Source organism: Podarcis liolepis, assembly GCF_965112155.1.
Source record: "Podarcis liolepis genome assembly, chromosome: 1".
Classification (NCBI taxonomy): Eukaryota; Metazoa; Chordata; class Lepidosauria; order Squamata; family Lacertidae; genus Podarcis; species Podarcis liolepis.
The window spans coordinates 114,795,212-114,867,300 of NC_139554.1; the positions used below are offsets into that span (position 1 = coordinate 114,795,212).

Genomic DNA, 72,089 nt, shown 5'->3' on the forward strand with positions numbered 1-72,089 from the left:
CCTACTTGCTCGCTAATCAAATATTTGCACACTTGAATGAAATATGCAGGGTTTCAGTCCGTTCTTCTGTTCTTGTAGGACAGATATGGTTTATGCTTTGCTCCAGGCAAAACTCATTTTCTAGTCAGATCAATCCAAGGCACAGAGCCAAACGTAAGTTCATTCTGGGGGTATGGAGTTTACATTTCATCCATGCTAATGCATAGAAACAACACTTTGGTATGTGCAGTCTGAAATGAATCCTTGCTTGGAGCACACCTTTAACTGAAATACACCCAGACTGAGACTTAGTATGAAATGAGGAAATTTATGCTTATTATTAGATGTTTTGGATCGTTATGTAATCCTAGCTGGCTAACTAGTTGGGGAAACGAAAGCAGCCATGCTTGCCTTCCTTTGTTCTGAGGGAGACAGCCAAAGAAGGTGACCTCACGACTTGCCATCCAACCAGAAGAGTGAGAGGAAGGCAGAAGTTGGACTGGATGCAACCTAAGGTGTATCAATCTAAATGTCAAAGGACAGAGAGGCCATCATAGATATCACAGGTACAAACATAGCCTAGGAAACTGGAGGTCCTTACTCTAACTGTTTTAACCACATGCAAACCTCTTTCTGAAGGATGTAAAGGTAAAGGTAAAGGGACCCCTGACTGTTAAGTCCAGTTACGGACAACTCTGGGGTTGCAGTGCTCATCTCGCTTTACTGGCGGAGGAAGCAGGCATTTGTCTGCAGACAGCTTCCGGGTCATGTGGCCAGCATGACTAAGGCGCTTCTGGTGAACCAGAGCAACGGGTAAGATTCACATTCTGTTGTGTGGGCAGGACGGTCCCTCCCCTTACCTGGCCAATCCCCTGGCAACGCCTCCCCAGGCAGGATTGGACGACTGGCTGAGGTAGTCGGAGACCTCCAGATATCCAGCCTGGGGAGGATGAAGCAAAAGGCACCCCCATTTGAAGTGGGAGTGGTCATTGTCTGCAGACAGCTTCTGGGTCATGTGGCCAGCATGACTAAGCCACTTCTGGCAAACCAGAGCAGCGCACGGAAATGCCGTTTACCTTCCTGCCGGAGTGGTACCTATTTATCTACTTGTACTTTGACATGCTTTCAAACTGCTAGGTTGGCAGGAGCAGGGACTGAGCAATGGGAGCTCACCCCATTGCAGTGATCAGCAAGCCCTAGGCTCTGTGGTTTAGATAAGTTGCACCCAAACTTCCAACATTATCTGCATTGGGTTATTTTCTTTGCTGTCCATTATGAACCATATCAGATCCATTGAGATGCTGTGTGCTGTTTTGTTGTATTTTTATGCATTTGGTTTTTGTTGACAGACAGACAGACAGTGCTCAGACTAAGTTAAATTAGTCATCAATGTAAAGCAGCATGCATAATTATATAGTGTGTGTTGTGTTGACACCTTGCTTTTAAGCAGCTTTGATAATAAGTCTCATTCACTTTCAAATAAGGGTCCCAGGACTGCACCGTTACAGTGTCTAGCAGTAAATCCCATTAAACATAGTGTGGTTTACTTCTGAGTAAACAACCACAGGATTGCACTGTACACTTGCAATAGACCATGGTTTCCATTGCTAATGGTTCTTCTAAATCTGCTTCCTTGCAGTGTCCACCTGTAAGTTCTAGTCTTCCCTCTGGAACAACATATAGCAAGTCTTATCCAGCTTCTGTGGGGCAGCCCTTCAGATATTGGAAGACCACTCTCATGTTCCTCTTTAACCTTATGTTCTCCAGCCTAAACATGCCAAGCTCTTTCCATCATCCTTCAAAGGACTTGGTTTCCTAGCACATGTGTAGAAGCAGGGCTAGAACAAATATGGGTTACATCCCAAGGTGTCTTGTGTGACCAATTAGGATGCTGGGGAATTCCATCAGAAATGGGAATGGGAACTGCCACTGTTCATGTTTTTGTCCCAGGTCTGGGATGGACATTAACCTATGAAATACAATCAGCATTGGCTCACAAGGTCATTGTGGGGCTGTTTTAAAAATCCACAATGTATACATAGTTAATGGTTGTTGGTTTGTTTTTGTTTTTACATTCTTTAGACAATTCCTTTCCATAGCAATGAATGATGTAGAAATAACTGCATCATTGCACTATAGTCATAGCGTACATAAACTACATAAAATGTTGTGTAAATTACTGATAGTGAGATGAATAATGTAGAATTTGGCAGAAACTGAACTGCAACGGAACGGAAACCATGCTGATTGTGACAAAGGCAGTCATAACAAAAATCAACGCTTTCTTACAACCATAATTAGAAGGGCAGCTCTTTAGCAGGGCAGAATTCAAACAATCCTCCTGCTTACATAAGACTGAATCCATTTCTTAGTGCTCTGGACAACTTTCTCCTGCTGTTGAAAAGAAACAAATTCAAATTCAGATTGTTTGTAGAAGCTGATGGGAGCCAAAGGGGAAACGTCTCCTTCAGTTCTTTGCCTGTAAGAGAAGAATTTGCTCCAATTTAGCAAGAAGGCTTTGCAAATAAAGCCTTATTGTAAGGTTAAGCCTTGATAATTAATCCCTCCAGGGCATGCAGTAGTAACAGTCAGAACTGCATTATAGACATGCAGTTAAGTGTCAGCATCTTTTAGATTTATTGAGGAACGGTGCTCATGCAAAGAGGCAGAGGACAAGACAGCACTGGGAAAGGAAGAGTCACATTCTTGAAATGGTCCTGTGCCAGCTCCTAGGCTTGTTTACAGAGGGGTAAGTAGCACTGACTTCAATAGGACTTACTCCAGGTACTTCTGTGCATTCAGGCAGCTGTTACAGCTCCAGCACCTTGGGGGATCTCAGCCCCCTGACCTGCCGCTGCTCCTTGCTGTGGTTAACACGTGCTCACCCACCTGCTTGAACAGGTGAGTGGGAGTTGCTGCCATTGTCCTGTCACACAAAGAGAGAAGACAAACTGGCAAAGAGGAATTAGGGTGGGGAGAAAACAAGAATTGGGCCCAAAAGGAGAAATTGTTTTGTGAAATGGCCCCTCCCCCAGCTTTCTTTTCCCCAATCATTTCACTGATCCTTCAGCATGTTGACTTGGGAGTAAGGCCCATTGCACTCAGTGATAATAATAATTTATTACTTATACCCTGCCCATCTGGCTGGGCCTCCCCAGCCACTCTGGGCAGCTCCCAACAAAATATTAAAAATACAATGAAACATCAAGCATTAAAAACTTCCCTAAACAGGGCTGCCTTCAGATGTCTTCTAAAAGTCAGATAGTTGTTTATTTCCTTGGCATCTGATGGGAGGGTGTTCCACAGGGTGGGTGCCACTAGCAAGAAGGCCCTCTGCCTGGTTCCCTGTAAACTCACATCCCACAGTGAGGGAACTGCTAGAAGGCCCTCGAAGCTGGACCTCAGTGTCTGGGCTGAATGATGGGAGTGGAGACGCTCCTTCAGGTATACTGGGCCGAGACCATTTAGGGCTTTAAAGGTCAGCACCAACACTTTGAATTTTGCTAGGAAATGTACTGGGAGCCAATGAAGGTCTTTCTGGACCGGTGTTATATTGTCTCGGCGGCCATTCCCTGTCACCAATCTAGCTGCCGCAAGTGGGGCTTACTTCTGGTTAGACAGGCATGGGATTCATAACTAGGCCACATTCACATCATGTATTTAGAGCACTATGGCAACAATTTAAACAGTCATGGCTTCCCGCAAATAATTATGAGAGCTGGAGTTTGTTGAGGGTGCCGAGAGTCGTTAGGAGACGCCCAGTCCTCTTCAGAGCTATGATTCCCAGAGTTCCCTGGGAAGAGGGAGGGATTGATTGTTAAACCACTCTGGGTGAATGTGACCTTAAGCACTTGTCCTAAAAAAGAAAGGGATGTCTTTTAACTCCTGGGTCTGCTTTCAAATAATACATCATTGGTGTTATGTACTGAAGTTCTCACCCTGGGCCAGCAGGGGGATACTGCAGATAGTTATGCAAATAAGGGATCAAAAGTGGTGTTCAGTGACTGGATAGTTTTAGAAAATTGTTACAGTTACGTTGTACTGGAGCTCTATATAAGCAGGCTGACTGAACCCTTCAGTTCAGTTCTGTTCTGGCCTGTGAATAAACAAGAGCTGTTTGAAGAATCGCTGTGTCGTCTGATATGTTCACCCACAACTTAACAATTGGGATGGCATTCTTGTGAAAGAAAGAAAAACCAAACGTTAAAAAAAACCAACTATGCTTTCTCTCACAGCTTAGATTTTGAAATAACTACACTACACCTTTTGAATAAAACGATCTGCTGAAGGAATGATAAGCCTACTCTGTAAAAGTGTTCCCTCTCTCCTGTAGTTGTCCATGGTGCCAGGCCCCAGCGAGTGGCAAAGGAAACACCCATTTTTATTCTGACAACCATTTTCAATTTCCCCAAATTCAAAAAGCACCTCAGAACAGGGTAAGAGGTGACATGATGCAAATTCATAAAATTATTAATGAGTTGGAGAAGGTGGCTAGAGAAAAGATTTCCTCCCTCTTTTATAACACCAGAACTCATAGATATCCATATGAAGCTGAATGTTGGAAAATTCAGGATGGGTGGAAAGTAATTCATCACCCAGTGCATAGTTAAACTATGGAACAGGAGTCAGTGATGGCCCCCAACCTGGGTAGCTTTAAAAGAGGATTAGACAAATTCATGGACGGCAAGGCTGTCATTGACTACCAACCATGATGACTATGTTCGACTTGCATTGTCAGAGGGAATATGCCTTTAAACATAGTGTGGTTTACTTCTGAGTAAACATCCACAGGATTGCACTGTACACTTGCAATAGACCATGGTTTCCATTGCTAATGGTTCTTCTAAATCTGCTTCCTTGCAGTGTCCACCTATAAGTTCTAGTCTTCTCTCTGGAAGAACATATAGCAAGTCTTATCCAGCTTCTGTGGGGCAGCCCTTCAGATATTGGAAGACCACTGGGAATCACAGGTGGGCTGTGGGCTGATTCACTCATGTCCTGCTTGCAGGCTTAACACAGGCATCTGGCGGGCTACTGTGTCAACGCTGCCAGGATGGCCAACCAGCCGCAGCAGCTCAGGAACAGGCAAGAGGCTTGGCATGCAGATGAACTTTTATTTAGAGAGCCAGCAGACACGAGTACAGTGGTACCTCTGGTTACGTACTTAATTCGCTCTGGAGGTCTGTTCTTAACCTGAAACTGTTCTTAACCTGAAGCACCACTTTAGCTAATGGGGCCTCCTGCTGCCGCTGCAAGATTTTTGTTCTCATCTTGAAGCAAAGTTCTTAACCCGAGGTAATATTTCTGGGTTAGCGGAGTCTGTAACCTGAAGCGTATGTAAGCCAAGGTACCACTGTACTCTGAGAAAGTGTCCCCACAATTCTGCCTTACCACATCAGCCACTACTGGTAATTCATGACAAAATTCACAGAAGCAGGCTATGACATGAATTTTGACTGAACTGCCCAAGAACATTTTGAGCCTAGATACGATATAGAACAGCAGGCAGGACTGCCAAAATTCAAGCTTACTTAGGGTAATCAGAAGGGCTGTAATTAAAACAAATGAATAGGTGAATTAAATGTATTGTATTGAGTTTTCCGTTAGGCCCATAAATTATCCTCTGTGCTAGTGAAATTATTAACTGACAGATCTTCTGGGTGGGTGATGTGTCAGCTTAAATTTATTTGATTTTTTTCTCTCCTGCCCTTAGTGTTCTTGGTGTGTTAACAAAATAGAGACAAATCATGAAGATGACAGAGAAATTGACTAACCCAATAGCCTACAACAGAAGTGTGTCTTTTCTTTCCTGTTGTGTGGTTGCCACAGTAAATCCCTTTTAGAAGTGTCGTCTTACTATATTGTATGGGCAAACATTTGGTACATTTTTATGCATCTCCTCACCAGCTTTGATCCAAACTGAGAAGAAGAATGTTCTAGCTGCCTTTTAGGTCAGTAATGGCCACCCAACCTAATCCTTTGTTATATAAATTTGCTGTTGGCCTCAGGAATAAAGGAACACCACGTTGCCCAAAATATTAAAAGGAGAGTTGCTTAACTGGAGCTAACCCCCCTTGCAGAGTTCAGCTGATGTTCCTCTCCAGCTGTTGTGGAACTGGCCTGTGGCAGCTGATCCCATAAAGCATATAGCAGTAACATAACGCAGAGTGGCATGCGAACAGCTGTCCCACTTCCTTTGAGTCTTTCTCTAGCATTTCATATGGACACATGCCTTGCAACCCTCCCAATGTTAAAAACATGTGTGTTTTCTCACTGCTTTCCTACATGCTGATTTCAGATCGCTTTCCTCCTACATGCATTTTATTGCTGCCGGATAACGCAAAATCCAATTCTTGTCCAATTATTTCAACCATTTGCCCTTAAAAAAAAAAAAAATAACCAACTCCAACTCTAGTACTGCCAACAGGCTCCTGAAGTAGCAGAAATGTCTTTTGTGAGCCGAGCAGACTAAATATAGGAATTCATCATTCGTCGTAGGATACTTTCGCTGGCAAGTAAGATTGTTCAATATGTCTCATGTGTAATTTGAAAATGAGCAGAACAGTGGAAATGGTGACCTGATCGTGGAAATTTTCTGTTAGCAATTGCTTAATGGGTTGAAAGGTTCTAATTTTAAGGCCATCGTTCTATATAAGTTAAACTTACGGTTATTACCCATGCTACTTTCTGCCTATTATATTTAAATGGATGTCATTCATTGATGCTGCACATCCTCCCTTCATTTCAATTACATCAAATCATTTGGACACACTGTAAAACAGACCCCCATCTCTGTGATTGCTCATAAATGTCTGTGAGAGGAGAATTTGTGATGGCATCAAGTGAAGATGGGAGGCATCCAGGAACAGATATTGATAGGCCAAGTTCTCACATGATGGGGAGCTCTTCTGAGATCTCAAATAAGAGCTGGTAGTGTTGGCCCATACCTGGCTGTCTCTACCGTGGCCACTTCTGGAATCCATTGTAATTTGAGAGGACATCACAGGCTTTGCTGGTTGCCCTTGTGGAACTCCACTTCCTTTAACTCTGGAGACAACAGCCATTCTTTCTTGGAATGCTGCTTTCATTAAGGGAGGTGTAGCCAATCAAATGGGAACACAAGCTAAAGGCTTGTTTTTTCATACAGACAAGGCAGGAGCAGCTGTAACCTGGGGGTAGCCACCAGACCCTGAGCTAGACAGGTGGTGGCAACCATCAGGGGTGGATAGCCTGTCTTCTTGCACCTGCTTCATGCCTTCCTTAAAGTGAGTAATGTTGACAGTCCTCATTCCTGGTAAATGAGTCACCACCAGCTATACTTCCTTTACAGTCATAACTGGGACTAGGAATTAGAGCCCAGTTCTTCTGAAGGCCAGATATATTTCCTCCCTGCTTCAGTGAACAGAGCTTTCCTTTTCTATTGCTTACATGTTTGTGCAACTTTACGAACTCTTGAGTTTAAAAAACAGAAGAACTTCCTGGCTCTCCCAGTTTATGTGGAGGATTAGCATTTAAAGGATCAGGGTACACTTATGCCTTATTTTGGCTGAACCTATATTACGGTTCTTACTTATTTTGCCCCCTTCAAATTGGTCTCCACAGTCACTTTCGGACACACTGTTATAAATCCGCTCCACTTAAAGGTGGGGAGGAGTTGCGGTGGACCGCATGGCTACCCACTCCTCTCTGGGGGTGGGGGGTGGAGCCCCCCCATTGCCCGGAGGATTCCGGCCACGTCACCAACCAGCCAGCTGATCTTATGTTGGGGGAGGGGAGGTGTGGCCATCACCTGCCCCTCCAAGCTTAAGGGTATTCTGTTAAAGGAATCTGGCGTTGTGGATCTTGTCTGAAGCCCGGGGCGGGGCTAGGGCCATGCCACAACCCCTTTGGGAACCCTGGGGGAGCTTAGGTTGGTTTGCATTGACGGGGAGTCAGATATAGTCGGGTCAATCCAATGCCTAAGCCAATGCTGCTCACATTCTGTAACCAATAAAGTTGTGGCCAAAATTTGCTCAATAACATTAACCTAATATCTGTGTCCTGCTGTTTTATTCCTCAATGAGGGGGTGGCTACGGGGTCTCAACGTGCAAGAAAGGACTGTGAGCAAAATTTGATAAAGTTTACGAAGTGGCAGCAACAACATCTTCTGCAACAGCAATAATAATTTCCACATTTCCCCCATTCAATAGCACGTATTCAAGTGGCACTAAAATTCCCTAAAGCTAAAATGTTCTGTTTATCAAGACGTTCTGTTTCCTAAAGCAAATCCTCCTCATTTCTGGGATGCCTTCTCTGTTCATTTATCTTGAATTAATTCTACATACAGTATTTTCCTGTTAGTGGTTGCAATCATCTTAAATTATTTCACCGGTGGCACTCTGATACCATCCTGCAAACAAGGAACTAATTAACTCTTTGCTTTGATGGCAATAATTGAGTCTTTGTTATTAATTTAAACCTTACGGACTCAGTGGATTGCCACATGCACAGCTGCCTTTAGAGGGCCAGGCAGCCTCAAACTCTGCGGAAACTGCCAGCATCCATGTACAATGCACTAACACACCCACAGTTGCAAATCTGATCAAAAGAGAAATCACGTTTCATGCAAATATTACCTGCTTGCTTCAGAACGTAACTGGAATAAGCGCGTCTATATTCTGTCACCAATCAGATGTATAAACCCAGAGGAACATATACATTATGTAACCCTACATATGTATGTAAAGAAGTATAGATCTGTTGTTGTTTTTAATCTGAGCCTACAAGTCTGTAGAAGAAGAATGTGGCAGAGGAGGCATTGTCCTCTCAATATCTTTGACCTTCAGATATGTGTGTTGCAGATTTGAAGCATTTGACTTTTATGTTTCGTCAGTGCTTTTTTCTGGGGGGGGGGGAAGGGTGAGTGAACTCACCACGAAGTTGGTTTGTTTATTGCGGGCCCAAGCACAGTACCATGCCCAGCCCCCGGGCAATGGATGAATGTAAGATATGATTAATAAACTCAAGCAGACAATAATTTGGATTAGAAATGGGCACAACTATATTGATTACAGATAAAGGTGGATTTTGGGGTGTTGATTCATTCCACCACCACCCCGACAAAACAAAATTATTAATTTTTTTAAAGGTAAGGGAACTCAGCTATCTTGAGTTCCTCCTAAAAAAAACCCTCTTTGTTTTGTACAGCGGGGAGGTTGGGGTGCCTTTCAGTTTTCTGAATGGTTTCTTAAATTGCACACCTGTAATGTGCACCTATTGGCACAGATGCAGAACATGATGTGATGTGAACATGATCACTCATCCATCATTTCTGATGTTTTTCTTTCTTTCATCACTGTTGCCTAGGCACCTTCTCATGGGCTGCTCCGAAACATCACCTCCTAAATAGGTGTACTTTTGGGCTTTAAAGGAGTTCCCATAATTGTCCCTTAATGAGTCTAAACAATAAATGTAATGTCAATGATAAAGATATAAACTCCACATAAAAAGGAAACTATTAAAAATATTGATTATTAAAGTAGTAAATGTGTTATAACTGAGACCTCTTACCTATCTAAGCAGGAAAAAATTCCAGTAAAACTATAATAAATTAAACTGAGGTATTGAGAATATTCCCATAGAACTCAGTATTACACTACTAAGTTTTAATTTTTTAAAATAGTCTTTAAAGTGGTGATAAGAGTATTATCCGTGTAGTGTTATTTTGGCAAGTTACTTTTTTAAAACCAATATTTCATCAGGCTCTATAGAAAGCCACTTTTAAACATCCCTTTGCTTTAAAAATATTTCTGTTCATTACCACTATTTTTTTTTCTTGGCTTCTGAAACTGGCAGAGTGCTGTTCTTATTATATACACAGTAAGAGTAGGCCATTTTAATTTATAGCAGGTCTTCATTTTGATAATTGGAGGTTGGTGTAAACTGTAAATTCTTTTAATGACAGTTTCTAGTATAAGTGGAAATGTTAGCTGGCATTTTTATTATCACCCACTCAACAACTACTAAGAGTCTTCTATTTTTAGGAACTACAGTGTTCTTCATTTGCTTGAAACGTCTCGTGAATTGTAAAGTGTTTAGGATTCAGCTTATAAAGTGGTAATTTGCTGAACGCCCATGAAACCTCTTCTGTGCTTTGGTCAGGCTCCCATAATGCACTTGGACAACAGATCCCCAGACTTCTCAGGCTAGGTACAGCCTAGACACTAGTTCCATAAGAATAAATAAGATTGTTCCATTTTCAGTACAAGTAGAAGACTGTAGTCTTTAAAATACATGTCGCCATCACAGCAGCGTAGCATGGGTTGCTGGTGCCCGGGGCAGGGAAACTGCCAATGCTGCCGGAGCGCACCCGACCACCGGCCTCAGGAATGTGCCATCGGAAGCACAAGGAAGATGGATGGAGCCCTCCACCTGGCCTGCACAGAGCTTCTGCAGGGATGTGGAGCAAGGCCAGGCCAGGTTGAGCTCCAGGGCCCAGAGACCCCTGACAACAAGCAGACAGGCAAGGAAGAATTGAGAGCTTGCGATGGGGCCCGTTGGTATGTGCCTGGGCAGTGGCAGCTTCCCCAAAAGGATTTCTCTTCCACCTTCACTGGGGCAGGATGGGGAGCTCTGTGGAAGCTGGTGCCTGCATGGGGGTGCCTGGTTGCAACCCCTCAGTATTTTGCACCAAGGGCCACGGCCCCACCTGCCCCCCCCACACCATGCCACAGGCCCATCATAGAACTCCACCAGGGTGGGGAGTTAATGTGGCACCTTTCCAATGACCTTGGATTATAATTCCCCTATTCTCTGACCTTTGGGCCATGCTGAGTCAGGATGATGGAAGTTGGTCTAACAACATCTGTATGGCGCTATGTTGGCTACTCCTGCTATAGGCTGATTTCTAAGGAGAAATGCATGGAAATATTGGAATGGAACCAAAACCCATTGATGAATCTTTCCAGAGGAATCTACAAAGTATGTTCCATTCTACTGTATGTTAAGCCACATATATTCCTTAAAGCATGGGTAGGCAACCTAAGGCCCGGGGGCTGGATCTGGCCCAATTGCCTTCTAAATCCGGCCCGCGGACGGTCCGGCAATCAGTGTGTTTTTACATGTGTAGAATGTGTTCTTTTATTTAAAATGCATCTCTGGGTTATTTGTGGGGCATAGGAATTCGTTCATTCCCCCCCCCAAAAAAATCTAGTCTGGCCCCCCACAAGGTCTGAAGGACAGTGGACCTTCAGTGGACCCCCTGCTGGAAAAGTTTGCTGACCCCTGCCTTAAAGTACAGAGTTTCTTTCTCCTGCATGTGAATACAGGCTGCAGCAGATTGAGCGGACAAGAGCAAAAGTGAGCCAAGTCTCTCAAAACACAGAAAGTTGGCACTACAGTGGTGCCCCGCAAGACGAATGCCTCGCAAGACGAAAAACTCGCTAGACGAAAGGGTTTTTCGGTTTTGCGTTGCTTCGCTAGACGAATTTCCCTATGGGCTTGCTTTGCAAGACGAAAACGTCTTGCGCTTTTTTTAAAAAGCCGCTTGAAGAGGCGCAGTTGCGACGGACCGTGCTTCGCAAGACGAAAAACATCGCAAGACGAAAAGACTCGCGGAACGAATTCTTTTCGTCGTGCGAGGCACCACTGTACATGTCTATTGAGCATCGATTCTGATTTTTTTGCGGGAAGGTTAAACAACGTGTTGTTGGCTATTTAATGAGCAATTCTGACTTCTTTGTGGGGTGTTTAGATGATGTTGCATCAAAAGAAGTGTTCTCCCACATTTTGCAGTATATTTCCCCATCCCTTCCTTACTGCAAAAAGTTTTAATCTTTCAATAAAACAAGTTTGTTGCACAAGACCTCCCAGTCAACTGTGATTGTGCAACTGGAAGTTGCCGGCATATGTGTGTTGTTTCTTGCCTTCACAGGACAGGCTAAGAAAGATAAATCTCTGTAATCCGTGTAAGAACCTTCTGTTAAGAACAGATTAACTCATCATTCACCTCATCCACATTAGAATATGGTGGTTACAGTTTATTTCTTAAAAGCAAATGCTATTGTTAAGGTTAAACTTCTTTGAACTTTTCCCTCCCTCGATTCCTCATTACTGAGAGTTTCTTATGGCCTCTACAAGTTGACGACCTTTATTTCCCTATTTCATTCTTTAAATGTAAATTTATGATGTATTGACAGGATGACATTTTCCGGCTTCCTGAAATCCAGAAGATCACTTGCACAGATCTGATAATTAATCTGCTGTGTAAGGCTGGTGCCCCTCCAATTCTCATGAATCACTAAAATGTTGCTGTGGAGAAGTCTTTTTAAGAAGTGCATATTATCCAACTGAAAATATACAGGACAGTGTCAGACCATGATTGCAGATGTGCCTGCTTTGAAGAGATATTGCTACTTCTATTCAATAAAGATTTCCATTCAACATTTTCATGTTAACATCATTTTAATAGCTCTTTGCTTGTTGCAGCATGATTATTGCGTTCATTATTGCTGCATTTGTAATGATCACAGTAACTGTATTCATAGCCCAAATGAGCTTATAAAATCTATAACTATTATTTATCTCAGAGGGAACAGGCAATATTACTGACAATTATACTTCTCTGGGTTTTTGTTTTCGCTTTATAAAAAAAAAAGTATGGCAACTAGAATTACATAAACAACACAGGGGTATCTCTGCATGAACAAAACAAATTCAACACGATTGTCTCTTTCTGCTTGTGGATTTCCCTTGCTTCATCCAGGCATAAGAAGAGTCCTTCTGGACAAAGGCCTAACTAGTCAAGAACTCTACTTACCACATTGACATACATACCCTCCAACATTTCTCTGATGAAAATAGGGACATCCCATCCCATAACAATTATTTTTCTATTTATACCCCACACAGGGACACGGGTGGCGCTGTGGGTTAAACCACAGAGCCTAGGACTTGCCGATCAGAAGGTCGGCGGTTCGAATCCCCGCGACGGGGTGAGCTCCCGTTGCTCAGTCCCTGCTCCTGCCAACCTAGCAGTTCGAAAGCACATCAAAGTGCAAGTAGATAGATAGGTACCATTCCAGCAGGAAGGTAATCGCCGTTTCCATGCGCTGCTCTGGTTTCACCAGAAGCGGCTTAGTCATGCTGGCCACATGACCCGGAAACTGTATGCCGGCTCCCTTGGCCAATAAAGTGAGATGAGCGCCACAACCCCAGAGTCATTCACGACTAGACCTAATGGTCAGGGTCCCTTTACCTTTACCTTTACCTTTACCCCACACATCTTACTGGGTTGCCCCAGCCACTCTGGGCAGCTTCCAACATATATAAAAACATAATAAAACATGAAACATTTCAAAAAGCTTCCCTATACAGGATTGCCTTCAGATGGCTCAGGGGTCAGGTAACCCCATACCCTCCAACATTTTCCCAATGAAAATAGGGATATCCTAAGGAAAAGTGGGACATTCCAGGATCAAACCAGAAACTGGGGCAGCTTCTCTAAATCAGGGATGTCCCTGGAAAATAGGGACACTTGCAGGGTCTGCATTGACCAACCAAATGCCCTCAGGAAACTCTCAAGCTACTAGTCATGGCAACCATGTTCTGCTTCGTAGCTCTGAATAGCATCTGTTGGCTTTGCAGGTGGGGAGGGAGAGGTCTATTGCATCCAGGTCCCGATTGCGGGCTTCCTAAAGCATAACTGATTGAACTAGAGGGGCCAGGAGAAATATATATTGTTTGGGTACCGACTAGAGGAGGGTTGGTTGGTTGGAGAGTTGGAGTGCTTGGTGCTTCATTTTCATAGAGTTAAGAATAAGAGGAGGAAGAGGTTAGGCAAAGACGTTAGAACCAAAAAGCTGACAGAGTGGCTTTGCTGCCAAAGACTTGCTGGGGATAGCTTATGAGTGATGCTAGAAATTAATTATAGGACCATGCAGTTTCCATGTTTATGTGGAGAAACACCCCCCTAAATTGTAAGCTTATATTTACTATCCTGTTGTTTTTGTTGAGGTAATCTAGACAATTTTGGAACGGAATAATTGTTAAGAAACATGTTGTGGATTTTGGTTTTTTTTGTCAATTAAAAAAAAGGTTTTTGTTTTAAAGAGAAACTGAGAGGATCATGATATAAGCCTAATATATAGGATGGCACAAACAAATATACTTTACAGTGATCTCTCCACTTTCATGTTTCATGGAGCTTTATTCACGACATGGTTGGTGAGATGTAAAGTGTAATTCATCCCTCGACAGTAACTAATTATTACTGATTACTGAGGAATAAGTCAACAAAGATATTTTCCTCTTTACATTCTTAGCAGAGTGTATCAGAACCATCTGTACTTCCAAGTCCTTTATCCCAAGGGATAAATACTTCACATTGTTCACTGAAAAGAGGCAGGCGAATATGCCAGTTTGATGTGATGCATGGAAGCAAACAGTTACTAAAACATGTGGGTGAAATTTAAACAAACAACACCCAGAACAAAAGTAATGTGTAGCAATAGCTGATAAAATGATTTACTTGTAGGTCTATGGCTCTCAAAGCGCAATGTGGACCCCTTTAGGAAGATGTCAACAAGAGGCAAAAAACTCTTCTCTTGCTTCTACCTGCATATGTCATTTTTTGATCCACAAAGCAGAGAAACTCTAAACCCCTTGGATTAATTTGACAGCTCTCACCCCAATCCTGTGATTTACTTCCAGGTGAACAGGCTTCAGTGCTGGGCCAGCTCCAAGTTTGAGATGACAAAATGAACCCATGCCTACACAGGAGTGCCCTTGGCTTCCATTTTTAAAATTTCCCACAATGCTCTAGGTTGCCCAATGAAGCATGCCTCCAGTGCATTGTGGGCAATTTAAATGGCAGACCCGACAAGAGGGCGGCCATTTAAATCTCTCGCAGTGCCCCTCCACATTAATGCTACTTGTGGGAAATGTAAAATATCAGACCGATCCAACAGCCCAAGGGCTTAAATTGCAGGAAGGCTTCTAATTAATTTGTTGTTGTTTTTTAAAAAAATGTATACCCCACATTTTGAGGAACTTCTTCCTCAAAATACAGAATGGAGTACACACACACACACACACCAGGATAAAAAGTGAAGTACAGAAATATTGAAGTGTTCAGAAATATAAAACGTCATAGATATAGATAATATTAAAACATTTTTAATCCGATTTATTAATATGGAAGAGACTTACAACATAAAAACCAAGGAAAATAAAAAAACCCCCCGCAAGCTTCACATTATAGACCCTCTGGCAGCTTTTTAAAAATGGTTACAAGGAGGGCATGATTTCACTCAAATGGGGAGATGAGGTTTGTGGACTTTATTCATCCCATCTACCTCCCCTCTGCCCATCATTTGAAGACTGCATACAACATTAGAAAGTACGTAATTATCACCTTCATACTTTGCGGGTAATTTGCAGTAAGAACTGCAGGGGACTTGAGTGTTGGATTGTTAGCAATGAAGAGATTCTTTAACTTTAGCCCTGAAAATTTCAGGGCAGTTTTGCATATCCTACTGGTTCAAAGTAGGATTTAATGGCCTCCCAGCCTGCCTCCTGAGAAGTGATTGTATTTCATTTTGGAAGGTGGATAGTACAAAGTATCTAAGGGGCTAGACTTTGGGGGAAGCACACAGGGAAAATAAAGAAGGGAAATGTTAAAAAATAGCCTAGGTAAAGAAAACACCTGAGCAACAAATGTGGGTATGCTTAGTCTGGAGAAGGAAAGATGAAGTCGAAACATGACAGCTGTCTTCAAATATCTGAAGGATTGCTATGCAGAAGGAGATAGCGCAGACATGTCCTCTGCTGCTCTGGAAGGTGGAACTAGAAGCTGAACAAGAGTAAACTCTTTGATGCAGCAGCAGCAGCAGCAAAAAAAAGCTATTCTAGGCTGCATCAACAGAAGTATAGTGTCCAGATCAAGGGATGCTATACAGTGTCCAGTTCTGGGCACTACAATTTAGCAAGGATATTGACAAGCTGGAATGTATGCAGAGGGCAACCAGGAGGATCAAGGGTCTGAAAACCAGGCCTTATGAGGAATGGTTGAAGCAGCTGGGTATGTTTAGCCTGGAAAAGAGGAGAATGAGAGGAGATATGATAGCCATTCTTCAGATATCTCAAGGGCTGTCACATGGAAGAGGGAACAAGCTTGTTTTCTCCTGCTCTGGAGAACAGGTCTTGAACCAATGGCTTCAAATTACGAGAAAGGAGATTCTGACTAAACATCAGGAAGAACTTTCTGACAGTAAGAGCTGTTCGACAGTGGAACGGTCTCCCTCAGGAGGTGGTGGACTCTCCTTCTTTGGAGGTTTTAAGCAGAGGTTGGGTGGCCATCTCTCATGGATGCTTTAGCTGAGATTCCTGCATTGCAGGGGGTTGGGCTAGATGGCCCTTGGAGTCCCTACCAACTCTACAATTCTATGAATCTAGAACCCATGAGTGAAAACTGGAGGAAATATATTTCATTGTCGATTTGCAAGCACAGTGGAATCACTCCCACTGCCAGACTATCCTCCACCAGGGCCAGGGCTTTTTCAGCGACAGCTCCGACCTGGTGGAATGCTCTGCCCCACGAGACTAGGGCGCTGCAAGACTTGATCTCCTTCTGCGGAGCCTGTATGACAGAGCTATTCCGCCTGGCCTTCAATTTGAATTATGCCAATTCTCTATTCCCTTTTCCCTTTCCTCTTCTATGAAGAAACCCTTTCTGGGACCCCACATTTAAATTCTTCCCTGGTCTCCTTGCTGGCCCTAGTAGGACCAACTTGGCCAGTTAGCCCTGGTGATCATTTGATGGCTACTGACCCCACCCCACCCCGAAATCATCCCTGAATTTTTGAATTTTATTGATATTGATGCTGCATTTTATGTTGTATTTTATGCTGTTTTTAAGTCACATTTTAATCAATGTTTTATATTTTCTGTTAGCCACCCTGAGCCCAGTTTTTAAACCGGGAAAGGTGGGGTATAAATAAAAATTTATATTTATTATTATTATTATTATTGAAATCTGCACTAAAGATCTGATTTACTTAAGTAAGTCTTGTGAATGCTCCCATGGCAGCACTGACTGGCAGGCAGCAGATGTGTTGCCAGGCACAGTGTCCTGGTATTTGACATCGTAAACTCCGGCCAATTTATTTTTATTTTTTGGCTAGCATGGCACTTGCAACATCCTGACACGCCCAGACAAATCACACATGGAGAGGAAGAGGCAGGTTTTCTTGTGGCAGTAGCCGTGGATGATGTGAGCTGGCTAATGGATTGAGAGATGGCACAATTCAAACACCAGAGCTCCAAGGTTATCTGGCAAGGGAAGGCATTGGAAAAAGCTACGAACATGGTACCGAGAAAGGTGAAATGCCCAACCGGCTAGAAAGGAGTTGGCTTAGCCTTGAAAAGACTTTGATGTTGGAGGAGAGGGAAAAGAAGAAACGCATCAAGCCAAAGTCATAAAAATAGCGAGAGACCTTATATGGCCATGGCCCTCTTCAGCTCCCCTTTCTCAGGAACTTCTGGCTCACTTAGCAGCGCAAGGCAATAAAGCTAATTCATCGCAGGCCTCAAGTTGTAGGCTGAGGCTCCAGAAATCTTGTCTCCTGCGAGTGAGAATGTAAGGAGGGTTTTAAAAACAACACAAAAAGGGCCAGACGAACCCACGGGGAACCAACTATCAGCCTAGGGGTGGTGTAGGAATTTGTTATGGGCCAGACTTTGAGGCAAACCTACCCAATTCACACTTCCCAAAGCAATATGCGAACCAAAGTACAACTGTACTTCAAAAATTCTGTACTTCAAAATTCACTCTCGTCTGAATTTTGTGACGTGGTTCTCCACCAAATGATGTGTACGAAAATGTGCAAATAAGTAGCTTAATGATTTATTAGTGAAAGTAACAAAAAGATGGGGAACAAAAAGATGGGGAACATTGCTTGCAAAAATGTGCGTAGGAGGAGAAATCTGTACTGGAATGCTGGTGAATTTTCACGATGAGGTTTTGTTTTTCTTAAGTGCAAACTAATGCAGAAATGTAGAGAGCTGAACTTCAGGCGCGAAGAACGGGAAACAAAGAGAAGCAAATGTGAGATATTTGTCAATCTTTATTTTAGAAATAATAATAATAATAATAATAATAATAATAATAATAATAATAATAATAATAATATCATTTATACCCCGCCCATCTGACTTTTATTTCCCTTCATGTCTTTTCCTGGTCTTCTCTTCTTTTACTTATTTACTCCCAGGTCACAGGGGGGGGGGGTGTCTCTTTTCTTGGAAGGATGGTAGCTAAGAGCCTAATCTGGGCACTAGGAAATCCCTGGTACAAAATTTACCTCAGCCATGAACTCACTAGGTGACCCCTGGCAACCTACTTTCTCTCAACCTTTGCACCCCTCTCCAAAGCAAGCATATGAGCCTGCCCTACAGGATCTTCATAAGGGTTGCTGAGCACCATAGAAAGGCCAAGTGTTGTAAATAACATGCTTTTATACTGAGGTACTGTGGGGTGTGTGTGTCCGTGTATCAAATCACTATGAAGCAAATCACTTTTGTTCCTCACTCAGTGGGAGACAGTCTTGGGTAAATTTAGACAAGGCCAGTAGCATGCTGGTGCTTTTTTGATGCTTCAGGTGCAGCCCATTGCAATTGGGAAGGATTTCTCCACTGCTACCATCATCACCATTAAACACAAACCTCCAACATGTGATTTAGAAATTGTGCTTTCCCCACCTATCTATGACCCATCAGAAACTGCCACAATCAAGAACAAGACATCAGGTGTTGTGGAGAGGATGCAGCAATAGCTACAGAGTAGAAATTTATTTGGGGTTGTGGCAGGGGAAGAAAAAAAAATAAACTGCCTTTCCTGCAACCCAAAAAATTATCATATGCATTCCCCTCCACCCCCCCCCCAAATCCCCCAATGCACCTGATGCCGTTTGCATCTTCAAAAACCTTTGCGGTAAATTCAAGGTAACATTTAACATCAAGCCAACTTTGGCCCTTAGCCTTCAAACCCTCTGCTAGGGCGAGATAAACCCTTCCGTTTCCAGGAGGTGGGATTGCGAGACCAAAGATACTTTCCGCAAACAAGATAAGGCAGGCATCAGAATGACTTAGTTGTGGGAGGAGACCATCAGCAAGCAAAGAGCGCTTCATATTGCGATAAGATACGTGCCAGCCTCTGGTAGCGCTTTGTGCAAATCATGAATAGAGAAGGCCCCTGCTCTGTATTCCACGTGAGCCTTCGATGGAGTTCTTTGCTAGCACTGTCTGTGCCAGCAAAAAAAAGGTGCTTGCAGTGTGCATGAATTGATGCAGCCGTGCAACTAGACAAAGTATATTAAACTGCTGCTGCATGGAGAGCTGGCCCTGCAAACGCTTAGAAGCGATGTGCTGGGGAATCATCCCAAGTGAGTCTTTAAGCATAGTCAAACTATTGGCCCAAGGGCTAAAGAAGACTCTGTCTTTTCAGATATTCCTGGACTCCAGTTCCCATTGGCGTGACCGGTCGTCATGGATTATGGGGTTGTGTTTAACCACCCTGGTATCCTGCGCGAAGGTGAACGCCATGTACGGTAATTATCTTTGTGTTTAACAGAGAGAGACCCAGATGAGAGTTAAATTCACCCTTAGTCCACTAGAGGGTAGCCCCCTCCAGATCAACAAGAGAAGCATTCCCAGCCACCCTAGGTTCCTCTGATTGCTTGCCTTCACACTTCATTGGGTTCAAAAAAGGGTGAAAAGGATGAAGAAAGCAGAAAAGAAAGACATGTCATTCTGGCTCCTCCTCCTCATTTTTCTTCTGCAAAATTTCATTTCCAATTTAATATGCCACAATTTTGATTTTTTGATTTATTTATTTTTAAGCAGTGGGTGGGAATCTGAGTTTGGTAATGATGCCTCTGACAGCCAAATGGGAACTTAGCATGTTAAAGAAGAGGATGTATCAGAAATTTTAGGGCATAGGGCATTTCCAAAAGAAGTGATGCTGTGACCACTGAAACGATGGGATTTCTACGAAGCCGGATTTTATTTTTGTTTTTTAAAACCTCGTCGGTTTAGGTGCTTTGTGAAAGAGAAGAAAGAAAGAAAAAAAGAAAAGCATATTCCGAACAAGTAGCTACATTTTTATACAAAGCATAAAGATAGCTGCATAGCCTCTGAGCATGCCAGATGTCATTGTTTATGACTCTCCGTGATCTGCAAAATCAAAGAGGACATTTGGCACTAAAATATGCCACTACCTGATTGGATTTTTCTCTCCAAATTGCTTGCACAGGAGCTGAGTGGGTGTTGCTGCTATATGTGCAGGAGGTAAAGCGATAGGTTTTTGTGTGCTTCCTGCATTGTTCAACTGTTGCAAATCCTTTTGTTTGTTGTAATAGATTAAATGGAGGGTTTGACTGTAGTCTGAAGGCCAGGTACAACGGTTCTGTTAAAGGGACAAAATTTCATTGAGGGGTGAAGATGTGGCTTCTTCCTTCCACATGGCAGCATACCCGTCTGAAATATATCCACGTCCCTGATCTTTGCATCTGTTTGTCTATCTAGTCTAGCCCAGCCCAGTCAAAATGAAGAGCTTTCATGTCGTTTCAATGGGAAAGTTTGGCACATTCCTAAATCAATAGGACTTTTAAAAATGTAGTTCGGTTGGAGTGTACCCATTGTGTGTGTGTGTGTGTGTGTGTGTGTGTGTGTGTGTGTTTAGTTAAAGTGATAGGAATTGTAATCTTCCTGTCTGGTAGATAGTTAGGCTGAAACCCTGAACATGATTACTAAAGAACAAGGCCCCCCTGGACGCAAGTGAACATGTCTAGCATTGTGCTATGCAATATAAAACATACATGTGCAGCATTGGAAATGTCAATATATTTGATGCATGATTTCATTAGCTTTGACCCCCCCAAAGTGGGCACTGTATACTGTATTTTTTTCAACATGTTATTCGAATCAACATCAACATATAACACTATGGGTGTGCTTTAAAAACACACCATGTACACATTTCAATTATCCTGCACCATTTCTTAATTTCCCCTCTAGATGGAAGTTGGGCTGGGTGGATTAGGTGTTTGATTACAAAGAAACAGTCACTTTATTCTTTTCTCAAACAATGCCCATCCCCTCCCCCTCACTTAAAAACAGCTGGGGGGGGACACATAAGATGGTTATTTTCTTTTTAAATTACACGTTTGGAAAGACAGCGCAATTTCAACAGAGCGGGTCCCCCCCTTTTTTTGTCTGGCAAGAGCACAATATGATGCATATATTTGGAAATCAAATTATTTAGAAATATGACCATGTCATCAAAATAAACCATTTTGAAATGCACAGCCAGCTCACAAAACAGATTGCATGTGAAAATTGGATAATACTTGGCTAGAGACCTGACAAGTCAGTGAAATCTAAACTCCAGGGGATTGTTTCATTTTATTCGCCTTGAAATATAAATCTATTTCAACATGATATTTAAAGCTGTGCACGGTGTGAACTCCCAGGCGACGGGATTTCTTCGCCGGCTTTATGAGTCAGCAGCACCATCACAGTCCGCAGGTTGGCCACCAGGTGGCGTCCTTTGGTAATGGACATCTGTCCATTGTCTCCTTTTCGAAAGCTCGGTGGGGAGATAAATAATATTGCACCCAGATTCCTGTTTCAGGCAGGGGATTTAACACAGAGAGATAAAAAAAAGATAAAGCTTTCACCTGCACTGGTATAATAAAAAGGGCTTTAAGAGCCTTGTTACTGCTAGATTTAATAGCGTACACATTTTTTTTTTACAACCCTTACACACCAAAGAGCAGAACATAATATTGTTGTTCAGACCATAAATAGCGCTGCTGCAGATCTATTTTACACAGTACAAACTGTGCCTTGTCTTTCATCTTTTAGCATCTTTCACTGCCGGCCTGTGGTGGCAAAGCTTGGGATAGTATCTGTCCATTAGAAATAGAGGCTCCAAGGTACATGCAAGATTTCATTTTCATCCTGATTGTCATTCCAAAGAAAATGCAGCTTCGCCTCTGTCACAGGGTGGGGACTGTGGTTTGAGTTCAAATCCCAGCTCTGGTAATAGGCTTGTTGACACTGAGCAAAGCTGCCATCTCTGAAATGCCTTCTCCATCTGCAAAATGGAAACAGGGCAGGTCTGTTATAAAAAACCAGAGGCATTTTTGCTAGGAATGGTTGGAGAGGACATGAAAAGGGAAGATCAGAAATTCTTCCTGTATGCCACAACAGCAGGAAGACTACTCCTCGCACAGAGATGGAAACAACAGGATATTCCAACAATTGAAGAACGGCAACAGAAAGTATTGGAGTATGCGGAAATAGCAAGGCTAACTGGAAGAATCCGACAGCAAGACAATGAGAAATTCCAAAAAGAATGGTCCAAATTTATGGTATACGTAGAGAAAACTGTACATAAATAAAGACATTCACAGGACTGAAATAAAACTCATAACGTTTATTGTAAACATTTGGTTAAACCACAAGATGTAATGCTGTAATATAATAAGGAATGTATGTCTAAAGAATAATACAAAAAATTATTAAGGAATTATAGACATTTATAGAATGTATATATAGTAATCACACTGAAGTAAGAGCAGTGTAGAGAAGCCAGAAGAGGGGTGGAGGGAAGTTAAATTAGGTAAGATATAGATTGAAAGGAGAATAATATTGTTAAGCTGTATTGTGTTTAAGATATTCGGAAAAAAATAATAATAATTATGGGGGGGGAGAGACATTGCAGGTCTGTTGTGGTGATGAATAACTCAGTTATTTCCGGGTAAGTGTGTGCTCACATACACTTTATTGTGCATACTAGATACTCGATTGTGCATACTAGAGAAATCTCGGTGTATTTTAACACTGTCATCCTATAGATGTTTACTCCTAAATAAGACTCTATTGAGCTTAATGGGACTCACTTCCAGGTAAATACATACCTAGAACTGCAGTCTCTTTTCCCATGGACTTATAGCTGTAGAATTAAGCAATCCACCATCTCTCAACCAGTGACCTCAACCTTGATCTTTTCGGGACAATTAGATCATTTGTTTGCAACTCAGACCATTCCTGGTTCTGTACCCAGGCAAAAGCTATGTTACATTTTGGGCTTCTTAACACCATAAATTTTCACATGCATCTGTGAGCAACACACACACACATATTTATTATTCTATTTTGGCTCTACCGGCTTGAACTGATTCACAGGAGAAAGGCTTTTCCGATCAAAGGGTTGGGAAGACGAAGGCTCGTGACAGGCTAAAAGAAAGAAAGAAAAACCCCTGTATTCTTGCCAGTGAAACAGCAGGCCGAATACATGCAATCCTTCGCTCGGGAAAGGCTTCATAACCACCATTTTACCATCTGCTCAGGAAAGCAGTAAAATGGTGGTAAAGGAGAAGAGACTTTCAACACCACACGTTCAATCTCAAATTGCAACGAGGCTCTGCGAGCATCTTTGGTGATGGCGGCGGCGGCAGCAAAGGCAGCACCTCGCCATTAGATGTACCGAAACCGAGATCCAACACACAAACACACCAAAGACAAAGGGGAACGAGGACGCAATTCAGATGCGCATCAGCCCAAAGCACTGGCTAAAAATTAACCTTGAAATTGAGAGAGGAACAATGTGGCTATTCAACTCGAAAGGGCCCTCCCTGTGAAATACTCTTAAAAACCACAATAACGCGACCCCCACGATGGCGGCGCAGGCTGTGGAGAAGACACAGACTTCCAAGCCAGCAGGTGATCTTGTGATGCTGCAAAATGAAGGAAGCAGGGATTTATTTAACGGTTAAAAATGTGTGTATTTGGCCAAACAAGCTGCCCTTATGTGTACACAACTGGAAATAAGATGAACTTTGGGGGATGGTGCGCCTGGCTATTTTGGGCTTCGGAAGAAGGAAATTTTCCATGGGATAAGCCTACAGATTAGAAATGTGGTTAGTCCCCAGTGTGGATAAATTGCAGCATTTGTCTAGGAAGAGGGCCTAATCATATGCATGTGGGAGATTTTAGTAATGGGGGAGAAGGGAATCCTGGGTGTTACACTTTGTATGGGGGTGTGCATTTGTGTAGTACCCGCAGTTTCTATCCCCCTTTCCTCTGATCTTCCCCACTCCCAGCTTTGTGGAAAACGTGTGTAAATGAATTGAATAATGTACCCAAGAAGGGCTCACACACAAATATATCCACCAGGACCTTCTAAGTCCGTCCCCCCCCCCCAAAGCACACTCTGAAGGCTTGCTGCTCTAGTAAAACAGTGCTAAGAGACCAATTTCTCCACTGGTGCAAAATTGCCAAGTGTGATATTACCTGTCTTCGCTACAATTGCAGGTAGCTAGGAGGACAATGCAAATGTTAGTGATTCCACTTCAACAGACCTGTGGAAATGTTTAAAGTTTAGCAACAGGATGGACTGTCTTCATCTTTTGATCCATGAGCCCTTTCAAATTTAACAGTTAAATATATTCATGTGCAAAGTACAAACCCAAAAGCAATAGGAAATGTTCCAGGAATGGTGGTGGTTGGAAATAAGTCAAGGGCTTTACGTTCTAAAGGTGTGTGATATGAAATAAGGGGATATTGCTTAAAACAGGGCAGAGCCCTTAAAATAATAATTTTAAAATCCCATCATTTCCTCCGCTTTGAAGCAACTTTTCCCCTTCAATTAATCTACCTGTCATTAAAGCAGAACTCATAATCCTGCATCCTAAATATGGATTAAGGCAACAGCATCATTTGTCGCCTAGGCTGAGACTGGTTCACCTAGCTAGGAGTAGATTCCACTGAAGCAGGGCAATGGACTCCTGAGCCAAAATTCTGCAAAAGCTGGTTTTGTGTATTATGGAACAAGAAGTTGAACCTGAAACAGGTAGCTGAATTTTGGATTGTTTCAGTTTTTGAAATCTGGCTGTCCAAAAGCAGATTGCTTATAATGCAGAGGAAACACTTAAAGCTGCACGGAAGCACTTCGAAGAGATGTATGCCTCATAGCTCTACTTCACACAATTCCAATCATCAGAGTGGTGAGTGAAGCACCATGTCTGCTGGCTACACTGTTACCTCCCCATTGACCCGCCCCATCATCTTCCACATGCTGGAGGGCTGAACAGCAAGGAGCTGGATCTACTTAGATCCAGTGACCCAAGTGTGTGGTGCTGGGATGGAGAGCCAGTGACCATTTCCTTCCTTTTGCCTCCTCACACAATTGGAACTGGAATTGTGTGAGAAGGAACACATGAATAGGGCTATGGCATATCCACAATTGGATGAAGATTGTCAGCTTGCATGTGTGAAATGTTAGCAATCCCATACAAGTTTTATAAACGCCCTGAAGCTCAATGTTGCGCCAGTGAATGTTGTCACCTAAAACTGACTGTCAATATTCACTGCTGTACAGCTGAAAAGCAGACAAATACACAACGTAACTATTTTCAGATATTCACAACCTTTGTGCGGAATTGATAGTCACAGAATTTTGGACATGGTAGGCTAATAGTACATCAGAAGCCTGATGGGGGAAGTGTACGTGGTGAAAAGGCTCAGAAAATAATTGACTTACAGGGCACAAGGCAATGAAACTTTGAATCTCCATAATTTAAATAGGAAAGAGTTAAGCACATCCTTTTCTGCCCCACTGAAATCTATAGGATTCATAGTGGTCAAATTGTGTTCTTTAGCATGATGGATCTGTATGTTGGATGAACATCTGTGTTTCCTTTTGTATTAAAAAATATTTTTTATTTTTTTTATAAAAAAATCCTGCTTCTAAGCAGAGTCAGGAGCCCAAGTCATATTTCTGTATTGAAGAGAGAGCTTAACTCATAATACAGAAGGCAATTCACTGCCTTGACATTGGAAAATATTTGTAGCACCTCATAGTCCAAACAGCAAGACTTTGTCCGATTGATTTATCAGGGAATCTGGCCGAGAAATTAATGTGGTGTCAGTAACAGTTTAAGCCAGATAACAAAAAGGGGATTCTTGTTATTATTTGGTACAAAAATTAGGCCTCGTGTTTTTAATTGGTAGCATATCCTGTTGGGAGTCTGCTGAATTTAAATCACAGCCCTTCCATGTTAGATGGGAGAAAACGGAAGTCTTAAAAAAGTAAGCCCTTTCATCCAGCGGTGTGGATTTTCTAAGAAAAGACAACAGGAAACAGTAAACATAGCAACACCATGAAAATAATTTTCTGATGCACTATTTCTTTCAGTGTTCAAAGACTACATCGCACAGACCAGAAAGGAAGCTGTTGTGTCATTAAAAACACGGGCAGCCTCAAACAGCTACCCTTTTGTAAAATGAGCACCCCCTTCCCCCTTGGACTGCCATATATCTCATAAATCTTTGCTTCAAACTAGGCTCAAACCATGAGCTGGCTCTGCCTCTTGCATTAATGGCTCGAAACTGTTGTGCATCATGTTCAAAGGGAACAGAGAGTATTTTTTTTTAAAGGAAAAAAACAAACTCCTGGTGCAGGATGCAATTATAACTGACAGCCAGATGTCTGCCCTGTCTGGTACAGCAAGCCTACCAAGAGATTGTAAAGGGTTCTTAAAGCCCCCTGGAAATAAGCAGGGCATCTGAGCGACTGATAACTTGGATAAACAACAACGCCACAAATCACTGGTGCAAGGCAGAGGGCTTGTTTGGGGGGTTGATCAAGATTTTAAGCGCTGAAGTCAACACCACCACCACCCTAGTGCTGTTTCCAGTCCTCTTTTTACTGCGCCAGAAACAAATAATGGAGGACCAGGGTTGCAACAAGCATTATCTCTCCTTGGTTTCCATCATTTCATCCAATAAAGAGGAGGGCCTCATGCACAATTGTTTAGACTGCCAGGTTTAATGCACCCTACCTTGTGGTCGTTTATCCTATTAAATCACCCAGACCTCGGTCATTTGTGTCAATCTCTTTGCACCGCGTTTGTGTTCTTTCTCCAGTAGGAAAGCATTTCGTACCAGCTGCCATTTGGTTACAGTCACTTGCCAAAGCACAGAACCACAGATGATAATAATAATAATAATAATAATAATAATAATAATAATAATAATAATAATTTATTATTTGTACCCCACCCGAGTAGCTGGGTTTCCCCAGCTACTCTGGGCAGTTTATGTTGTGCAAAATTAACCATGGAAAGAGAGGAAGGAAAGTCATGGATACCTTAAGGATGTAAAAAATGAGTACTTCAAATTGTAAAACAGAAAATTATATATATATATATATATATATATATATATATATATATATATCCATTATGTATCGCAGTGTTTCCCAACCTTTTTTGGGCAACGGCACACCTGTTTAATGAAAAAAATCTCGCGGCACACCACCATTACAGCCCCGTGACGTCAGCGCGCAGCGTCACGCCGGGAGGGACGCACGAAAGTGAAAGTTTTTTCCCTCCCCCTTGCCGGGGAACCTCCAAGCTTTGGGGGTGGGAGGAGGCAGCAGAGCGAGGGACTGAGGGACGGCGGCAACTGAGGCGGCGGCGGCTGTTGTGGTGGTGGCGGCGATAGCAGGCGGAGGAGGGGGCGGCGGCGGGGCTTGAGGAGCCGTCGCCGGGAGTTGCTGCTGCTGTTGTTGCTGCTGCTGCCCAGACATGCCGGCCTCCTCCTCCTCCGCTGTCTCGCGCTCCTCCCTTTTGCACGCGCTGCCCCGCCGCTCGGCACCACCACCGCGGAGCCGCCCCCGGCTCGACGCGGATCCTCGCCGCCGCCGCCTCTCACCGCCCGACTCGCCCGCCTCCCTCCCACGGCACACCAGCCAACCTCTCACGGCACAGTAGTGTGCCGCGGAACACCGGTTGGGAAACACTGATGTATCATACTCCTCTAAATCCACCTCTGTAATATTCCATGTGCACAAGTCCAGACTACCCAGACTGGACGATGACACCCAAACTCGAAATGATATGGTTTGGAAGTCGAATCTACTAGGTTCCCAAACATACTTTGTTCCAAGGAAATTTAGAGTGGAATTCAACACAGTCTGTCTGCCCAAACTCCTTCAAGCACATACAAAAATGTGCCCATTAGGAGAAAATCACACTAAGATGCCTGCAAATTCTCTTGAGGACTTTAAAAACAAACAACCAACCAACAACAACAACAACAACAACAACTGCAAATTGATGCAGAAATATGGAGAGCTGAGCTTAAGATTGGGAGAAAAAGAGAGAAACTGAAAGAAACAAAAATTGACAGATTCACCCATCCTTTGTCCAGGGGGTGCTGAATTCTTCCTTGCAGGAGAAGGGTGGTGCTGGTAAAAAAAAAAAAAAAAAAAAAGCTGGTAGCATTTCCCTCTCCAAGAAGCCCTCTTTGGCAAGAAGATATATTCATATATGCTTAGCATCAACTGAAGAGTTTGTGAATTAGCCATCACTGCTTCATTCCTGTATAGAACATTTGTGCCGCTTCATGTTAATACAAACACACTAATTTTCAATGGAGATGCTTCATGCATTGAGCTGAGTGCTCAAGGGATGAAACGTGTGGCCTGTACGTGTGGACCAACCCATAGAACGAAGTGCATGCTGACAATTAGCCATCAAAGTGATTTTAAAAGAACTTGAAGCATGTTGCCCATGCGAGACATCTTGCCCAGAGTCCCTCCCAAACAGAGCTGTTTCTGGTGCCATTAACACAACACCTGGTCATTCGAATGATTGACCTGCTCGCTGTGTGTGTGAGGGAGAGAGTTGAAGTTGAGAGAGAGAGAGAGAGAGAGAGAGAGAGAGAGAGAGAGATTTGTTGCCACCCCAGATCTTTAATAATAGTAGCAATACACTTGTTGGTAAGTGTGAAATACCGGGCTGTTGCAACATCCATTGATACAATGAGCCTTTGTGTTATGTTTCCCCCCTGTATACAACAGGAAAGCTGTGCATACAATAACCCAATGGAAGGAAAGTGGGTGTAAGAAACATTGCCCATGTTGCTTGTCATCACCATACTCTAGCTATCGGTGAGTGTATTTGAGAGAGAGAGAGAGAGAGAGAGAGAGAGAGAGAGAGAGAGAGAGGTTTGCCATGCAGGTAGTCAGTGTAAACAGCTCCTGTACGCCATTTCCTGTCCACTGGGAAACTGGCTAAGAAAGAGGTGCTCACAATGAGTTGTGCTTGTTTTTTTATATAAATAACTCCTAACACTTTCCTGTTGCATAGGACTGCAGAACACATAGAGAACCATCTTGTTTCTCAAGCTTTTCCCTACTTGCTCTGAGCCTCACCAACCCACCGGCAACCATCTTTCGGGCTGGTGTTTGTACGCAACACAGACACAGGTCCAACACCGGTGTGAAGGAGAGAATGAGGCACCTCCCAGAGCCAAACTGGTCATGACAGAGGGCAGCCCTCTAGTCAAGGGGCTGTCAGGGGACTGTCCTCGGTTTGAAGGCATCATCCTCACCTGGAGGAGCTGCTGTTTTAAAGATCAAAGAACCGTAAGCAGGCACAGTGGCAGGTGCCTGGAGATTGCTCGCCTGCAGCTAGCAACTGGAAAATAGACTGAGCAACCATATGGTTTTCCTCACTATGATGGGATTGAATCACAGAATCATGGAATTGTGGAGTTGGAAGGGACCACGAGGGTCATCTAATCCAAACGGCCTCAGTCCAGTATACCTCAAGGAGCGTCTCCACCTCCATTGTTCTGCCCAGACACCGAGGGCCTTCTGGTGGTTCCCTCACTGCGAGAAGCCAAGTTACAGGGAACCAGGCAGAAGGCCTTCTCGGTAGTGGCACCCGCCCTGTGAAACGCCCTCCCACCAGATGTCAAAGAGAAAAATAACCACCAAACTTTTAGAAGACATCTGAAGGCAGCCCTGTTTAGGGAAGCTTTTAATGTTTAATAGGTTATTGTATTTGGGTGTTTTGTTTGGAAGCTGCCCAGAGTGGCTGGGGAAACCCAGCCAGATGGGCTGGGCATAAATAAATTATTATTATTATTATTATTATTATTATTATTATTATTATTATCCCTTGCAATACAGATTTTTTTTTTTCTGCCCAATGTAGGGTTCAATCCCAAGACCCTGAAATTAAGAGTCTCATGTTCCACCAATTGTATTTCTGTTGAAATGACAGTGTTCCCCGCCCCCATGGGCATGTATACATGCATACATTAGCACATGCAAATGCTATGGCAATCTGTATATTTTTAAAGTTGCATTTCCTCTTCTTTGGCAAGATGTAAGTGTAGTTATAGAGGAAGAGGAGGAGGGAAGGGTCTGGTTTTAAAAGAAAGGGGCTGGGGGAGTGAGGGACACTGAACCCTCCCCATGGCCCCTCTTTCCAGGCATTTCATTTCCACCCCTCAGTGTCTACTTATCAGAACTTCCCATGACAGCCCACTCCTTCGTGGTGTGTGGTTCGCCACATCCCCCTGCCAGATGTCGGAGGACTAGAGGAGCATTGGCCAACCAATGCACACATAGCTCGTTGCAAAGGAAGAAATTCGGATTGGCTGGACAACAGCCCATCAAGATGCCATTGTTTGTGTGGGCAAATTTAAACCTGCTTCTGGCTTTAGGAGCATTTTTCAATGGCAATTTGTGAATCTACACAGCCACTAGTTTAGAACCATAGAATTGTGGCATTGGAAGAGACCCTGAGGATCAGCACCATTTTGTTTGTTGTTTAAACCAAACCATTCTTGGCCATGGCACTTTATCACCTCATTAAAAAGATAGATATCTGCCCCAGGGAACTTACACACTATATTTATTTATTATTTATTTAAGTTTCTAGACTGCCATTCATCTGAGGTTCACAGGGCGGTTTACAATATAAAAACACAAAAACGTGTGACGTAGTAACAAGCAAAGACAATAACACACCACACACAGTCTAAAAGGCCTAGGAGAAGACGAATGTCTTTGCCTGGTGCCTAAAGATATGTAATGAAGGTGTCAGGCAAGCCTCCTCCAGGCAGCCACTGCGGAAAAGACCTGCTCTCATGTTTTTGTTATTTTGCTGTTGTTATTTGTATACCACGCTATGGGACGCGGGTGGTGCTGTGGGTTAAACCAGGACTTGCTGATCAGAAGGTCGGTGGTTCGAATCCCCGCAACGGGGTGAGCTCCCATTGCTCAGTCCCTGCTCCTGCCAACCTAGCAGTTAGAAAGCACGTCAAAGTGCAAGTAGATAAATAGGTACCACTCCAGCGGGAAGGTAAATGGCGTTTCCATGCACTGCTCTGGTTCGCCAGAAGCGGCTTAGTCATGCTGGCCACATGACCCAGAAAAACTGTCTGTGGACAATCGCTGGCTCCCTCGGCCTATAGATGAGCGTTGCAACCCCAGAGTCGGCCACGACTGGACCTAATGGTCAGGGGTCCCTTCACCTTTACCTTTCTACCACCCTATACCTGCAGGTCTCAGGATGGTTCATAGGATTGCTGTCCTCCAGGCCTCTTGCAGAGAATGCACATAAAGAAGGGCCTCAGATGATGATCGCAGGATCCAGGTTGCATCATATGGGGAGAGGCAGTCCTTGAGGTATTGCAGTCCTGAGATGCTTATGGTCTTAAAGGTCAAAGCCAGCACTTTGAATTGGGCCTGGAAACTGATTAGCAGTCAGTGCAGTCAGGCCAGGACAGGTGTGCTATGCTCAAGCCCTCTGGCCCCGGTGAGCAACCTGGCCGCTGAATTTTGCACCAGCTGAACCACCTTCAGAGGCAGCCCCATGCATAACATGTTGCAGTTACTGAACCTAGAAGTTACTAGACAATAGAATAAGGAGAACACAGTAGTTCTGGCCTGATTCACTGACCTCATAGGCTGCTTTTACCATTTTATTCTGCTGCTAGCGTTTATAATGTGTTTTGTGATTTTAAAATTGCTCTAAGCCACTCAGAACACTATTTCTGCAATGGAAGGGCGAGGCAGACATCCTCTTAAATAATTTCATTGTAAGATTTTGATTTACTCCACATATATCTCCCCAGCTCTTTAACAACTGGATAAAGTTTGTCCACTTTTGCCACTGTGCTTACATGAAAATAGAACCTTCATCTGTCTATGCACAAATATGGAAACTTAAGACTCTTTGTATGGATTTGGCTCAGTTTTGGGAAAGCGTGGAGTTAAAAAATAAAGGGCGATACACAAGTATGTGAGATCTGATGGATACCATGAATACTTTTTTTAGAAGGAAAAAAGGGGGGGATAGAGAGATACATATTGTGCTCTCCACCCCCACAGCAAATGTTTCCTGTCACACAGTTGGCATTCGCCCCGTACAGAGAACTCCCATTTCCATTGACGTCACTGGGAGTTCCATGTCCAGGACATGATGCCAAATCCATCGACGGCAGCAAGAATGGGAGGGAGAGGCATTTCACTGAATTGCTGGCATTTTTCCTAGATCAGAACAAACTCCACAGGGAGAACCAAGGGTCACGCTTTTGGCTTCTCCTATTTCACTCGGACAATTTCACAGGACAATTGGGGATGGATGGAACAAAGAAAGGGCTGTAGCTATTGCCCTGCACCTGATTGCTCAGACAGAAAGCTCTGGAAGTCAATGAAATTCACGCGTGTACACTGACTGCAGGTCTGTGCCCATGAAACACCGTCAAGTCCTGTGTCCATAGCTCAAAGGCATGTCAGACCCTGATGGACCAACCCATAAAGTCCAGATTGCCAGATTGCGCTAGTGGCAGCTGACCCTACAGAGGAGAAGAGGACCCCAGTTCTCCATAGCAGAGGTTCATAGGCTCTCAGTCCTCTTTTTGTTGACCATCCATCTTTCTGTGGAAGTTCTTCCTTGGCTTAAGCAGTTCCTGAAGGATAGGATGAAAGACAGTGAGATGATGTCTCCCTCGAGTATGAAAGGTCTTGGGTTCCAGATATTTGACAATCCATACCCTCCAACATTTCTCCAGTGAAAATAGGGGTGTCCATAACAACAGCAGCAGCAACAACAACAGTAATAGTAATACCCCAGCTATCTCACTGGATTGCCGCAGCCAGTCTGGGCAGCTTCCAACAAATACAAAATAATAATAAAAAATTAAACATTAAAGAACTTCCCTATACACAGCTACCTTCAGACGTCTTCTAAAGGTTGTATTGTTACTTATCTCCTTGGCTCGGGGGGTCACATAACTCCAGACCCAACATTTCTCCAATGAAAATAGGGATGTCCTAAGGAAAAGCGGACATTCTGGGATCAAATCAGAAAGCGGGATGGCTTCTGTAAATCTGGGACTATCCCTGGAAAACAGACACACTTGGAGGGTCTGCGACTCTACACAGCCAGGGCAAAAGGAGCTTCAATCTCACCCCACTCCTTTTGTTTTAAAAATAGCAGTATCCTACAGTATTGTATTTGGATTGTGGAGGTCTCAGTTCTGGTCCCTGCTTCACCGTGAAGCTTGCTTTGTGGGCCATAACACACCGTCTACCTTTAGTCTAATGTGTTTGTTTATTGACTGACTGACTTACTATGTTTTTAGGCTGCCCAAATGGTTCTCTGGCTGTTGTTGAGATGATCATGTACACAGTTAAAACCATAATGATGGCGCTCAGTCTGCTTTTAGACTGTGGCGCTCACTACAGAGGCTTTTTGTGTCTTTATAATTTATGCCTCTTCTTGTTTAGTAGCTTATTATTTATTGTTGGTAGTTTTACGCATTTTATTGGCTTTGCGCATGGTTTCTGTGTTGTAAAGCACTTTGTGGTTCTAAGAGGCAGAAAAAATGGGGTATAATTATATATAATTAATATCACATAAAAACATCCGCTGCTTCCCTTCTCTCCAACACATCGCTGCTTTGCTCATTGAGAAAGGACTGTAATGGTCACATACATTTAGAGCGCATGGCTTTCCCCAAATAACCCTGGGATCTGTAGTTTGTTAAGGGTGCTGGGAATTGTAGCTCTGTGAGGGGCAAACTATAGTCCTTAGGATTATTTTGAGGAAGCCATGAGTTTCAAATATGTATTAAATGTGCTTCAAAGGTATGAACAATGTCTCAACTTCCTCCAGTTCTTGCAGGCAATATAGAGTTCGGGATGCTTTTGTTTTCTCCAAGCCCTGGAATAAGATCTTCTCTCCAAAAATGGGGATATGGCCAAATAAAAATAAAAATAAAAAAAGCATTCTAGGCAATGCTTCATCTGCCTGTGCTGTCACTTCCATCGCAGTGGCTGAGAACATGAAAACATGAGTTGGCTTTTTCAGCTTTTCCCAAACTGGGCTGGGAGCCACCAGCAAAAGCTTTCCCCTTTCCCATACTGAGTGCCCAGATCTTCATAGGGAGTTTGGCATCATAGTTTGGAGAGTTGTGTGTCTAATGATCCAATGGAAAACAAGTCCTCTGTTCCTACATCTTGGAAGGCAAGCACAGGACTGATTTACAGACTCATACCAGGGTGAGCTCCAGGACTCATATGAGTCATACTCATGTCATGTGACTTTCGTATAGACCAGCCTCCCCCAAGCTGATGCCCTCCAGATGTAGTTCACCACCAGCTCTAAGCATCTCTAGCCAGCAGGGCCAGTGGTCAGGGATGATGGGAGTTGTAGTCGAACCGTGTCCAAGGGACACCTAGTTGGGCAAAGCCAATCTGAAAAGGCATGAAAATGGGCTACTTTCTTGTTTTCAAGTACCCAGTTTTTGAGGGTCTGACATCTATGTCAGGCACAATTTGCAAGTTCCATAGGGGGTATTATCAGCATATGAATGAATAAAGTAAACAATAACAGACCCTCCAAGTGTCCCTATTTTCCAGGGACAGTCCCAGATTTACAGAAGCCGTCCTGGTTTCTGATTTGATAATGGAATGTCCTGCTTTTCCTTACGATGTCCCTATTTTCATCGGAGAAATGTTGGATGGTATGGAGTTATGTGACTCCCGAGCCAAGAATATAAGTAACTGTACAATCTTTAGAACACATCTGAAGGCAGCCCTGTATAGGGAATTTTTTTAATGTTTAATATTTAGTACGTTTTTATATATGTTGGAAGCTGCCCAGAGAGGCTGAGGCAACCCAGTTAGATGAGTGGGGTATAAATAATAAATTTGTTGCTGTTGTGGTTGTTGCTGCTGTGAAGTAGCATGTTCCTATTTTGATCAGAAAAATGTTGGAGGATATGCAATATTAGCAACATGTGAATGAATAAAATTATTTTCAAAACCCTCCACATAGGTGCAACTAAAAATGTCGAACAAAGCACGTCAGAGAGAAAATAGTGGCAGGAAGAAGTGGGGGTAAACTTAGTTTCCCTCCTCCCTCCCTTTTCTGGCATGTTTTTAGGAAGCAGCAGACCTCAACGGAGCACATTTAACGCTAAAACAAAGCTGCCCACCTTGCTTTCAGTGTCAGGAAATAGAGCCATTTCTCCTTTTGACACAAGAATGAGTCGAGCGACATGTGTTAAACGGACAATTATTTAAAATAAAAGGAAATGACCTTAGGAACAGCTGCAGTAGCTCAGGCTGGAGAGAGCTGAAAGCACACGGCAGAAGGGCCTGGGTGAAACAAGATCACTGTGTAAATGGAATGCACATGGCATCGTTCCTGGTCTTTTTTAGAACCGGTGCTGCAAAGAACCAGAACAGAACTACAACTTGAATTTCCCTTGAGCCTCCCTGGCTGAATCTCCCATAGGACCACTGCAAAATGTTGCAAAAGCAGATGGAAAGGATGAACGGTGAAAAGGCTGAAGCAAAAAGAGAGAGAAAGTGCGCTTTGAAAAAGCCACGTGCCGAAAACATTACGTAAAACGATTTAAAAATAAAATAAAATACTGAAAGATCCCAGAGTCACGTGACTCAACTTCCAACCTGCACGAACAGCAAGAGACTCAGCAGGAACCGGCGCAGAAATTAACCAGGCCTGCGCCATCACCGTTCCTGCGTGCAAGAAGTCTCAGCCTGTTGATGCTCTGGGTGTCCATATCTTTCATGGCGCATCTGTACAGCTATTAAATTGGATAATCCCTCTGGCCTTTGATACATTTCTGGACATGATTATTTCATTACTCACCATATATCAGTGGGATCATAATAAAAAGGACTTCTGACAACCTGCCAAGAGTTTTGTGGCCTTGTAAACACAAAAGTGCTCTAATAAAATTTTATTAAGTGTTAAAAAGTCATAAAAAGTGAAATAACATAAACTACGAAATTTACTGTCCTCAGCAAATGCTGAAAATATCGTCCATAGTAAAATTAAATTAGCATGTAATAGAGAGAGAGAGAGAGAAAGAAATAGAAAGAAACAGTCTGGAGGTTTGAAAGCTAGGGAAATAATCGCATTGCAAACGAATATGAGTCATGGGGATTTAGCTGATTGAGATTCTTTCTTTTTATTGGGGAAGGAGAATTTGACTAAATATGCAGGTTAAGGAGGAGGGTTCTAAGGTCATCTGTGTTCTTGAAGCTGTCGATACTTGGCTGAGAAATAATATATTGCTGGCTGCCCGAAGAAATAATGGCAAAGGAAGGGCCGGCTGTCCACGAGGGTGCGCTGTGCGACTAAGAATATCTGCATGCTCCTTGCAGAGGCCGGGGAATCATAACTTCGCACCGAAATAATCCTATACATCAAAAAGAATGCCGCCACTCCCCCACCTTAAAGAAATTGCCTCTCGTCTCTCCCCCGCCCCGGTTCCTTGCAAACAGAAAGGAGCGTGGGGGGGGGGGATGAAGTGCAGAAAACAATGCAATATATGCACAGCCTCTTCCTCCTGAGAAAAAGCGCGCGGCAAGCAAGTCCCCACACGCTTCCACGCTTCTCACGCAACTTGAACTCCTGGTGCAGAGACAGAGAGAGTGAGAGAGGAGGCAACCCACAATGATTCTCTGATTTTTTTTATGTGGGGGTGGGGTGGGGTGGGGGGTCTTCAAGCAGCAGCACCCATCCTTTGGCGTTCCTTAAAACTCAGTGCACCACTAGCGAGGATATTCCAGCCCAAGTAAGTTTGGAATGCTTTCGGTTTGCTTTTGATCCAGCAAGAGAGGGTTGTGGGGCACAGTGGTGAGAGGCCAATAAGGTGGCATAGAGGGAGTTTGTGATACATTTCCCCACCCCACCCCGCGGTTGCCCACAGAAAATTTGGGACTAATAAGGCTCCCCCTCCGTTTTCTTCCCTGCCATACATGCATAGGCTCGGGGGCAATGAAAGCTGCGGTGCAGATGAGAAAAACTAATATGTATGAGATCCTATGTACCATTTTGGGAAGGGAGGAATAAAACTCCGCTGAACGCAGCCACGCGCGAGCTTGTTTGGGAGGGAGTCTCACTCACCTCAAGGCAGACCTTACTTCCGAGTAAACACGCAAATGTGGGTGGGGGTGCGTGGGAAGGGGGTGGAACTCCAAAGCCCGATTCATTTGATGCATGCTTACTGGGAAGCAAATGTTTTGCTGCAGTTTGACATTGCTTCTTGGTTTGAAGGGATCGCAGTTTTGTCGACCGCCTTGGAATCTTTTCGATGTAGGGCGGTTAAGAAACGTTTTAAAAAGAAGAAAGAACAAATCCTATCTAATCCAGTGGGGTTGCTGCCTCACCAAGAACTGGGCATAAAATAGCAGCTTTAGCCATAGGGATCTGGTATGCCTGCAACTACACACAGTGTGCATTTGCATAAACATGTGTATTGTATATTACATATTTTATATATGCATATTTATATATACATATATACGCACACACAATAAAATGTGTGTGCGCGCGCACCTCTGCTTTTGCACGATCAGGAATTGGAATCCTTCTATAATGGGACTCTGGGTCAAGGACGGGCAGCGGGGGGGGGGGGTGCCCTGCGCGCCAGGAATCCTAGAATTGTAAAGTTGGAAGGGGGCTCAAGGGTCATCTAGACCAACCCTCTGCAAGGCAGGACTGGAACCCACGATTAAGTGTCTCACGCTCTACGGACCGAGCTGGCGCAACTGCAGTTTCCAAGTGGGCCTGGGTGGGGAACGACGACAGCCCTTCTATGTAATAATAACTAACCCCGCGCCCCATGGCTCTGGCCCGTGCCCCAAATCTCCGGGGAGTTGGGGGGGGGTTTGGCTCCTGCGGGCCTGGCAGCGGATCGAAAGGGAAGCAGCCGTCGGAAATCCGCGCGGAGCCCTGCCTGCCCGCCCGCCTCTTCTGCGCTGGGCCAAAGGTGCCCATTTCACGTCGGGGGCGATAGGAGCGCGCCTCCCGGGGATCCGCGGCGCTTCCTGCCCGCATATCCTCCGATTGTGTGCCTCGCCCGCGCCGCACCTCGGAGCGGAGCTGCGGCACGTCCAGGCCCGGCAGAGCAGGCCGCTGGCGCAGGCAAACAGGAACCCCGAGGGGAGGCAGCGCCCAAGGGGACAGCTCGTCTCTTGCAGGATATCCCTTTCGCTCGTTGGGTCCTTGCCTTCTCTTTTCTGCCCTTTAATTCTCGCCAGAAAGGAAGCGCGCGCGTCCCCACGAGGACGTTCCACATATCTGGGGATGGGGGAGAGGCAGGAATGCGCATTTCTGCACGGACAGAGGAAGCTTCCTATTGCCAGCGGACTCCCATCTGTCTTTCATGGAAGGAGGGTGATGTTCAAGGCCAGGCAACACGAAACCCACACCGACCCATGGAAAGCCTTTAGGCTGCAATCCTATATATACGTGCTTTTCTCTAGGCGTAAGCCCCATCGATAGCACGCAGATAGTTCTTTACCATGCTAAACAGGCATTCCAAATGCACTCAGTTGTGGGGTTTTCAAGCCATCAATGTGTGCCATCATGAAAGCAAATGCATTAAGCGTTTCTTTTAGAAGACGAAATGTGGCCTGAGAACATTTGCTGAGCCCAAGGCAATGATCCAGGCTGTGTTTCGACAAGCATGTGTGGAACAGAAGTCACCTAAGGAAATCGGAGGCAAACAGGGAACTATTTTCAGAGAAGCCTACTTCTGTACAATTAATTTAGCCTGGGTAGATTTTTAAAACGTGCACCCAGTTCCATTGTTTCATGAGTGCAAATTTGTTTAAGAGGCCCATCATAAAAATAAGCAAGTGTTAAGGAAGAGGAGAGCAAATAATACAGGCATGGTGACTTTCAGCAATATGCAACTGGATATGACATCTATTTACTCCTGTTGAGTTAAATGGTGTTCAGTCCCAAGGAAATGTGAATAGGATTCTAACTTCAATGCACATAAGTGGTTTTTTCTATATTATTATTGTAAGTTGCCACTCCTATAGAAACTTACTTGGGACAGAGTTAGTGTGATGGAACTAAGTGAGACTTACTTCTGAGTTGATTTACATAGGATTGGAACTTTAGAGCTCTGGTAAATAGTACACCTTCTGTATTTTTTATTACATCTTTTGTCAAGCCTCATTTTCTGCTCCCTTCTTATTGAAACAATGCTGCTGTGGACATATTTATTGAATGGAATAAGAAATAAGCTTGATTAAAAAAAACTTTAATACGAGTTTAATAGCCATACTGGCAAGCCACAATTCATGTACTTGAATTGTGACAGGTCTGCTTTAGAGTAAGGCAGTATCCAGTAATTCATGTCCAGTGCCCTGTTCCAAAAATGTTTTTTTGGAAAGGAAATAGCCAATATGCTTTACTTCTAAGTGACTGTACCTAGGACTGGGGTACAGATCACATTCTAAGACTGCTTGATTATTTTCAAAAGGAAACATTTTAAAAGACACATCTTATTTCCTATGACACTGTAACTGAATATATTGTTCTATGTAAAAGGGCATTCCAAATAATGGATATTTCAAGCCATTATTTTCATATCATACTTAGTAGACTACAAACTGTAACTGACTGCCTATAATAATATTTATGCTGGAAGCAGTAGAACAGTACAGTTAACACTCCAGTCCTAAACACACTATATCAAAGGAAGTCTCACTAACATCCTAGGGACTTACAGACATGGAAAGTCACTGAACTTTGACAAAGTTCTACATAAACATATAGAACTTTAGGACAAAGATAGATGAATGCATTTATTTTATAAACTGAGTAAAAACCCAACCATTAAAGCAGGAGTAATGTGGTGTCTCTTCATTTTGGATAAGAAATCTGCTTGAAAGCTGACATACTGATGCATTACTTAGTTTAAACTATTATAATTTTTTCCAGTTTTCTAGATCTGACAGCTGTTCCATGCACAATTAATGGATTTGAGTTACTGTTTAAGTTCCTCAAACAAATTGTTTAACATCAGCTATATGGCAGTTGCATTTTTGCCGAAGGGACGTCTTACACTTGTAAATGCAATTCATCAATGCAAGATGTCTTTGTTTTGTATTGGAGGGAAGAGTTTGGCCTCCACGTAGCTGGGAATTTCTCTTTAATATGCAGGATGTTTGGGTTACCCAATGCTGTGGATTCCCTAAGCAAATTTCTCTGCAATCCCCCAGTTTAAACAATAACAGAGTCAGTGGCAAAAGACCTTAATACATTCTCAGTTCAAATGTGTAAAGATATAATACAGGAAGCTGAAAGACTGATCTTCAGGAATGGTGAAAGATACATGTAGCAGAGTGAAAAGTGTCTCTGAATCCTGTTATTAGAGGTGGTTGTTTTGTTCAACAGCACTGGGAAATGCACCAAACATGTTACAAATCTAAATATACTATTGACCATATAAATCTAGTTAGGGTCCTAACAAAGAGGCACATGTAATACAGGAGGAAGAAAATGGTGCTGTAGGGAGTGACATCTCCAACCCTTCACTGGGGAATTTTGTTGTTGTTTAGTCATTTAGTCGTGTCCGACTCTTCGTGACCCCCTGGACCAGAGCACGCCAGGCCCTCCTGTCTTCCACTGCCTCCCGCAGTTTGGTCAAACTCATGCTGCTAGCTTCGAGAACACTGTCCAAGCATCTCGTCCTCTGTCGCCCCCTTCTCCTTGTGCCCTCAATCTTTCCCAACATCAGGGTCTTTTCCAGGGAGTCTTCTCTTCTCATGAGGTGGCCAAAGTACTGGAGCCTCAGCTTCAGGATCTGTCCTTCCAGTGAGCACTCAGGGCTGATTTCCTTCAGAATGGAGAGGTTTGATCTTCTTGCAGTCCATGGGACTCTCAAGAGTCTCCTCCAGCACCATAATTCAAAAGCAACTATTCTTCGGAGATCATCCTTCTTTATCACTTCTTTATCACTTCGGCGATCAGCTCTCACTTCCATATATAACTACTGGGAAAACCATCGCTTTAACTGTACGGACCTTTGTCGGCGAGGTGATGTCTCTGCTTTTTAAGATGCTGTCTAGGTTTGTCATTGCTTTTCTCCCAAGAAGCAGACGTCTTTTAATTTCATGATCTGCAGTGATCATGGAACCCAAGAATAGGTTTCCACTAAACAGCAACTTTTGCCTAGTATCTACAGCACATTGTGCTTTTCCTTCTTACAAGACTGCTTAGAATTTCATTCCCTCCCTTTTGAATCTGGAAGAGCCCATTCACATATTTTTGCAGTAACTTAATTGCTTCGTATCTTTCCAGATCATAGCAGTTTAAATAAGGCATCTGAACAGACAGCATCAACGGCATACCTTCAGACCGCATTTTCTTTTGGAACAATAATAATAATAAAAGCTTATTTTCCTACTTATTTTTAGTTGTTTGCAAAGCCATTTTTCTCCAGGGTTAGAATTGCAGAAGGAAGAATATTTTAAAACATGTAATCCATTAGTTATTCACAATGCAAGCCTGTGTACAGAAGTAAATTTTGTTGAGTTCAACGACCTTTACTCCCAGGTAAGTGTGTACTGTCAATCTTCTATAATTAGTTAGGACCTATATGCTTCTAGATTTACTATTTGCATTGTACTGATTGAGAGCTGGAGTGCTTGGATTTAATGTGATTTTAAACCCTTTGATCTCAGTTCTCAAACAGTTTAATAGAACACCGGTTTAACAGGTTGTTGAACTGAGCCAACAAAATTGTGGATCTCAGCTAAACCAAATGAAAGACTAATTATTATACACCATTGTTTCTTTGTAGCTCTAGGAATTTAGAAGCTTCAGGAATTATATGTAAAGCCTGCAGATTGCTTCTTCTTCTTCTTCTTTTTTTTAATGGATTCCATTTGCTTAATCCATAAAAGGACATGAAGGCAGAGACTGGCGTTGCCTAAATCTGATTCAAGTTCTGAATCAGTGAAGGAATGACTTTCTATCTGATTGGTTGCAGAGAGGTCTCTTTCTAATCCTTTGAGTGCTGTTGCATATGTAGCCAAAAGGGTCACCATCCGCTCTCAAGAGGGAGGTATCAGCAGACTCTGGAAGACCGTGAGGTTTGCAAAAGTACCCGAAACCTTTATGAAAAAAACAACCAACCTACAATGAAAAATAACGCAATGAGGTCTGAGCATGCTCAGTTGTCACGGAATACTGAATGCCTTTAGAGGGGAGGGCAGAAAATGACAGGTGAAGGAATTGGGTGGAATCTTGAACAGCAGCACTACAGCCTTGTTAACATCTATTAGCTAAGATACCTAAATGGAACCTAAGATATGTCTGCCATCTTCCTAGCCTGTCTGTGTGCTTCCAGAAGCATTTATTTTTTTATTTTTTTAATAAGATATTTATTAAGATTTTCAAAATATTACAAAATAAAAATAGGAAAAAGAAAAATACAAAATAAAAGTAATTAAAAACAACTCAATCTTTCCATTACTTATTTTTCATTAGCTTGTTTCCCAGACCTCCTCACGCCTCCCTTTTTTGTATTCCAATTCAGTTTGTTGGTTCAGCAAATCCTTCCCCTCTTTGTTTATCCTAATCTTTAATCTTAAAATATTGTAACATTAAATCTTTACCTATTAGTAATCCATTTTTCATATTCCCTTATAGTATTGCAGCTAAAAACCACTTAGTTTCTATCCAACATCATTCTAACATTCATTAATTTTACAATATTTCTGTAAATAGTCTTTAAATTTTTTCCAATCTTCTTCCACCGATGCTTCCAGAAGCATTTAACTGACCATTAGTAGACTGGACAAATGGTGCAATCCTAACCATGTCTACTCAAAAGTAAGCTCTATTGCATGCAATGGAACTTACTCCCAGGTGAGTGGATTGCAGCTTCTGTGGATCCTGGTCTTAACAAGCGTGAGATTTACTAAGCTCTTAATCATCTAATTTGCTGGCTTGAGCTGTGATCCAGAACAGTAGGCCCACAACTTATGTTCCGGGAATCAAACCTAAGACCAAATAGCATATAGTGAAAAAAATCATTGGCAGGTGGGATTGCCAGTATCATTTCCCCTGGAATGCTTTCCACCCTTTTTAATTTTTTGCCACATGCGTAAAGCTGAACGCACACAAGTTAAATGAGCGCAAGTTGCGGGCTTACTGTAGTCTCTTGCGCAGTGCTCAGGTCAGGCTCCCTCCAGTGAAACCAGTGGGATTCCCCCCCCCCCCTTAGTTCCTGTGTGCTTTGGTTTTCCCATGTCTTCGTTGGTTGGAAATTAGGTTTTTAATTTTTAATTTAACCTCAATTAATTTTTAATTTAACCTCAATTAAGAAGAAGAATTGAATTTTCAAATACACCTTTTGCCATCCATGCACCCGCTTACAGTCTCTCTGCTCTTCTCTCTTGTGTGTGTGTGTGGTTTTTAAACAGATAAAAGATTAAGTCTTTGAACATACTGTATTGCGGTATCGTACAAGTTGATACAGTTTGGGGCATTCTTTCTGTGTACATTCATACCAGACGGTTAGCAACAGGCAGGCTGTAAATCTTCCCATGAAAAGAAATAATAATTTAGAAAATGTGTAGTATTTCTGGTATTTTTGGAAGATACCAGCATTCTGACAAAGTCACCCAGAGCATTAATTCTCAGGCAACTCCAGGATATCAGCAAACAAGACCAAAAAAGGCATTCCACAGGTGGATGCATATTGAGGCTACATTTTTCCAGTTGTTCCCACGTTAATTCTGATGCAGAATTTTCATGATAAAGTAACCTCAACTGGGCATTATAATGGAAGGCGTGTTTAATTTGGTCTGAATTGTGCTTGTTCTGCAGAAAGAGGGGTGGTAGGGCACAGGAGGAGGTGGTGAAGAGTCTGGGCAGGACCAGGCAGGAGAGGAGGACCAACAAACTATGTCCAGCCCATCCATGGCTTATAGGACACCCAGCCAAGAAGCTCAGCAAGGATGTTTATCTAAAAGAAGAGAGCAGTCGGGATGCTCCTGATTCCCCCAAGATACAACTATGTCCAGTCTAGTGGCCAAATCATCTCATGACACTCCTCATCTTAAAAGGGCTGAGGGGCTTCTAGAGAAGATCCTCTTAACACTTGAGCAGATCTGAGTGTTTGTAGGCAGACTGGATCCCAGCCAGCTATGTAGGGCTTAAAGGCTAAAAGCAGCGCTTTTAATTGTGCTCAGAGACAGGCTGGTAGCCACTGAAACTTTAAGAGCTAGTGTTTCATCCAGCTGCTTCCTGCAGCAGCTCTGTCTGGACCTAATGCAATTTCTGAAGTAACTTGAAGGTTACACACCATGCGTTTCAGCAGTATTTTCTAGAAATTACCCCAACCTAGATAACCATGGTCATGTAAAGGTAAAGGGACCCCTGACCATTAGGTCCAGTCATGGCCGACTCTGGGGTTGCGGCGCTCATTTCGCTTTATTGGCTGAGGGAGCCAGCGTACAGCTTCCGGGTCATGTGGCCAGCATGACTAAGCCGCTTCTGGTGAACCAGAGCAGCACACAGAAACGCCGTTTACCTTCCCACTGGAGTGGTACCTATTTATTTTACTTGCACTTTGACGTGCTTTTGAACTGCTAGGTTGGCAGGAGCAGGGACTGAGCAACAGGAGCTCACCCCGTCACGGGGATTCGAACCGCTGACCTTCTGATCGGCAAGTCCTACCAAGGCTCTGTGGTTTAATCCACAGTGCCATCCGCATCCCCCTAACCATGGTCATACTTTATCTAAAAGAAGGTATCAGACAAAGGTTGGAGGAGATAAATATGTTGGGCACTTGTGGGGGTGGGGATGGGGGGGTTCAAAAATAGATCAGACACATTGATCTCTGCAGGTACATCAGTTTCCTCCCTTAGATGGTTGAGGGAAAGTCTCCGTTCATGAAAACATATTGGGGATGTGGCAAGCGGATGGGAGGGGATCTCCCATCTGGGTTTTGCGATCATATCTGGCACGTACATGCAAAACCTTGTGAAGTGGTTCAAGTAATTGCCAAGCATGATTGAAAAACCCTGATGGTTTTTAAGGTAAGCGAGGTGATGCTTACCTTACACAGTGTAAATAGAGACACACCTTCCAAGATCACAGTCTCAGGCAGATTCATTCCACATCACTCCTTCCAAATTCTCCACTCTCCCATACAGATGAACCCTTTGCTATGGGAGTCACGATCCTGTTTCAGTTTACAGGGCTGTGGTAATGATTACTGAGAGAATGGATCCGATATCATCTGAGCACCTGGGGCAAGCATTGTGTAACACATATATCTATTGCCAGCAGAGCTTCAAAGAAGACTCCAGAAACCATCGCTTGGTGAAACAAAAGAGGGCTATATCTATTTAAAACATAACAGCTTGAAAGATCTTCAAAATTTAATCAACTCGAATAACCAAAACAAAATATAGTCTGGGCAGGTAAGTTCCCTAAGGCAGGAGAGATCGTCTCCCTCCCCCCTCCTGAGCAAGTCTGCGGGCTCGTCCTGTAGCCCCACAGCAAGGACTGGAAGGCTATGCAAACTTCACAAGCAAACCATGGCACTGCCAGAACCTCGTGCCAAGCCAAAAGGACACTCCCAAAATCCCCCAAGCCAAACCTATGTTGTGTGACCAAAGAGTGCCCCATACCCAGTAAACCCTCAGATATTGACTCTATCAGATATTAAAATTCACTCTCCTGCCTGAGTAAAAGCCAGGTAATTCAATTTTTAAAATGCCGCTCTAGCATAAAACAGGCAGCGATACAAAGTAGGAAAAAAGGAAGCCAGTCAGGAGCTCCCCCCAAAATCCCTACTTCTTTCATTCTGCAAAGCACCTCCTGCAGCCTCCCAGGGTGCTGATATTTGCTGAAAATCTCATTACACCCTTTACTGGGATTTTCCAATGAGAATTCAGAGAGTATATATGTCAATGCACCTGAGAGCTGGTTGTTGATGTTTTTAAAAGTGAAGTCTTTTTACCGTTAAAAAAATAAGGACAGAAAGTTTTATGGAGTTTCTCAAGGTAAAATCTGTCAGTGTACCAATCTCAGATGCCCAGTAGCCAGCCTTCCCAGTCTCACTTCAGTTATAACCCAGTGTTGGCAACTCCTGCAATTGGTTCCCCGCCCCCCTCAGATCAGGAAGGTCGGGCAGCTGGGGAGGTTGTGGAGCTCTGCACAAATGTTAACAGAAAGAGGGTTAGAAGCCTGCCACCCCCAGCCTCCTTGAAGCAATAAGATAACCCTGCCCCTATTAAAATGCTAATGAAATTCTAAGGCCTCCTAAGAATAAGGAAAATATGAAAGCCTCTTTCGTAGGGCGAAGAAAACTTTTGAAAAATTGGAGGACAGGTTTTGGCACAGCTCTCATTAATGCTCCCATGCACAGCCATTGCTTCTGGAGTGTTTTTGAGATTGCGGCTTGAATGTTCTCTGCAGCTGTGTAATCCCCCATTTGCAAGTCACTGCCTGCAGATATCAAACTCCTGTGAGCACAGTCTGTCTAAGCTACAGAGTCTGAAATGAAGGCCTGGAGCCATATATTCACATGGGTACAACTAACGAGAAGAACGAGGCTTTCATAATGAAAAGCCATTTTTTAAAAAAAATAAATTGTGCCTTTTCAAGACAATGCAAGGAGCGCAACTCAAGGAAGCAATCGTACATTTGGGGAAATCGAATGGGCTGAGTTAGAATAACAGAATTTTGCAGTTCATTTCAATGCAAAATCCTATGAATTTAGGGTACGTGTTGTTTTTTTAAGTAGCAGTATGACACAATGCAATTCTGAAGAACGTGTTAGTAATTCCAAAGTGTGTGATGTACGTGCATTATCTGTATTCCCCTCCCCATTAAAAGTGTTCAGATTTTGTGAATCTGAATTTGGTGTTTTGAAATTATTTCTGTCCTTGGGTTACATATGCTTCAGGTTACAGACTCCGCTAACCCAGAAATATTACCTCAGGTTAAGAACTTTACCTCAGGATGAGAACAGAAATCGCGCAGCAGCAGCGGGAGGCCCCATTACCTAAAGTGGTGCTTCAGGTTAAGAACAGTTTCAGGTTAAGAACAGACCTCCAGAGCAAATTAAGTACGTAACCAGAGGTACCACTGTACTTGTGTCTGCTGGCTCTCTAAATAAAAGTTCATTTGCATTCCAAGCCTCTTGCCTGTTCCTGAGGTTAAGAACAGTTTCAGGTTAAGAACAGACCTCCAGAACGAATTAAGTACTTAACCTGAAGTACCACTGTAGTTGGGGTTGTTGATTAGGGTTGTTGTTGTTGTTGTTTTCACCTATGGCTAATTACCACTTTGCACAATGACTTCAATGGAAATTTCACCCCTCTCCTCTTTCACCCCTTTTATTGCAGGCCTCTGTTCTGATTGCATATTCTTTATGAACCATCACATTTCCTTACCTAACATCTGTTAATCCAGGACAATGCTTGAAAAGTTCCGCCCCCAACTCTTTTCTCAATTTAGCATTAAGGAAACCTAAGCACATAAATTCACTTAAGTATTGTGGCAGGCTTTGCAAATACCTCGTATTTGTAACAACGGATACAGAAGCTCTGCTGCAACTCTGCAAGGCTACATCAGTTAAGATGTTACTGATTCCTTCTTAGCGCAATAAAACAGTAAGTGAGTGATATCTTCATATTATCAAAGCCTTTGCCAGTTCTGTCTTGATTGCACTCCAATATTTTCCCACAAGCTCCTATGTCTTTAGGAGGAAGTAACTTTTAATATGATCCCTGAGGAGTAAATGGTTTGGGGCCATGATCCCATTCATTTTTATTCATAGATCATGCCTTTTAATTTCAGCAGCTTTATATGATCACAAAGCCAAAACCAGAATGTACACTCTAATCCCTGTCCCAATAACATGTAAATGCAGAAACCATGGTAGTCTATGAATTTTAATGCAGATCTGTTTCTGTGCAATGAAAGACAGCTGTAATGGAATACCTTCATAAAATAACTATCACAACCAATGGTACACAATGCTTTTATTTCCATTCACAGTACACATTAACTACTACCACTACTCCTACTACTAATAACAACAATAATAAAAAAAATTATTTATATGCCGCCCAACCGACTGGGTTGCCCCAGTCACTCTGGGTGGCTCCCAACAAAATATTAAAAACACGATAAAACATCAAACATTAAAAACTTCCCCAAACAGGGCTGCCTTCAGATGTCTTCTAAAAGTCTGGTAGTTGTTGTTCTCTTTGACATCTGGTGGGAGGGCGTTCCACTAGGCAGGTGCCACTACCTAGAAGGCCCTCTGCCTGGTTTCCTGTAACCTCGCTTCTCGCAGTGAGGGAACTGCCAGAAGACCCTCGGAGCTGGACCTCAGTATCTCGGCTCGATGCAGACAAAAATACATTATTTGGTTTATATACAAAACTTGCTGGATTGTTTTTGTATTGATGGGCCATGCACCCTAAGTTGGAGCAGCATATGCACTTTACACAGCTGGGTCCGTTTACATGATTACAATCTCATTCAGCACTAAGCCAAAAATTACCCAGGTGAGTTTTGGAGGTGTAAACACCCTTTAAAGAATATTGCGCAAAATGCACCACCTCCCCATGTATGCGCAATTTTGTGACCAGCAAATATTTATTTATTTAATTTTATTAAATTTGTACATTGCCCTTCAATTCCATGGATCCCAGGGCAGTTCACAAAACAAAAATACAATATCAAAACATAATAAACACAAGAACAAAAAAAAAAGAACAAAAAACCTTCATAAACCAATCCCCCCCCCCCCGCCTCACAAACACATTTAAAAGGGGTATAAGATGTTGATAACATGGAGCTCTCTTATGGGCCATTTTCATTGAGCCCTAGAAAATTCTAAGATGATGATGATGATGATAATTATTATTATTATTATTATTTATTTATTTGCTACCCATCTGACTGGGTTGTGATGCAGATTATCGTTTAGTGAGCAAGTCACTAATATAAAATAAAACTGACCTGAAAGCATTTTCATTTTGGTAATTTTATGTCACAGACAATTCCCCTCACCTCTACACACTTCTCTCAAGTCCCCTTGAGTTTCAAAATAGGCATCAACAGTGCGATTATAATCTATGACAGTGCCGTTGTCGGGTTAACACCTGTATGTGCTGATATATGACTAGTACCGTGTTGCAACAAGCGTGCAAATAAGTTTATAATTACTACATAGTTTAAAAAGTACTGAAATTGTCATAACTTTTATATATTGCTCCATTACAACCTTTAAATAAATGTTTTGATGGAGATCAGCAGTGCTGGGGCAATTTATTCTTGTCTATCATTAAAAGGCCTTACACAAAGAAACAATACTGTTCCACATCAAACTGTCACGAAGAGACATTTCCCTGCAACACCTGCTTGTTATGAATAGACACAGGCTAAGAACAGTTTATCATGATGAAGATAGCGATTCTTGCAAAGCCTTAAGGGAACCAGTTTTCATATAATGCAAGTAATATTTTAGAAATGTCTAAAATATACGTTCAGCGCAATGAACATATATTTGACTTAACCTATTACTTCCCAGAGATCAACTTTAACAATGTATTTACTTACAATTCAACAAAGTGGTCCCACTAGCAAATACCCACGCAAGGACTTCCACTAGTGGAACAGGGCTTTCCCCCTCATCTCTCCCCCCCCCCCTTGCAAAATTTTTTGGTGTGTGTGGGTCAGGCAAGCTTGCCTTCCCCAGGGGAAGGAAAGAGGACATTCTTTCACCAGGCAATCAAAACTGCTTCTGCTGATGGGGCCATCTCCTTTGCACTATGCTGACACATTAGCAAAAAAAAGTTATCTGGGTGGTTTACAGTTAAAATACTAAAAATAAATAATAAAGTACAGTATAAAAATACAGCAACCAAGAAAGTAGAGTGGTACCTCGGGTTAAGTACTTAATTCGTTCTGGAGGTCCGTTCTTTTTTTAATATAAATAATATTTATTAATTTTAAAGGGTTACAAAAAGAAAAAATTAAAAAAACCCAGCATATTAAAAAGATACAAAACATCACATCGCAATAATAAAAAAGAAAAAAGAGAAAGAAGAAACAAAACAAAACAAAATACAAAGAATCTTCCCATAACTTATCTTTCATTTGCTTATTTCCTTGACCTCCTCACACCTCCCTTTTTTGTATTCTAGTTCAGTTAGCTATTTCAGCAAGTCCTTTCCATCTTTTCCAATTTTTGTCCTCTATTTTATCTTAATATAATGTAAATTTACTTTCCCTCCTTCACCATTTAGCAATCTATTTTTTCTTAATCCTTTATAGCATTTCTGCTAAAACCACATTATTTCATTCCAACATCCTTCTAACATTCCTTAATTTTACAATGTTTCTGTAAATAAGCTTTAAATTTCTTCCAATCTTCTTCCACCAACTGTTTGGAGGTCCGTTCTTAACCTGAAACTGTTCTTAACCTGAAGCACCACTTTAGCTAATGTGGCCTCCTGCTTCTGCCGCACCGCCGGAGCAAGATTTCTGTTCTTATCCTGAAGCAAAGTTCTTAACCTGAGGTTTGTTGGGAGCTGCCCAGAGTGACTGGGGCAACCAGTCTCTCAGGACACTCTGCTGCCGGCTTCAAAGTTACTCGACAAAAAAAAGGCTTCAAAAGGAGGCTGCAGCATGGAATTGCTGAACTAGAATTTCTCGGCAAATTTGATTCTATTCAATTAAGACTTAATCAGGACTCTGGTCTTCTTTCTCGCTGCAGGTGTTAAATTAAGTTAGTGCAGCTGGAAAGACAGTCTTGTCACAATGACTGCTGTTGCGAACATGTCATCCTGTTCTTACCCTGTGTACATTTGGGAACTCCAGGAAAATGACTCAGACCTACTGCTGCCTTTCATATTTTAGTCTTTGCGCACCATAACGGTGTGTGTGTTTGTGTGTGTGTGCTTATATATACTTATTGAAGATAACACTGAATGTGTCTGACAAAGTGGGCTCTGGACCAGTCCATGAAAACCTCTGCCACGTGACTTTTGTTTGTATTTTAAGGTGCTAAAGGCCTATTTGATCTAGTGAGAGGTGATTTGAGAAAAAATACGAGACTTGTTTGTATGGAGCAGAAATTTCACCCTAAATGATTGCCCCACAAAATATTTCTGGTGCCTTTGTAGATCACTGAATACCATTTCATTAATATTTGCATAGTAGCACTGCTTCACTTAAATGAAAACTGTTATATAGTTGTTCATTTCAAATGGGTGGCTGGGCTCTTGTTCAGACACTTATTTAATTTAATTATTTAACTGTTTTCTTTAAACTGATGTGACAACCTCTCGTATTTGAGGTATGGTCTTTCAAAACATAAAACACAATCCTATCAGAAGTATGCCCTACATAGTTTGACGGGACTTACTCTTAGCCTGAAATACTTTACACCTGCATTTCACTTTATTGCTTATGATGTTGGCAAATGTTTATTTAAAAACCCCCAAATAGCTTTTAAAAACAGACATGTTGTAGCGAGATCAGCTGTACGTGTAGTAGGCTGCAATATAAATTAACAAAGGAGGCTTTTAGAGCTGATTTTTAATAAATAAAACTCATTTTTTAATTTTATTTTATAGGTTTTATAGCTGTTTAATTCAAAAGGAAAAGGGAGCGTAAGTGCCCTGGTTGGCAGGAACAATTGGACGGGAGCTAATTTTAAATCGATCACTGCATTTAGGATCATCTGACTGATGATGGACCAGGGCACTTGAAGGTAGAAACTAGTAAAAGTTGCTTGTTTGGGTCATCCTCAAGTGAATTTCTACATGGCCTGGAATCCTCAGCACTTCATTAGCCAGACTTTAATTGAGGGGTCCATTTTGTACCTGATGATGAACTTGCAAGTTTGCAGTAAAAAATAAATGTGCTCTCAACTTGGCAGATTCTGAGTTTTCAACTAAGCGCAGCCTCCAGAAAATTGGAAAGAGGTCAAGGGGAATCTGAAGTATCTTGAATTTTAGTTCAACGATGTCAAAGATTGCTTTGGAAACATTCATTAATCTTTGTGACATATTTGTGACATCACAACAGTTCAGAGATGCTTAAAAATGAAGCTCATGGGTGACCTTTCTCAAGGTCATGCAAAGTCAGTAGAAGAACCTGGGAGTCAAGACTAGGGGCCTGCAGGGGGTGGAATTCAGTTCAGGTTGAAGCTGAATCTATCAAATTTGCACTTTCTGAAACAGCATATGAACCAAAACACAGAAATCTCCCCAAATTTCCATGTATCTGAATTTTGCTAGGCAGTTTGCTATGCTCTGTTTACAGAAATCCATATATTAGGGGGAATTGTGAATAAAAACAACACAGGGAAGGGGAATGATCATATATAAGGAAATTGCTAGCAAAAATGTGTCCCTTAGTCAAAACTGCATATCAAAATGTGTTTACTGGGAGAAATTTGCACAAAAATACTGGTGAAGTTTCATTAGTATTTCTCCCCCCCAAAACAACAACAACACACAAATGGCTGCAAAATGCACAGAGAACTGAATTTAAGATTGGAAAAATGAAAAACTGAGAGAGCTGAAATTGACCGATCTTTCTATCCCTAGTCAAGACTTGTAGCTTTGCACTTGGTAACAACAACGACAACAACTTTGTACCCCGCCCATCTGACTGGGTTGCCCCAGCCACTCTGGGTGGCTTCCAACATATATAAAAACATGACAAAACCTTAAACCTTAAAAAGCTTCCCTATACAGGGCTGCAACAACATCTAGCAGTGACCTGATAATTGAATTGAGTTGCCTTGTTTTCACCATAAGGCTGCAGTCCTGTACACATTTCCCTGTGAGTAACAGAGCAATCTTTAATCAGGGCCTAGGAAGACATGGCACAATGTATCCACCACCATATCTGAAGCTCTACCACCTTCAGCCAGCCAGGATGCAAGGTGTTTGGGAGCAATCGCTCCACTACTACTCAACCTTCCTTAACTGGTTTGGTTGAGCTTCCTTCTGCCCAAGCCAAATACACACCTGACTTATCCCAGGATGAACTGCATAGTTATTTCACCAACAGCTCCTGCAATTGGGATCCTTGTCCTATTGGACCAGCTGGCAGAGAAGGTCATCTGGTGGGATCACCTGGTAAGGTTTAAAGAGCTACTGATGAACTGGAATAAATTCCATGGTGAAATTAATAATATTGGGATGCCATGGGGGCGGGGATAGATGCTTTTAAAGGCCATTGCACCTTCATTTTGAAAAGTATCAGTGTGGTGTGATGTTTGTAGCTCACAGTATTTTGGATCACACACACACACACACACACACACACACACACACAAACACAATATTTTGGAGCCTCTTTTCCTGTGTTCCATTTTTTAGGTCCATAATCTGTGCTGGCCTGCAGTTTGCCAGGTGGCTCACTTGACATACTCTGCGATGACTAACTCTGCGTGGTTTGGACAAAGCGATGCCAAGACGTTTCATCTTGCCCAAGTGACTCACAAGACTGAAAAAATATTGCAGCATTTAGCTTGCAAGTATAATTTATGTTCTTTCAACTGATCTTGCTGTGGCCAGGCCAATTCAGCCATGAAAAGCGAGGGAAACGCATCGGTTCAAGGAGGGAAGTGCTGATCTATGAGAACAATTTTAGTTAATTAAGTGGACATTTCACAAGGGCGAGGGATCCACTAGTCCCCTTAAGAGAGCCAGTCAAATATGAAATACAAGGGATTTTGTTAGGGGAAATAAATGGACAGGCTGCAGATTGGGGGGGGGGGACAGCTGGAATTTTGCTGCCTTTGTAGCTGAAAGAAGAGGATGGCCCAGTAAAACAAAGGGGTTCTGAGCTTATGGAGCTGAGGGATCTCCACTCTTGCGTCATCCTTGTTGTCAAGGACAAAAGCTACATGGGCATTTGTACGAAGCGGGGTTTCCATTCTGCTATTTCATCCATGTTACAAAAACTGTGAGGTATGGATATAATCATCTGGGCAGTGATGAGTTACTTCACACAATAGGCTTCTCCTTTATTTAAAGGCACATACGGCAACCCAGCCAGAAGGCAGTCTAGGCCAAAATGTAAGAGGGAAATTGAGCTACTTTCCACCTGCTGCTGCCTTCTTCCTGTTCTTCTTCAAGAAGATTTGCATCAGGACAGGGCCCTCTCCTCTGATTGTGGGAAATGCCCCAACTCTTCAACTGAAACCGAAGGAGCAGCTGGAGAAGATGAAACTGCGGGTATATTTATGGTATATTGCCGTCTCACAAGTTCACTTTTAATGCTCAGTCCCTTTGTGCATCACTCCCAGAAATCTGGAGTGGTAGTTTTGGGAACACTGAATGACATGCCCGCTATTTGATGAAATACAGTAATTTATGACCAAGGCTATTTTTTTTCAGCGGAGCTCAGTTCCGGCACCTCTCAGGTGGGCGTCATTGCCATTCTAAGAGAACAAGGGAGAAGTTTATGGTCAGCTCTGGCACATCATTTTCTAGAAAAAAATAGCACTGTGTATGGCATTTATTTTACCTTAAGAGCTTGGCCTGTCCACACAACAACGCTGCGTGTAGGCCGAGCTGAGAGTTACTGACTGACACAAATTCACCCAGTAACTTTTGTTGCTGAGCAATGGTCTGTATTATGCTGAATTTAGCTTGGTGATGTAGATGTTTGGATGGAGGAGAATTTCTATTCAGTTCAAATTTAAAGGCAAACTTACCTAATTCAACAGGTGAATCAAAACACCACCTTTTAAAATTCGCATTCTCTGAATTTTGCAATGCAGTTCTTCAGCCAGGCAATGTGTACAAAAGAGAACACACTGTGGTGGTGCGTACATATAGCTGCATAAATCAATGAAAAATACTGTATATACATTAGGGGTTCATAATGCATACAAAAAAAAGGGCATATTAAGAGAAAACCGCTGGACTTAAAAAAAAAAAATCACAAATTGATGTGGAGAACTGAACCAAAACCACCACATTCACCCATCTTGATGTAGCTGCAGATCATTTATTACTGTAGATTACAGATTACAGTGAGTTTCTGTTATCTGTCGTATGTCTGATATCTGGTGCCTCTTTTCATTAGGTTAGTTCCTGCAGGGGTGCCTGTCACAAAGTGCTCAAATAACCACTTTAATCTTCTCATCAGTCGCTTTGTGAACAAGCTATTTTCACATTTTTCTTCTTTGGTGCTCTGGTTTGATCAGTCTCAATAGAGTGCAGGGTGTGGATGCTAATAACTGCTTTTAATTCATCTGAGCTCCAGGCCATTTCATAGAAACTTTCCTTGGTACTGCAAGTGGTTTCCCATGCCTCAGATCCACCCTCACAAAGCCCAGATTCTGTCTTTCCACCCACTGAAGATGAGAAGCATATATCTATTGCCTTTTATCTGTTAATAGAGAACAGTACTACATACTCAAAACAAGTACATTACAAAGCAAAAAGTAGGCCCCAACTCTCTTCGGCCTATTCTTCTCCCTGTTGCTCTCATATGCCTTCAGCTCGACTGAGGGTGGGGTGAACTTTCATTTGAGGAACAACAGGGACCTGTTCAATCTGGCATGTCTCCATGCCAAGACAAAAATGCAGTGGGTTCTTATCTGGGAGATGTTGTTTGCAGATGACACAGCCTTGACAGTGCACTCCGGGGACGCTCTATAGACACATCAACTGTTTTGCCCAAGCCTCCATGGAGTTTGGCCTCACCATCAGCCTGACAAAGACAAACATTCTAGGTCAGGACACTGTCAGCACTCCACACATCAGCATTGGCGGTAGACGTTTTTGTCTACCTGGGCTCCACCATAACCAGCAACTTCTCCATTGGTGCTGAGCTGGGCAAGCGTATTGGTAATGGTTTGCCTCTCCAAAAGGGAATGGGAGAATGTGATGCTAACAACAAATACCAAGATGAAGGTCTACCAGACTTGTGTGTTGAGCACTCTACGTTATGAAAGTGAGTCATGGGCAGTTTACACTCACCAGGGTCAATGACTTAATGACTTCCATATGTGCTGTATTAGAAAGACTTTGGGCATCACATGGCAGGACAGTCTCACACAATGATGTGCTCTTCCCAAACCCACATTCCCAGTATGTTTGCACTCCTGTCTCAGTGACGTCTCCACTGGCTCAGTCATGCACACAGAATGGAAGATGGCAGGCTCCCCAAGGATGTGCTGTATACGATACGATACAATAATCTTTATTGTCATTGTCCCATACAGAACAACGAAATTGAAAAATTACATCAGACATTCAAAAACCAACAAGCCTACTATCCCAGCCTGGTTAGCCCTCTAAAAACTCTGATACCCCATAATTAAATACAATATACTCCCAAAGAGACTACCTTACACTGCGTTTAAAACCAAAATCGCATTTGGATAGAAACTGTTTCTCAGACGGCTAGTCCTAGTCTTTATGGGGAGCTGGCTTCAGGCATCAGGCCCATTGGCAGACCCATTCTGCACTATAAAGATGCTTGCAAATGTGACATGAAGGCTGGCAACATTAATCCTGCCATGTGGGGATTCCTTTGCAGGCGACCACAGTGGCTGGAGACAGACAGTCAGGTTGAGCATCAACAGCAGTGACCAGAGGAAAAATGACTGGAGGGAGGAGTGCAGAGAGACAGGAAACACCATGGTGCATCAGTAACAGCAAAACTGGACACCTTCATCTGTCCCACCTGCAACAAAACATGCCTCTCCAAAGGTTTGACTTTATCTCCGACAGCACACTCTTCAATTGTCTCTCGAGACAGATGGATACCAACAAAATGTTGAGTAGACTAGAGCAAGACTACCTCAAAAGATGTCTCCAGTGTCTTTTCCCTGCCCTTGTGTCCAGGACTAACCAGACAGAGCAGAAGAATCTGTTTACCAGATAAAGCTACATTGCGACCTAACAACATGTTGTGCCTAAAGTAAACTCTGCAGGTCTGGCTAAACCATTGGGCAGACTGGGGTGTCTGCTTCAGGCAGCAGATGCATAGGAGACAGGGAGCAGTAGGGCGATGGTTGTGGCCTGTCATACACGCCTTGACCTAGTAGCCATCTGCACTATACCTTTAAAGCAGGGACGGGGGTGGCGCTGTGGTCTAAACCACTGAGCCTCTTGGGCTTGCCGATCGGAAGATCAGCGGTTCAAATCCCCACGACGGAGTGAGCTCCTGTTGCTCTGTCCCAGCTCCTGCCAACCTAGCAGTTCAAAGCATGCCAGTGCAAGAAGATAAATAGGTACCGCTGTGGCGGGAAGGGAAATGGCGTTTCCGTGAGCTCTGGCTTCCATCATGGTGTTGCGTTGCACCATTTGCCTTTGACTGGACTTAACTGTTCAGGGGTCTTTTACCTTTACCTTTAAAGCAGCATCATACCACTGTTTGTTCAGTTAGGTGTATTAAGTGACACCTAAAAAAATTATAGTGTGGATGAAAAAAAAGGTGGTTTTGGAAAACTCATGCTTCATGTAAAATATTATACAAAACACTTGTGGTATTTTCCAGTTTCTTGTGAAATGGCCTATAAGTTTTTACTGAGGGAAATCTCTGCTGGGAGGAGCCATGAAAGCTAGACCTCCCTCCTTTGCCATAGTCTCAAAACAGAATGGGTCTCCCATTGCTGCTATTGGAAAGAAATGATGGGGATATATTCCTGCATTTCCACCCATAGTATCTCGTTTGAAGATAAGATATGCTTAGGTATTTAAGGGCAAAGCAGCTCACTGCTCCATCTCTAATGCCTACTCAAAATCTAGGCTTCAATCTGGGTTGTGAGATGGTAGAAGCAAAACCGTGGGTGACTAGTTGACCTAGCATTTTCACTAAAAAGGCATGGTGCATAGGACTTATTGATCCAAAAGTACCTAAATGTTTCATCATTCAAGGCAGCTGAAAGCAGGTATTATAAAATATGTAAAATAAAGAAAAACATTAGTACATTTACATAAAATACATAAATAACACAAATAAATTGCAAAAAAACATTAAAGGAATGACTGCTCCCCGCATAATAAACGGGGGGCGCCCTTTGCGTGGGCGCGCGCAGCCCCTGGATCTGGAGCGGCTCCATCTGCATAAGCTTGGCTTCGCCTTCCCTCAGGTGGGATACCTGGAGGTCCCCGCCTACTTCAGTCAGTTGTCCAATCCCACCTGGGGGAAGTGTTGCCAAGGAGACCAGGCCAGGTGGGGGAGGGACTACCTGCCCACACAATAGAGGGAGGATCTTACCTGGGAATCCTCACTTGGCACAAATAAATTGCAAAAAACATTAAAGGAAATGGAAACCTGCTAACAGAATAATGTGCAACTTTTTTCTATTTGGATGAAGCACGAAACTTACAGCTGTAATAATAATAATTTGAATTTATTTAAAACATACCTGATCTTCAAAACGATCCTTGTGAATGTTTGGGCCTTGGTTGGAACAGGTTAGTGAACCCAAATGAAAATGTCTTATGATCATTGCAAAAAGCATTGTGGTTCAGGTTTTAATCAATTTATATAGGTTTAATAACATACCTTTACATGTGCTTGATTTCTGAATCATGCTCATGAATAATAAGAACATTGCTGACATTGATAAGCATTTTTTACTGCTTTCCCTACCCTACATACTCAATTACTTTATGTACCTTGTTTCAATAATCCTAATAATTATCTTGTAAGTCGTTTTCTTATATTGCAAGGGCTGAAGCTGTAACATGCTGACTTGCCTGAGGACATTGATGGTTGGTGATTGAGCTGAAATTTAAAGCTTCCCATAGATCATACTATAGCCAGGTGCAGATGATAATCTAGAAAGAACGAAGAGGTACCCATAAATCTGGCAATGGGCCTCCATCATCTCATCTACTTTGGCAGTCAGGTGAGACATGAGCGGAGGAAATCTCTTGGCATGGCCCATGCTTTCAACCTGGTTGCTACTCCAAATTCACACTTAGTGAAGGAGGCTATAATTCATCAGGCTGCAGCAGAGGGAGTGGTGAGAATCAAGGCCATTCTGTAGAGATCAGCTCCATTCCTGCACCTGCTTTTATTCCAGCTGCTCATTATACTACTATGTATCTAAGCCCATGTTTGCTTGTTTCCACTTCCCTCCTCTTCCCTCCTTCCTTTTGTGCCATGTCTATTAGACTGTGGCACTGTGATCCAAACCCTGGCTGGGCAGCAGTGGTTAACAGAGCAGTGGGAATGCCACCACATCCGCAGACCTGCCACTCATGCTGGTGGGGACAGACAGTGGGGACCGGCTAATGGTTGCGCCAGGAAGGAGCTGGCACAGCAAGCAACTGGGCTCCGGGGCTGTCAGGGGAGACTGGCCTGGGATCCAGTGGATCCAGGGTCATGCAACCCCTCCTTATCCAACATTTTGTGGGCTGCCGCTGGCAGTGAACCTCTCATGGGCACTTCTACCTGCTCACCTGTTCAGAGGACTGAATGGAGAGTCCATGCCAGTGGAGTGACACCGGTAACACTGCATGGGTAGAGATTGGTGCAGGTCCACAATCAAACCTCCCCTCTCCCCATCAGCCTGTTTTGGATGGTATCCTAAGCCTCTGAGCATGGACTGCCTTGTTCTGATTGATCTTATGCAAGGGAGCCCATGCATCCTATTTTACAAAGGACATTCCTGGCCTTGAAGGGCTGCCTGGTCCAAGTCCACTTTAAATATTAATAATCCTAAAAAGGAAGAGCTGTAGACTCTTGTAGTCCGTCATGTGATATGTTGGGACAAAGGGCTTGATATGAATAGTGACCAGAGGACAACATTGAGCAGGCAAATTAATAATACAGTGGTGCCTCGCAAGACGAAAAGAATCCGTTCTGTGATTCTCTTTGTCTAGCGGTTTTTTCGTCTTGCGAAGCAAGCCCATTGAAGGATTAGCGGATTAGCGCTATTAGTGTCTTATCTGCTGATCGGATCAGCTCATAAGCGGCTTAGCAGCTTAGAAAAGGGGGGGAGGGGGGAAAACCAGCAGGAACTCGCAAGACATTGTCGTCTTGCGAAGCAAGCCCATAGGAAATTCGTTTTGCGAAACACCTCCAAAATGGAAAACTCTTTCGTCTAGCGAGTTTTCCGTCTTGCGAGGCATTCGTTTTGCGGGGCACCACTGTAATAATAATTAAAAATAATTTATACCCCGCCCATCTGGCTGGATTTCCCCATCCACTCTGGGCGGCTCCCAACAGAATATTAAAAACATGATAAAACATCTGAAAAAAAAGAAAAAGAAAATAAATATTTGATTTGATGATAAAACATCAAACATTAAAAACTTCCCTAAACAGGGCTGCCTTCAGATGTCTTCTATGAGACGAAAAAACCCTAGAAAGAGCCTTGTGCTTTGGTGTCTCTTTTTCCTCCCTTACACACTTAGAGGAATAATTTATTTTGTGGCTTTGTACAAACCATGGTGTGCCATTGCATTTGACCCAGGAAACGATGGGTGGTCTGGAACTAAATTTCACATTGGAATTAATCAACATGATCCAGTTAGGTCTGCTCATTTCAGTAGGAATACTCTGAGGAAAATAATTAGTTGAACATTGCCCGATAGTTTGTGATTCCCATACAAACTAGTTTGGATTTGACAGTGAACCAGGAAGTAACTAATTAAGCCAAGCACATGGATGGAGAAGGGGAAGAGGGAGAGAAAGGGAGCGGAGGCTCTTTCCAGGCCTGTTTTCCTAGTGTCAAAATATTGTGTGGTATTACATATGAACTGAGCCATTTCCCCCTCAGATGGAATATATTAAAGAGGGTAGATAATCAGGAAAGTGTTGGGCTTTCAAATGTACCTTTCAACCTTGACGGTCTTGGCTAGCTTTTCCTATTAACAAATGGAAGTGGTTTGGAAACAAGGCCAAAACAACGGCTTGTATAATGAAGTTCCTGTGATTCTGATTCCATTGATATCAGAGTAAACTACTATGTCGGAAGAAACAGAAACCATTATCTCACCTCCCCCCTTTCTTCTTTTCACAGTGTGCAATCCTCTTTATCTGTCTACTCGGAAGTAAGCCCCCACTGATCTAAATGGAGCTCACTCCCTAGTAAGAGCACATCAGAGTGCAGGCTAAGTTTATGGTCTGCTTCATATTAAATATTTGTCCCTGTTAGTGCCAAATGAGTTTTTAAACAGAGTGAATTCTCTAGCTAAAATAATAATAAAAAGCCAAGCCTGTGTGAAAACGAGACCACAAATTAACAGGCATAAACAATTCCACCCTAGAAGAAAAGATTCATTAACTGTTCTTTCCTTATTGGAGAATAACACATTTTGGGCAAATCCTCTGAGACTCTGGGGACACTTATAAATACAAGCAGCATTTGGAAACATTTCATTGCAGAGAAAATTCCAGACTTCCATTTTTCTTCTTGAGGGAGTTCACGTGTTGGTTTGTTTGCTGTGTTCGTGTGTGCCTTTCATACACAAAAAAATTAAGTTCCAGCAAAGGGAAAGTGCATTTATGCAAAAGCAATTTATCAACCACTCCTGTTCTCCGAATTCACTGAGGTAATTTAGATACTTTAATGGCGAGGTAGTTTAGGATGGTATGCAAATAAGTGCTTTCTCCACAATATTGCCTCCTAATCGTCTCTGTCAACCCCTACCAACTTCCAAATCAGTTCAAAATGTTTCCCCTCAATTAATCTTTCCTGTGAAATTATTCTCCACCCGCAAATACATAATTTAAACACAATACCAATTTCCTTTTGTGCTATATGTTCATACGTTGGAAATCTGTTATGAACAGCTTTGTTATAGTAGGCACAGCAAGAGGACACAATGTGGTGGTGCTGAGCACTAATCTGATTTTCATAGCGTTCAGCGTGTACCAATAAAAATAAGGCCCTTTGCATCTGTTATTTGACTTTAAAAAAAGAGAGGGAGCAAAAAACCCACCCGTGGCCTTGACCTTAGTGATGTCAGGCATATACTACAGCTCTTCTATAATTTACAATTGACATCATGGATTAAATTTGTTGTTTCAGCTAATGCAACAGAGCAAGTTGAGGTAGATTGTGAAACAAAGCCAGCCACTGAAATACGAGGCTTGTCAAGTATAAATTTACAAAAGATATTCAGACGGAGCACACAAGACACAAATAAATGGCTGGAGAAGCTGTTTTTGACAGACTGCAAGGGGCTAGAGACTTAAACTTGAACATTGTAAATCCAAGTGTCACAAAGTGCTGCAGCAGAGTGAAAGACATGTCTATTCTTCAGGAATATAAATGGTGATACGAAAGCAAACTTGCAAGATGCTGTGCATTTTGGAAAAGTATATCACCTCTGCCTTGCGACACATTTAGCGAGTCTTCCCTGTCTTCCTTACCCCCAGCTTTGAAACATAAAGATCAGCGAGTTAAATATTCAAGAAGATAGGAGGCTTTGGGTGCACTGATTTATCCAGAATGCCAAAAAAATATTGTTTTTGGTTAATCTATTTAGCAGCGAACTGAATTATGGTGTTTGCTATTTTACATGGCCTGAAATAAAGCAGAACATTCCCAGGAGGAAGAGGGCTCCATTGGATCAAAGAACCTTCTGTCCATGGAAAAACACCACTGGACAAGAGCTACAAACTACAAATGGTGGATTCTCACACACACATGATACAGTAGGAATGACTGCGTTATATTATAAACCTCTGGAGTTTCCTTGTGTACTGCCATGTCCCCTGCCCCCTGTTAAATCCTTTCCAATTCTTGCTAAAAGAAAAGATCACCTACGATAAACCAGTCGCCATAAGAAGGAGTTACAAACCATTGAATACCCATAGTCTGTGATTCACCCTGAGACCTCTGGTTATAGGGTGGTATATAAATAATAATAATAATAATAATAATAATAATAATAATAATAATAATAGTGGTCTGCAAAAGGTGTTCACTGCATCTCAGGCAAGAGATGCCAAAAAAACCCCTGTGATTAGAAGTCACAATGGATTTTTTTTTGAAGTCTTTTAAAAATACAACAAATTGAGCTCAGTTGTATAATAACATTCTAATTGAGTTCTGTCGCTTTATCTGTTTAGTGGTGTTTTTTAAACATTTGGAAACAGCTTTTTCTTTTAAACATTTGGAAACAGCTGTTTTACCTGCTCAGTTGTGTTCATGCAGGTTTGTATCTTATACAGTACACAAATTGCAAAGGCGTATGCTTAAGCCTAATAAACAGCACCCGATTCTGAAACTTTTTGTGTTCTTCATTTGGAAATATTAGAATATAAAATACCCATGTAAAATGATCTTTTCCACAGTCCTCGAGCTTCTTCTGTCTCTGTGATTGTAGCGTGTTTTATATATATATATATATATATGCAGGGAAAGAGAACAGGCACTCTGTTTGTCACATGATCCAGCATAGCTCCCCTTGTATAGAATTTACTGCCATTTCAAGGATGATGTAGTACCCGGCTGCCTATTGACAGGATGCAATAAAGCATGACATCCAGGAATTCTGGAGGTGCAAGCAAGCTTGCGTGTGTTCGCTGTATCCTGTGGAAATTTTTTACCATATTTTCTGTTTATCCCAGATGCGAAAATCACAAAGAGGATAACTGTGACTGTAAACACAGGAAAAGGACACTAGCCAAATGTGTAGAACTCCAATTCCTTCATTTCCACTGTAAACCAGCCAAAATAAAAAATAAAAAAGCACTCTTCCTCCCTGCCTCCCTGCCTTTCTTTATAGAGACAGGGCTGAGCTTTGGGGAATAAATTTGACCTGAGGAAATGAAAACACTCTGGCTGTATAACCCAAATAAGATGTCAACAAGAGATTTAAGGGAAACTTTGTTGTCACAGGACCATCAATGAAGTTAAATACAGGCAGGTTTTGTTTTTTTTTATTTTGAGTGAGGCATTCTGAATATAACTGAACGGCTAGCTGAATATTTCATGATTTGAAAACCTGAGATAGGAGGTGTTCTGCTCAGATTCTTTCAGGTGATGGTGTGGGGCTTCATTTTATATATATATATATATATACAAAAAGCCCCGCGGTGCTATATAAATAATAATAGTGAAAATAATAACATAGAGAAATAAGTGCATAGGGAGAAAATGAAAGGCAGCAATTGTTTGTCATCGGTATACAATGTTCTCTAGGTAGTCCCCATTGAAACAAGCTTGCTACAGGTTTAAAAGTTTAAAAAAAGATAGCTTTTGTCAGAATATTCACACATATTAATTGATCAATAAAACACTCAGCCTAGTTCACATAATACCTGGGTCACTGGTGTGTGTTCTACTACAGAGATGACAGGGGGTGTCTATGTTAATGTACAATTCAGGGAATTTATCTCCCTCAAAGAGAGAATGGCTGAGGGGGGAGTCCTCGTCCAGAAATTATCTACATGGTGATGGGGCTCTGTGGCCCAAAGCTCATGTTATAAGAGGATGCCTCTGCAGCATCAACCCTCAGCAATATGTAGCTGGAGTACAGCAGTGACTCTACAGTAAGGGATTCAACTAACCCTTGTTCATGATGGGTGTGGTTTGCCTTTTATAGCATTTTCAGATTGGGAGTATTTTTGGAAGCTGTTTCTAGAGTCTTCCATCCTGCACCACTCCGGTACTATCTACAGGCACCAATGTGCTTGCACATCCTGTAAAATACCCTCTGAAAGAGTCTCAATAAATATCCCCTCAAAAACCCACCATACATGAGATACTTGTTGATCTTCTGGCTCATTTCCTGTATGTTCTGCTGCTTAGCCTCTCCTACACTGAACACATATTCTTATTTTATTATTTCATTTTATTTATTAGATTTATATACCGCCTTGCGCCATAAGATCTCAAAGTGGTTCACAAAATAAAATACAGGATTAAAACAAGTGTTCTTAAACATGTCCATATTTTATTGACACCCACCTCTTGTCTGTGATTAGTGGACAGAAGGGGAGCATACCCACACCATTTTGTGGACCTGTCTCATTTCCCGCACTTTTAGATGTGGCGGCTATTTTGTGCCATGCCAAACATGATGGCAGCTGTTTTGTGGCTTGCTACATCCCCACACCAGCCATTCTATGCTATGCTCAACCTCGTGGCAGCCATTTTGTGATAGGCACCCATCGTACTTTCTCAAAATTCTAAATGTGTACTCTGGGCCCGAAAAGGTTAATGAGCCCTGGTATACAGGAACTGAAAACAAGGATATTATCATAATTGCTTCTTATGCTGGCACCCTTCCTTCGAACACTGGTCGTTCTGCCATGAGAGCCAACTATGTCATTCGCCCAACCCCTGTTATTTATTTCTAAATAACACATGAGCAGAGTGACACAAGAACCAGCCATGTGCAAGCGAACATCATTCTAGGCGATTGTGGCTTGATGTGGATCAGACCTGAGTTCCAGACACTGAACCAGGGCAGCTAATACCTCAGATTCACATGGACACCATGCTGATCATTACTAATGGACTAGAAAGGTCACAAAGGAGCCACACCAGCTGGTGCTAAGTTACCATCGACCTTCCATGATAGTAGATACCTCTTGGATGTGCTTCTTATTTGAACACTGGGAAAGCTGCAGCTCAGAAGAGCTCTGTTGTCCTGGACAAGTTCTGAAGTGGTTTGTGTGTGTGCGTTGGTACATGTTTTGAAGCACTTTTAATATGCAACCCTCACAATGACTTTGCATACCAGATCTGTACATCCCCAGTGGTATATCTCAACCGAGTACAGCTGCCCCATGCACACAGAGCATATGCAAATAAATGAATGAATCAATAAATTATCCCACCAGTGCTACTTTCAAGAGCTATAATCAACATGTGGGTTTCATATTCATTTCTATATGTATCATTCCGCTTGTGCAACTGGAGTGGAAGTGGGGAAAGAAGCTATTATACACTTCAGAGAGGGTTTTTTTGGAGGTGGGATTATAACATTTTACCTGCCATTAGCGTTCTGCAGGATAACACCCAAAAAACTCCAGAACAGAGCTCAAAATAATATCAGTGCAATAAATAAGCAATAGAAAGCTACACCCATTTTAAGATTCACCCTTCTTTCGTATTTGCATAGGACATTCCTGAGATAATGCTTGAGAAGCACATGTATACCTGAAGGAGCATCTCCACCCCCATCGTTCAGCCCGGACACTGAGGTCCAGTGCCTAAGGCCTTCTGGCGGTTCCCTCCCTGCGAGAAGTGAGGTTACAGGGAGCCAGGCAGAGGGCCTTCTCAGTAGTGGCACCTGCCCTGTGGAACTCCCTCCCATCAGATGTCGAAGGGGAAAAAAACTACCAGACTTTTAGGAGACATCTGAAGGTAGCCCTGTTTAGGGAAGCTTTAAATATCTGAAGGACTATTGTATTTTAATATTTTGTTGGAAGCCACCCAGAGTGGCTGGGGAAAACCAGCCAGATGGGGGGGACATAAATAAATTGTTATTTATTATTATTATTATTATTATTATTATTATTATTATTATTATTAAATTAACAACAGCAACAGAATTGTGGAAGTGGCAGCTGTTAACATTCTGCTGGCACAATATAGAGAAATGCTAGGCTATGAAGCGCAATATTGCCTTTTCCGAAGCTGCCAAAGGTTATCGTCGTGTACACACCCGGCGCAAATACGGAATAAGCCACTCCTGCCTTTAATTTACCTTTCTAGCTCACTGAATCCTAGGCTAGGCTTGCGCTGAGATTCATTCACCAGACAAAAAGCGCTTCCTATTATTAATGGCTGGGAGAGGCCTCTGTGTAATCAAAGGGCACAGCTGTAGTGATGTACAGCCAATGACAAACCGAGAGATCGTTCCCTCTCCCTGCTACAAGCTTGCTAGCTAGCAGCAAGGAACTTCCCTTGCTGTATATCTGCAAGATAAATGGCCCCTGGTGTGAATATACCTAGTGATCGCAGTCTTGAAAAGTATTGTTATAACCCACCTCATACAATCACTCTCAAAGTGACTTGGCTGCATTTTTCACCATTTCATAGCTATTCTTGCTGTTTGTAAATAGAAGGCGATGCCGAGCAGAGATTTAGAGCCTGCAGGGGACGGCTTTCTCCGTTCCGATTTCAAAACCAGTGTTTCCGCAATTCACGGTGTCAGCAGAGCACCTTGCATGAGATATCCTATCTGACTCTTCGGTGAGACAAGAATGAAGCAAACGAATTTATCTGTGAAAAGGATCTACAGAACGTACAGGAAATCTTTCTTTCTTTCTTGCCACGTGATCTGAAACCTCCCTTGCGTGTGGATTTGACCAAAAGGATCATTTCTGTACACCGTTATTTTAAAACAAACGGGAAGGAAACCCCATTGATCATTGCTGCAGCCTGGAATGATTATAATAATGAATAATTTTTTCAAAAAAACAGCAACACACTTAAGCTTCCGGCGGAGAAAGCTGTTCATGAAAAGCAAAGCTGGCGATAATAGTTAATCCATGGAATTCTTAATTAATGATGGAAATAACGCATATGCATTCCATTGTAGTCTTCTTATAAATACCTTTTGTAAAAAAATGTGGAAGGGGTACATCTTTTCACCAAATCAAAGGCAGCGATGCTAACTCAGACATGCATGCGCGCGCACACGCACACACGAAGTCTCTGCAGCTCAGTGACCTTTTCATGAACTTTGTCAGAGAGGCAAAGATCATTGAAAGAGGCAAAGGTCAATGTTCATGCTGATCACAAACAAAAATAAGATTCAGCCATGCAATGAAGGACAGTTAATAGACCATCTATGATTTGAACAAAACGTTATGAATATTTGCATTTTTATTAGCTGTAGGATTATTATTATTTGCATCTCTACCCAGCAAGAAATTATTTTTTAGGTGTGCTTCTCTAAGCCACATCCAATCTTCAGATACTTTGAAGGTTGCAGCTAACATGATTAATAGGTCAAATCAACATCGTTTGCTATATTTGCTTGTTAATTTATCAAGTTTACTTAATCTGTTTAAAAGTCAGACTCTATTAGCATGAAGGAGTTCAAACAATGCGATTAAACAAATGTCATAAGATACATTGCAATAGCTATGCAATCGTGTGCTTTAACGTTTCTAAATATTTGAGGTTATAAAAATAAACCACATGAGCTTGAGGATGTTATGTCAGTGGACAGAAACAAATAGGATGCTGGACTAGGTAGGCCTTTCGCCTGATCCAGAGGGGCACTCCTCATGAGTAAATCACTAACCATAATGGATATATTGGTTTCACAGCGCAAAATTGCTATGCAAATAATGGTGACATCTCGTCTAGGCTATTGAGTATGTAATAAACAAAAATCTGCCCTTATTCCCTTATGGGGGATACAAGAGCCCTTATAGAATCCTTTGTAGGTTCTCCATCGGTCCGAGAAAATAACAGAGGCCAACTAGAGAATATTGAGAAGCAAAGCAGTTTGTAAGCCTGATCTTTATTGAACTGTTGCAACAGGGTGCTCCCCTCACACGCAGGAAAGGAGGAGGACCCAGATCCAAGGTGTCCCTGCCCTTATATAGACATTTTAAATTCCCTGCCCTGGAGTTCAAGACCACCCCTCCATACATCATACATACATCACAGAAGGGGTGTAACCCAAGACCACCCCCCACAAGCATGATACCTACATCATAGAAAAGGTGGTCTACAACAGAAATTTGAATGTTGTTGCTTTTCCTGTCTGCTAGGTTATCTGAACATTTATTATATATATATAAGACCTTATTATTATTTTTTATTTCAAGTACATTCTGTCTTGCTTGTCACTTTACGTTCCAAATATAGCAACTGGAGTTGTGCAGAAACAGCCTCTAAAATTATCCTCACTATTTGCGGACTGAGAAATTGTGGGGACTAGTCTAATGGATTTCTCCCGAAGGAGGAGAAGTTCTCCAACAGCTTATGGGAGGCAGGGCTCAGTGATAAAAGTAGCAGTAGTGTAGCTTCTTTCTTGTTTTCTAAGGGTTCTTTTTGTTTTTGTTTTGAGGGATGGCTCCTGCTGCAGAGTGGCAACTGTGCTGGCAGCCTATCCAGCATCTTGCATCTCCCTCCCCCCATGCCCCTTTCCTTCAGTATCATTCCAAGGCATTGTGGGTAGGAATGGTGGCCGCCACAAAAAACAGCGGAGAATTTTTCTGAGAAAATTACGCAAAAGTTACTTCCTTTTTCCCCAGGGGTCAGTAACAGAATGACGTCACAAATTTGCTCACAAAAGTGTATTGTGAGAAATTTCAGCTCCACCTCCCTGCAGTCTTGGAAAGCATTGCTATAATTCACCTCATACCTAATAGAGCTTTGCCCACATTGTAATGGGATTGCACAATTCAGTTGTGTGCGATAGAAAATCATCTGGAATGGTTCAAAAGAAACAGATCACAGCTGAAGAGCTTCTTACCAGGTTGTATGGAAAAGTCAAACATAATGCATATGAACTTGTGAAGAACTTGTAGCTTGCAGATGATGCGAGCTGGTTCATATAATCCGCTTTAATGTATCTTTGAGAGACAATTAACCAGATAAAGGGGGGGTCCTTTTCTGTTTTTTCTTTTCTTTCCCTACTGGCAAGTTTGTTCATGTCACATGTTCATGGGCTGTTCCTCTCAGTCGTGCATAAGCAACTAGCATTTCTCCCTATTTGTGGATCATTGGAAATATGAACTATGCATAATATTGGTTCAGGTAGGTAGTCGTGTTGGTCTGTCGTAGTCATAATAAATAACAAGATGAAAGATATTAGACAGGTGATAGATAAATAGATGATAGGTAGACAGATGATCCAAAAAGAACTCCCTTAAGAGAATCAAGTCTTTTTGTCTTAAGACAGTCTTTAAAAGAATCTTTTCCATATATATATATATATATATATATATATATATATATATATATATATATAATTCCAGTAGCACCTTAAGTATAAGCTTTCTAGGTATGAGCTTTCGTGTGTATAAACACTTCTTCAGATACTCTGTAGCAGAGGTCGCTACAACCTTATAACTGTTGGTGACTGTTAATGATGGCAGTTGGTTCCACAGGGAAGGGCAAGGGATTTTGACTCCTTCCCATCATTTACTGATTTTCAGAGCTTTTATATTTTGGGGCCAATAATGACTTTTCCAGGATGCGGATGGCGCTGTGGTCTAAACCACTGGCCTTGCCAATTATAATTATGCATAATATTGTCAAGCTTCAATGTAGGCAGACTGGATCAAAGCAGAGCATTCCTTACCAAGAACATCTGGAGGGCACAGCGATAGCTACCCCTGTAAAAGGGTCATCAAGTGGGGCTGCAGTCCTACACAAACTAACCCAAGGGGCATTCTCACTGAACCCAGTGAGACTTACTTCTAAGCATAGCATTGTGCTCTGATTAGAGGTTTCCTATTTATTACTTCGTTGCTACCTTTGTTAAACTCTCAACTAAACTATGTGTATACTGTAAATATTTGTAAGGAGAGAGCACTGTGAGTGCGGTAGGAGGATCCATGTGTTGTTTTCCTCACAAGGTGAGGAAAAGTGTAAGAAGCATGTGACATTAAACTCAGGTGAATATTTTAATTACTGGTTAGAACTGGTCCTTCAAAGAAGCACCGAACAAGCTAAGAAACCTCTGTAGCTTCATCTCTCTTCTGCCGAGCCTATGCCCTCCTCTTGCAAGGACCTCATGTTTTATGGATTCTACCCAAACAACCTAACAAGACACTGACCAATAATAAACCAATAGCAGGTTGTTTCGCTTTGGATACAATTGCAGCCATATAACCATTGGTAGCTTCTTTTATATGTTTTCCTTTTCTCTCTCCCCCCCCCCCCCCGTACAATCGCTAAGACAAGAAGTCTCACCTGTCCAATAGAACAGCTAATGCGGGTCTGTTAACCTGAATTATCCCAATGGAAATGCTTTGATTTGTCTCTCATACAAAACCAGAGTCATTTGTCTTACTAACAGCTCCCAAAAGAGAAAAGCCTTCCTCTTCCTCCTCCTCCTCCTCCTTCTTCCTCAGAAATGTTACCTTCACGCATGACTTTGCCAAGGGAAGTATTCCTCCCAGAAGGGTCGAAATTCATATAAGATATAGTTCAAACAAACTCAAAAGGGCAGGCTTCCTCTCTCGCTCTCCCTTTCAAAATTGTTTCCCAGCTGCTACCCAACCAACAAGTTCAATATCAAACTGTTCAGGAGACGTCAACCGAATGGTTTTGAATCAGTGCAGTCGTATGTCTGGCAAACACTAGAGAAAATGCAGTCGAAGATCACAGCTAAATTGAAAGCATCAACAGAAGTCCTACGTCCCTTTAGACTTAAAATGTTTATGGCCACCTTACCAATCGGTGGCATGAGATGGCCACTTCAGGTGGTGGTTGCCAAGCCACTGCTCCTGTGCACCCCTTTCAGCCATTCTAATTTTCCTGAGCGGGTCCCCTTCAGGGGGAAAGGCCATAGTTTGGTGGTAGACCATCTACCTGCCAAGCCAGCATCTCCAGGTAGGACTGGGAATGTCCCTTGCCTGAAACAGGAAGTGCTACTGGGAAACCATTGCCCCTGACCAAGCAATCAGGTAGAAAGGCAGGCAGCCCAGGCTGCTCTGTTCAGAAGGCGCCGTGTCTGCCATACGACATCTACCGGTGGCTTTGCATTGAAGCATCTATTTGAGCAGTCAGCAAGCAGATACCAGGCATGCCAATGAGTGAGCAGCAGTGAGGTTCTGGAAGACAGAGCTGTGTTTGCCACTCGTAGGGATGGCATAATAATTCAATTTGCTTTGTTGTTGTTTTTTTACCTTATTTTACTTCCCAAAGCAATATGCGAACCAAAACCCAGCTATCCTTCATAAGCTGGGCTTCTCCAAATTCTGCGATGTTCTCCAGGTCAAACGTTGTACAAAAATGCATTATACTGGGTGGGGATTGCTTGCAAAAAAAGGTGTGTCTTAGTCAAAAAATGCATAAA

At 42.6% G+C, this 72,089-nt stretch overlaps 1 long non-coding RNA gene across 1 annotated transcript; it reads left to right on the forward strand.

Annotated features, from left to right (window-relative positions):
- The first annotated feature begins 36,602 nt into the window (after positions 1 to 36,602).
- LOC310704287 lies at positions 36,603 to 57,478 on the forward strand. The gene is made up of 3 exons (XR_014524706.1): positions 36,603 to 36,937; positions 53,227 to 53,294; positions 53,538 to 57,478. It is a non-coding gene; the product is annotated as an uncharacterized lncRNA (long non-coding RNA).
- Positions 57,479 to 72,089: the final 14,611 nt, after the last annotated feature.